The following is a 72,089-nucleotide window of genomic DNA, read 5'->3' on the forward strand; positions in this document are numbered from 1 at the left end:
CTCCGTGAAGCCCTCATCTCCAAACGCTGCATCAAATTGTTGGATGAAAGCCAATACTTTGTCCGTAGCACCAAAGGTGCCATCGCAGGTAAGGAAAGAGATGCTCTTTCCTCCCTCTTTGAACTTCTTGAGCTTAGACGATCTCTTCCACGTGGCATAGGATTTCCTATGACCTCTTCTTTTTGATGGTTCAAAAGTTGCACCATCGATGAAGAATTTGAGGAAGATGGAGAAGCGGGTGACCTCTTTCTCGCCTTGTTCCTCCTTGTCTGCACCATGACTTTCTTCATAAGAGGAAGAGGATGAAGAAGATGGAGAAAAGGGTGATCTCTTTCTCGCCTTTTTCTTCTCTTGTTTTTTTATCATCCCTCTTTGAATTATGGTGTGGAGAGGTGTGTGATTGTCTTCTCCGTTTAGGAGGTGATGGACAGCGTTTTGCCCGCCGTCTTCGTGGAGCTATCTCCGCCGAGGTGGTAGGAGACTCACTTCTTTCTCGTTCTTTTGGTGGGGGCTCTTGACTTCTCCTTTGGGAAGGAGATGAGTCATCAAGAAGCAAATTTTTGAGCCCTTCATATGGATCCTCTTCTTCTTTCGAATCGGAGAGAGACCTCTTTTGGAAGTCTCACAAGGAGGCTTCCTAGGTACTCTCTCTTCTTGGTGGGGAGTTTGGAGAATCCCATGAGCGTGAAGCTGCCATTGCACTTCACTTTGGAGGGATGAATTTCCCATGGCTTGTTGAAGCCTAGAAACAAGGTAGTTAACAAACATAGGGACATCACTAGTAGCCTGCTCATTAGCAAAACCAAAGCTATCAACATTAATTTCACTCTCTTTACTATTGTCAGCCATTCTAACAATTTTTAGGTGTAATATTCTTCTTATTCATTGAGAAAGATATCAAACATCTACTCGACAAGTCTATAGCTCAAAACTTTGTGTGTATGTGTGTGTGTCATGTGTGTACGTGCATACGTTTGTGCATGCATGCATGCACGCACGCACGCGCGCTTGTGTGTGTGTGTCAGAGAGAGAGAGAGAGAGAGAGAGAGAGAGAGAGAGAGAGAGAGAGAGAGAGAGAGAGAGAGAGAGAGAGAGAGAGCGCATAAGAGAAACAGGGGGAGAGAGACAAAGAGAGAGGGAAGGAGGAAAAATAAGAGAACTTTTATTGTCATAAGAACAATTTGAACATATGTAAAGATCTACTCGATGTTGGGGTATAAAGCCCAATGTGGTCGCCCAGGTAAGTGGGTGGGCCGCCACGTATGTACACATATTCTTTTGTAAAAACCTAATAAGAACTCACTATGCTCTACACATTACAGTAGAGCGAGTTCACCATATCGTCGTGCTCTTCTTCTCGCACTCTCTCTCGCGTCGCACTTCCGCTCGTACTCCTTCAACTGGTATCAGAGCTCAGATCGAGGCTCGGGGCAGCACTGCAGGAGGCTAGAGTCACCAGCTCAGATTGGAGTGAAATTCGACAGGCAAAGACACGGCCCCAAAATCTCGTGGGAGAACCCGAAGGACTTGGTGTTGTCAGAATTTCATTCTGAGGTCATCTCGGCCACCGTTCGGCTTCGACAAAGGTCTGCGCAGGCCATTTTCGACTACGTGGTCTCAGCGGGTGCAGATCCGACTCTGCAAATTTGGGGTTTTCGGCCTACGACTGCAGGTGTTGAGGATATCGACACTCCCATAGTGCTGATTTGTGGTTGTCTACACATCGAAGGACGGCTCACAGTTCTTGGAGGCGTGTCACATACGACACGGGCGCATCTACACACAGACTGTAGGTGACATCCACTAGTTCATCAGGTAGCTTGTGTTTGCTGCTTGATATTCCAGATTTCTTCCTGACATTGCAGGTACTTCCACATGGGATGTATTGTCAGAGATGATGTATGTCTGTTGAGGGTTTGCTAGCTGTGAGTCACGCAGCAAACAACCGCCGCAGCGGTTACAACATACAGTGGGAAATTTGTGGATGTATGACTTTGTGGGAAGTCTATGTACTGTCAGATTTACTGCAGCCTTTGTTGAGGGTCGAGTGAGGTTTTATTGAGCTGGGGGATTCTCGAATGTTGAGATCCTTTCGGTGATACAGGTCTTGGAGCGATCCCTCGAGCACCCTTAGATAGGCAGCTAGGATGTATTGACTGTGAGTTAGACAGTTGGGATTGCATCTTTGCTTTACTGCCGTTGAGGCATTGTCACAGTCTATGCTTACAGGACAATGACAGGACAGTGAGAGACAGTACAAGTGCAGGACAGGTTTACCCACAGCTTACAGTGTCAGAGAGACAGTGGTTTTTTGAGCTATTTTTTGGTCTGTTTTTAGTACACCAGATCCATTTTACAAAGGAGACTCTGCCAAAATTTCTGCAGAATCTGAAGCTTTCTTGGTTCATTTGACAGGTTGATATTGGTTCAGAGGTCAGTTTACAGGGGAAACTCTGCCGAATTTTTCCCAGAAAAGTAAACTACTGTGAAGCGTAGCTATGGCTGGATCACAGGACACTGCTCTTTACAATATCAAGAAGCTGGATGGAACCAATTTCCCATTGTGGAAGAAGCAGATTTGGCACGTGTTGGTACAAAAGAAGCAGATAAAACCTATAAAGCTCAAGGGGATAAAACCAGAAGATATGGACGAAGATGAATGGAGCGAAATGGATGAATTGGCACTTTCTACCATTATGCTGACGTTGGCAGAAAGCGTTTACTTCAATGTAGCAGACGAGATGTCGGCTTATCAAGCATGGTTAAAGTTGAGTGATCTTTATGAGAAGCAGAGTGCAGCTTCACAGGTATACTGGCTTAAGAAGCTTGTTGACTTGAAGATGAAAGAAGGGACACCTATGTCCAATCATCTGAATGAATTCAACACAATCTATAGTCAGTTGTCAACTCAAGGTGTCAAGTTTGATAAACCTGTTAGAGCTATGTTCCTCTTGATCACATTGCCGGAAAGTTGGGACACTTTTCGCACAGCTTTGAGTAATTCTGCACCTCCAGATGGTTTGAACATAGCAGGTGTAGAAGGAAGTCTGCTTACTGAAGAAACCAATAGAAAGACAATGGACAAAGGCAAAGGAACAACCTTAGTTGCCAGGGGAAGGACCAAAGAAAAGTACAAAGGTGGAAAGAGGAATCAGTCTCGTAGCAAGTCCCGCAGTGCTAAAGGCAAGAGTGACATAGAATGCTACCATTGTGGCAAGAAGGGTCACATGAAAAGAGACTGCAGAGAATGGAAAGCACAAAAAGGCAAAGAGAAAGCTAAAGACCATGGTGAGAAGAACAAGTCCTCAGTGAAGATTCAAGAAATAAATGTGACAAACACTGTTGCAGAGGATGACAGTCTAGTGTCAGGAGACATCTACTTCTTGAAGAATACAATGGACTTAGTTCTTCTTACAGCATCTGATGGAAATGCACTGAGTGACTGGATTATAGACTCAGGGCCATCACTTCATGTGTCTCCAAACAAGGAGTGGTTTACCTCTTATGTGACCACTAAAGATCATGTTCGGCTAGGCAATGGGCAGACATGTGAGATCTTAGGTGTTGGAGATGTTCAATTGAAGTTTCAGAATGGCTCTTCTTTCACGCTGAAGAATGTGAGACATGTTCCCGCAATTACAAAGAGCTTGATCAGCACAGGTTTACTTGATGATGCTGGCTACGTCACCACTTTTGGAAAGAACATGTGGAAGATATCCAAGGGTTCTATGACAGTAGCACATGGAGTAAAGTCTGGAGGACTTTACATGATTTATGTATCAAATGTCTCTAAAAATGTAATCAATGTAACCGAGCAGCCGAACGTTTCTTTGTGGCATAGCCGGTTAGGACATATGTCCAAGAAGGGAATGGAAATCTTGTCTCGTTCTGGTTATTTGCCTGGCTCTTCATTTAATGATTTTGAATTCTGTGAACATTGTCTGTATGGTAAGCAAACACAACAGCCACATAAGCATAGAGGCAGTAGAAGAGATACACAGTTGGCACTTGTTCATAGTGATTTGTGTGGACCTATGCCTAACCTATCTCTAGGGGGAGCTTCTTACTTTATGACATTTATAGATGATTACTCGAGGAAAGTATGGGTTTACTTTCTCAAGCACAAGGATGAAGCGTTTAGTGTTTTCAAAACGTTTGTGACACTTGTGGAGAATCAGAGTGGCAAGAAGCTTAAATGCTTACGCACTGACAATGGTGGAGAGTATGTTTCAAAGGCCTTTCAGGACTTTTGTGAGTCAAAAGGTATAAAACGTGAACTTACTGCTCCTTACAATCCTCCTCAAAATGGTGTTGCTGAGAGGATGAATAGGACCATACAAGAGAAGGTCAGAAGTATGTTGTCTAATGCACAGCTGCCAAATGGGTTTTGGATTGAAGCTGTATCAACAGTTGTTCATCTTATAAATAGATCTCCTAGCAAGGTTTTGCAGAAGGATTCAGTGCCAGAGATGGTATGGTCAGGCAAAATGCCCTCATACAAGCATCTCAGAGTCTTTGGCTGTGAGGCATATACTCACGCTCCAAAGGAATTTAGGAACAAACTTGAGCCAAAGAGTAGAAAGTGCATCTTTCTAGGCTATGGTAATTCTGGTGAGATGGGGTATAGACTTTGGGATCCCGAATCCAGAAAGGTTGTCCGCAACAATGATGTTTACTTTAATGAATCCAAATATCATTCTAAACCAGAGAGGGTTGAGGAGATTAGAAGAGTTGTCTTCCAAGAAGATGGACCTGCACGTGCAAGACAAAATGTCAGGTCTCAAGAGGAGCAAGGACAGGATAGAGTGGAACCACAGGTTGTGGCTGAGCCTGAGCCACCTATTGTGCGTAGATCTAGACGTGTCACGCGACCTCTTGATAGGTTTGTTCCATCTATGAACTATGTCATGTTGACTGATTGTAATGAGCCTTCATGTTACAAGGAAGCAGTGCAAATGAAGGACTCCGGGAATTGGCAATTGGCCATGCAGTCAGAGATGACAGCTCTGCATAAAAACAAGACATGGAAGCTAGTTAAATTACCACAGGGCAAAAAGGCTCTACCTTGTAAATGGGTTTACAGGTATAAGATCACCGCTCATGATAGTCAGCCAAAGTACAAAGCAAGGCTTGTTGCCAAGGGCTTTAAGCAAGAACAAGGCATTGACTTTGATGAAGTCTTCTCTCCGGGTGGTCAAGATGACTACATTGAGATGCTTTCTTGCATTGGTTGCCATATTAGATTTGGTGTTGCACCAAATGGATGTCAAGACAGCGTTCTTGCATGGTGATTTAGATGTGGAAATTTACATGCAGCAGCCGGAAGGGTTTGTTGAGAAAGGCAAGGAAGATTGGGTATGCCAGTTGTTAAAGAGTCTTTATGGCTTAAAACAATCACCGAGGGCATGGTACCATAAATTCCACAAGTTTATGCTTTCTCAAGGCTACAAACGTAGTGAGTTCGATCACTGTCTATATACAAAGAAGGCTAAGGATGGCAGTTGGCTGATCCTTATTTTGTATGTGGATGACATGTTGATTGCTGGCAAGCACTTGGAAGAAATTTCAGCTTTGAAGTCAAAGATGGAAAAATCGTTTGACATGAAAGACATGGGTGAGGCAAGTCATATACTTGGTATGTGCATTGAGAGAGACAGATCAAAGAAGTTGATTTGGTTATCTCAAACAAAGTATATTGACAAGGTTTTGCAACGTTTCAATATGGAGAAGGGAAAGGCATTGAGTGTTCCATTGCCACCATATGTGAAACTTAGCAAACAAGATTGTCCTGTGTCTAAGGAAGAACAGGCTGAAATGGATAAGATTCCATATGCGTGTGCAATGGGTAGTTTGATGTATGCAATGATTGCTACTCGCCCAGACATTGCATTTGCAGTGGGAGTAGTAAGTCGATACATGTCAAACCTAGGCAAGAAACATTGGGAGGCAGTGAAAGGAATATTGAGATACCTGAAAGCTACAAAGAGTATGCGTATATGCTATGGGAGTCAGGAGCTAAGTGTAAAGGGTTTTACAGACTCAGATTATGCAGGTGACTTAGAGGCTGAATATGTTGCAGCATCAGAGGCATGCAAAGAATCAATTTGGCTTAATCGACTAGTAACAGATTTGGGAATCAAAGAAGAGATGCCTGTGTTATATTGTGATAGTCAAAGTGCTATACAATTGGCTCGCAATCCAGTTTATCACTCAAAGACAAAGCATGTGGATGTGAAGTATCATTTCATCAGGGAAATGCTCGAGGATAAGCAACTTCAGCTTGTCAAAGTTCACACCACAAAAAATCTTGCTGATCTACTTACAAAAGGACTTCCCTCAGAGAGCTTTGCGCATTTTCGCAAGCAATTAGGTGTAGGGTAGTACATCACTTCTCTACATCTCTTGTATATTAGCTTGTATAGTAGCTTCTCTCACACTTAAAGTACCACATTGGACTTTAAGTGGGAGGTTGTTGGGGTATAAAGCCCAATGTGGTCGCCCAGGTAAGTGGGCGGGCCGCCAGGTATGTACACATATTCTTTTGTAAAAACCTAATAAGAACTCACTATGCTCTACACATTACAGTAGAGCGAGTTCACCATATCGTCGTGCTCTTCTTCTCGCACTCTCTCTCACGTCGCACTTCCGCTCGTACTCCTTCACTCGATGAGTCTCGATCGAGAGAGAGAGAGAGAGAGAGAGAGAGAGAGAGAGAGAGAGAGAGAGAGAGAGAGAGAGAGAGAGAGAGAGAGAGAGAGAGAGAGAGAGAGAGAGGTGTTTTAATGTCATAGGAACACATGAAGAGACCTCAAAATCTCTATCTAACAAGTCTTGAACTTAAGACCTGGTATTTAAGAGGGAAATGTGATAACCAATTTGCCACAATCGAAGGTTATTATAGTTTCCTTTTCTTATCCAGTGAGATAGATCCCAAAGATCTACCTAACTGGTATTGAACTCAAGACTTTGTGTCTGTGTGTGTGTGTGTGTGCACGTGAGTGAGAGAGAGAGAGATAGAGAGAGAGAGAGAGAGAGAGAGAGAGAGAGAGAGAGGGAGGGAGGGAGAGAGGAAGAAGAAGAGAACTTTATTGTTAAGAGCAATCCAAATAGATATCAAAGATCTACTCGAGGATTCTCGAACTCAAGATCTAATAAGAAAGAGAGAGAGAGAGAGAGAGAGAGAGAGAGAGAGAGAGAGAGAGAGAATTGCCATCTTCGTGGAGTGACTCTAGAGACTAAAGTACACCCTCCTCGCTTGCACACACACACACACACACACACACACACACACACACTCCTACATATATGTGTATGTGTGTGACCCAATGGCCATGCTATTCTTGGCCGCAACAATGCACGGGTCACACACTAATTAGTAAGCACGTTTTTCTTTTAATAAAGTTGTTGTAAGCTTCGCTTCAGCCAGTTTTTCGGGATTGCGCCCACTCACCCACACCCACATGTCTCAAGGGTTGAACCATAGTGGGTGCACTTAGAGCCCCTCACCTTTACCACTAGGCCAACTCCCCTTGACACATTCTTATTCCAATTAAAGTCCGTGAAATTATATTTTCCAAAAGCCTAGGATAGATGTAAATGTGCTCTTTCTAATTCATTTGGGCGTGTGTATGCAGAGGGAGGGAGGGGCTCCTGCCACCCCACAAGTCCATGCTTCAGCCTCGTCAGGCCAAGAGCTTGTGGGCATCGTGCGAAGGCAGCGAGACAGAGAGAAGCGCAATGAGTTCCAAAGAGAGAGGGAGAGTGGGATAACATAGAGAGCGAGGTCAGTTTCGCTTTTTGGGGGGACTTGAGAGAGAGAGAGAGAGAGAGAGAGAGAGAGAGAGAGAGAGAGAGAGAGAGAGAGAGAGAGAGAGAGAGAGAGAGAGAGAGAGAGAGAGAGAGAGAGAGAGAGAGAGACCATACGAAGAGTGTGCAATAACAAGAGGGTAGAGCAAGTCCAAATAAAGCAAAAGAATCATTCAATGTATTTGTCCATTTTCATGTTTCCATAAGGAAAATCGTGATGACCTCATACACAGTGCCACTTGGAGAGAGAGAGAGAGAGAGAGAGAGAGAGAGAGAGAGAGAGAGAGAGAGAGAGAGAGAGAGAGAGAGAGAGAGAGAGAGAGAGAGAGAGAGAGAGCAAAAGGTTTAGAACTAGAGGGAAACAAAATCTTACTAGATTCTCCCTTCCACGAAATTCTCAAAAAATGCCAGCATCTTCTCGTACTCGCAGGTTCTTGCTTCTATTAGGCGAAATCTTTGTGGACTCCGCTCCAGTGTTTATGGTTCTCAGTCAACCCTTGTGTGGCCACCAACCAAAAAACCCCTAGCAGGAGTCGAACTCAAACAGATGCACTCAAACCGATTCACCCTTTGCAGTAACCACCTCACCCAAGGAACGTCAGTGATTAGGAGGCGCCTACGTAAATATTAAAAAAAATAGTCTTTTCCAGCTCTCCAGCAGCTTCTGTTCACACCTTCTAATGCAACCTTGCCCCTTCCTCACCTTCTCTCCACCAGTCTGCCGACCTCGCCTACATCGGCTTGATGCCCGAGTCTGCAGCCTCCTCCCTGCATTCCACACCACCCTGTACTCCTTCTGCTTTTCCACCGTGGTGGTATTTCCCAAGATTCCAATTAATAACAATTTTGTAAAATCGTAGGGACATACTTGGCCTGACTCGAATTCAGAACAAATGGAGCTAACGAAACACTCTAGTTAATAACTAGCTCGCGCGCCCCGCCTACCGACGAACCTCACTCGCTCTTACCACCTCACTCTGTATGTGTTTGTGTGTGTGTGCATCTTTATACATTTCTCCATGACACACACACGATCGACACTTTCTGTCTTTGGCACAGGAGCTGTGGAGATCCAGACGGCTATGTAGATATATATGGGGCTACATAGCAGAGAGTACAACAGAGAATTTGAGCCATACTCTCTCGATATCTAGAGTGCAAATGAGGATGGATTCTAGTAGTAGTAGTAGTAGTATTTTCTAGTTGATTTTGGCCTTTTGAAGACGTTAATATAACATCTCATTTCATTCGCCTTAGTTCTCTCTCTCTCTATCTTCACATTTTTTGTAACAGTTTGGTATCATAGGTTATTTTGGCCTTTTGACCTAATTTACCTAACTTTAGGTCAAAACAAATTTTGCAACAAATTGGTCTCATAGATCATTTTGGCCTTTTCAAAACATCTACTTAGCATTTCATTTCTTTCTCTCTATCTTCACAATTATTTAACAGTTTGGTCTCATAGGACTTTTAGCCTTTTGAAGACGTTAATATCATTTCATTTCTTTCTCTCTATCTTGTATTTTTATGGTCTCCGATCACTTGTCAACTCTCTCTCTCTCTCTCTCTCTCTCTCTCTCTCTCTCTCTCTCTCTCTCTCTCTCTCTCTTTGGTCTCATAGGTCATTTTGGCCTTTTAAAGATGTTAATGTAACATTTCTGAGCCATACTCGCTCGATATCTAGAGTGCAAATAAGGATGGATTCTAGTAGTAGTAGTAGTATTTTCTAGTCTTTTATCACCCAGACATGGTATCAGATTCATAGTTTTGTAACAGTTTGGACTCATAGTTGATTTTGGCCATTTGAAGACATTAATATAACATCTCATTTCATTCGACTTCGTTCTCTCTCTATCTTCACATTTTTTGTAATAGTGTTGTCTCATAGGTTTTTTTTGGCCTTTTGAAGACGTTAATATCATTTCATTTCTTTCTCTCTATCTTGTATTTTTATGGTCTCCGATCATTTGTCAACTCTCTCTCTCTCTCTCTCTCTCTCTCTCTCTCTCTTTCTTTGGTCTCATAGGTCATTTTGGCCTTTTAAAGACGTTAATGTAACATTTCTGAGCCATACTTGCTCGATATCTAGAGTGCAAATAAGGATGGATTCTAGTAGTAGTAGTAGTATTTTCTAGTCTTTTAGCACCCAGACATGGTATCGGATTCATAGTTTTGTAACAGTTTGGACTCATAGTTGATTTTGGCCTTTTGAAGGCGTTAATATAACATCTCATTTCATTCGACTTCGTTCTGTCTCTCTATCTTCACATTTTTTGTAGCAGTGTGGTCCCATAGGTTATTTTTGGCCTTTGGACCTAATTTACCTAACTTTAGGTCAAAACATTCACAATTTTGTAACAAATTGGTCTTGTAGATCATTTTGGCCTTTTGAAAACATCTACTTAGAATTTCATTCATTTTATTTCTTTCTCTCTATCTTGTATTTTTATGGTCTCCGCTCTCTCTCTCTCTCTCTCTCTCTCTCTCTCTCTCTCTCTCTCTCTCTCTGGTCTCATAGGTCATTTTGGCCTTTTAAAGACGTTAATATAACATTTCCATTCATTTCGTTTCTTTCCTCTCTCTCTCTCTCTCTCAAATAATCAACAAATCAAATAATTAAATTGAAATAATAATTAGTCTGAATCCGGCCTTATTTCTTCGCTTCACATCCATCACCACAGAGACGCTTAGGGCATTGACCTTGCAGAAGCCGCTCAGGGAGAGATAGATAGATAGATAGTTCTATTATCGTCCTGGGAGGTCAAATATGACCTATGGGACCAAATGAACATGTCACGTGGTGTGAGTGGAGTTCATAAGTGACTCTCGATGCTCAAAAATGGCTGAAATGAGCGTCGCAATAGAGAGTCCACATCGTGGTTGGGAGAGGAAGGTATGTAGGGAGAGATCATGGTTGAATATATGGGGAAAAGAGGACCTGATGTGGTCAAAAGCTGAGCACTCAAGTAGTGTGTGGTACTCACTCTCTCGCACTTGACGAGGGCATAAGGTGCAAAGTCGATGACACTCCTCGCCAGTGCCCCAACGTCCTGTCTCGCAGCGTAGAGAATGGGAGTTAAGACGAATGGAGGCAATGGTGCGGATCGCACTCAACAGGATGGGTCAAGGATGTAGGAATGGGTTCGGTTACCTCGTTCCGAGAAGAAGAGAGATTTGTAGTTTGGGGCAACCTGTGTGGTGTAATGGCTGAAGCGAGAACCTCCGGATTTCTCCCAAGCCGTGATACATTGGCGTTGTAAGAAGGCCTCATTAACTTGGGAGTCGATCGACGCATCCTTGACCAAGTGACATGCATCCCATCTTCCAAACCATTTCTTGATATCAAGTATCCACCCCGAACTTAGTATTTTGCTCTTGCATGTCTTTTGAACCATTTGACTTGCTTCATATGCGATTCTAGGAAGTCGATGCAAAGGGCTACGTTGTGTCTTACGCATGTACTCCACAACCCTTTGCATGCCCAAGACCTCAATGGGAAGCAATCCGGACTCAAGAAGTAAGAGCATGTAGGGTGTTTGTGTCTTGACTTGGAGAAAGTTGGTGAGAAAACGCTTTTGGACATTCTCAAACTCTTTCCGAGTAGACTTCCTGATGCTTCCACCCCACACCTCCACTCCACAAAGAAGCACCGGTGTCACCAATGTTCAAAGAGGTACTTTTTGAGAGCCCAACACTTGATCTCTCCTGCATTGCACATGTTCTCAAATGCATAATAGGCCCTCTTTCCGGCTTCCAAGCGACGCATTGCACAATCCTTCCATTTATGATTGGATGGAACCTCAAGGCCAAGGTACTTGAAGTGATCTACCACTTCAAGTTTCTCATTGTTATATACAATGCATGGATTTTCATCATTGAGGGTCTTTACAAGCATAACCTTGGTTTTGGATCCATTCACGATCAGCCCGCTATGTAGGCAAAAGCGTTCCAAGACACTCATAAGCTTTTGTGCATCTTCTAAGGTATGTGCCAAGAGCACTACATCATCGGCATAAAGCAAAAGCATGATCATCGCATGTCCAATCTTAACCTCTTCTATGCCTTCTTGCTGCATAAAGTCAAGAACCATGCATTCCAATTCATCAATGAGTAGCCCAAAGAGGGTTGGGGAAAGTGGGCATCCTTGTTTGACACCAATAGTGCTTGCAAAAAATTCTGAAGTTCCATCTCCCATACGTAATCGACATATCACTTTTTGGTAGATGCGAAAGACTACATGCATAAATTCTCTCGGCACTTGAAGGCTTTGCATACGTCTCCAAAGATTTCCTCGCGGTACCATGTCAAAAGCTTTCTTGAAATCCACAAAGCAACAATACAACTTTTTTCCTTTTAATCGAGACGCTTCCATAAGAACTCGAAGAGTGACAAGGTGATCAATAGTGCTATGATGCTTTCGAAAACCTGCTTGGCCAAGTGCACGTTTCCCATTCTTTTCAGCCCATTCACTTATCTTCATCTCCATGATACATCCAAATAACTTTGCCATTAAAGAACCAACCATTATAGTGCGATAGTTGTTCACATTGTTTACATCTCCTCCTTTGTGCAAAGGTTTGATCCAATTTGCACTCCAATCATGAGGCATGCCATACTGAAGTGCAAGGTTAAACATATCGCATATCCAATATCGTGTTTTCTTGCTTGTCCATTTAATCATTTCAGCCTTGACACCTTGAAGGTCACTTGCCTTACGAGTAGCAAGTTTCTCAAGCGCGCGGCATACATTTTCAATGGTAAAGAAGGGAGACATAAACGGAAGGGAGCTACAACACTCCATCTTATCAACATTGGGTTGCTCATAGAGATTCTTACAATGCATATACATATCCTCAAGAGTCAAGTCACCAAAGCTCTCAATGCGCTTGCCTTTTAGATTTGCCAAAACTTGCCACATGCATGTGCTTTCTCTTGTGCTAAAAGAAGTTGTTTTTCGACTTCCCACCTTCTCCTCTTCTTTTGAACAAGTGCTTTGTATGTGTGTGAACATTCCAAGTAAACTTCCATGTCTTTGATTGCATCCAATCTTAGCAAGTGTTTTCGGGCTTGACTACATTCCATGTCAAACCATTTCTTCTTGGTGCTACCCTTCTTAGACCTTTTGCAAGACATGTGTTTCACCGAAAAGCATTCCTTCGCACAAGAGAAAATTACTTCTTTGAAAACTTTCCACTTGCATTCTAATGTTGGGCTCTCTTGATGCTCTATCATGCTTAACATTTGGTCCACCATATCAGCATATATAAGTGCTCGTTTGAAGTCTAGACGTAGGTACAAATGATTCACATCATGATTGGAGGCTACATGCTCGGGCCGTTTACCACACTTGAGGTCAATACATAACATCCTATGATCCGATTCCGGATTCCATTCAACAAGTGTAAAGCTTTGTATGCATTCTAGAGTGGCTTCCGAGAACAACATATAGTCAATCACGCTAGCACCGTTGTGCTTTCTACATGTAAAGTCATTGGTGCCTTGCCATAGAGATACACCATTTGCAATGAGCATTCCGGTACTATTGCACATATGTAGAAGTGACTTTCCATAGTGATCCACTTCTTTTGCATCATTAGAACTTCGATTATACATGTATGAGTCATCCATTCTTCTTGAGACATGCGGCATGTCTACTTGTTGTGTGTCGTGTTGTAGCATATTTGTGCGAGCATTCATGTCTCCAAAAACAATGACTTCACCTTGATCCTTGTAATGAGCAATGTCTTCCTCTAGTTCAACAAAGGGCTGATCTCTATCCATATTCAAGCAAGCATAAAAGTTGGAGTCATAGTGAGGAATGTAGCAACCCGCCACAAACATGACTTGACCATTTGGTGGGCTGATTTTCAGCCATAAGTAGCGTTTATACTTATCTTCTTTGACAATGGAAACATCTTTTAAACCCTTTTTGGTCATACATGCTACGCCTCCTTGGCCTCTTCGTTGCTTTGCATTTTTGGCCCACATCAAAGAATGCACATCGTATTTGTCAAATCCAAGAATTCGTTGCGCATCATGCTCCCATGTTTCGACAAGAAGTATCACATCGGAGTCATTGGTAAGCTCATCAATGCCAATTCCCGCATTCCATGGATACCCGTTACAATTCCAAAAGCTTATTCGCAAGTGTGAGTTGGTCTCATAGATCATGTGTCCCTATTTGTTGGGTGGACTTGCATCCTCCTTAAGTGGCTTTTCTTCTTGAGGTGATACCTTAACCTTCTTGCTTCTTTTCTCATATGCTTTGCGACGTACATTTTGTTGCATAATAGTGCGATCCTCATATACATTACAACATGTTCCTTTGAGGTAGATCCAACCATTGTCAAGGATGATCTTTCTCTTTACCTCATCAACCATGGTACATACAATAGGTCTTTCTCCCGAGCGAGGGACTCCTTGTTTTCCAACTCGATGTGCACCATAAGCCATGATTCCTGACATGCCAAAGTGTGTAGCAAAAAACTCTTCAATAGCAACTGCAAGAGATTGGGGTATTTCCATGCTTTCCTCCTTGATTCCACGAATGACGATGTTCTTTGAGCGTTTTTGTCGTTCGTGCAATTCTTGAGTGTCCACATTCTCTACATTCTTTGCTTGGACAACGGTTTGCGTGATAGGAGATGTAGAAACCACATTATCCTTACATATATCAGCCCATGATTTGGATGCATTTCTCATCTCACATACATCATGTCGTATTGTATCTATTGTTTCCTCTTTCAATACATGATCACTCTCAACTTTGCTCAAGCGCTTTTTCAATACATTCATGTCAACAAGAGAGCGTTTACATTCTTGAACTTCATTCTCAAGATGCATCAAGCGTGTTATTTGCATTTCAAGAACCTTCTTGAGGTGCTCATTCTCCACAACGAGAACTCTTAAAGTACCATTCTCCATTGCAAGTGCGCGCAACTCTTCACCTTGTTTGTTGACGGTTTCTTGTAACGAGATCAAGTAAGCCATGATCATTGCTTCCGTTGTTGTACATGATGTGGTTGGATTAGCATCCAAATTCCTTGGAGATTTTGCATCATTCTCCATGGCGAGTGTGGCTTTTCCACCCTTGCGAGTTTTGTCTGACATTGCCTTCAAGTCGGCAACAAAAACGCAAAGTTTTGACATTTTTTTCAGTTCTGAGATGTTGTTACAGCAAAGCCTTCCATTACACAAAATTTTTTTGTCTTTACATCAATGCGTAGAGGGCTTCGTGCTCTTCGATTGAGACTGTAGATCACCTAAATCGGAGTTCGGATGAGCAAGTTATGGTCAAAAAAGTGAACTGCTGTCTACTAGGTCAAAAAACGGCTGAGGGAAGGAGAAGGAGAGGGAGAGAGAGAGAGAGAGAGAGAGAGAGAGAGAGAGAGAGTCTTGCTTACACCCGTCCTGCCATCCTTCTTATTCTTTCTACCTCTCTAAACCTTGCACCCTAGTCCTGAAGGTAGCATTGCATTGCATTGCATTCCCACATCACTTCTAGCCTCTAGGTCTCCTCTCTGCATCATGGCGTCTCACACTCCGTCGGCCATTATGCACTTGACACAACAATGCAGATTTGTCTGCGTAGCAGAAGTAAAGCTTGTCAACTATTAGTGCTTCAGGAAGCATCGCACTTTCTAAAGTCTAAAGTTGTATAAAAGCCTTCACTCATTGGTTGCTTCCATGCAGGACCATAGTATCATAGTAGCTGCCTCCTCGTCCAGCATCACAGTAGCTATTGGAGTTTACATCGTTGAGTTTGCGGCATTTGCATGCTGCAGTTCTTTGTTCATGGCGCTGGGGCAGTCTCGTACTGCTGCACGATCAGCCGCCCGCACACATGAAGGACGTGTGGTCCCTCGCCAACGTCTCCTTCGAAGCCTAGTTAACAACTGTGTAGCATAGCATACCCCTTGAGGCTCAGGGCGAGAGAGAGAGAGAGAGAGAGAGAGAGAGAGAGAGAGAGAGAGAGAGAGAGCGAGAGAGCGTAGGAGAATACCGCCTTCTTCTTCTTTTTCTTCTCTGTCTCTCTCTCTCTCTCTCTCGCTCTCGTTTGTACTTCAGGTGGAGCAGTCTAAAGACTCTCTCTCTCTCTCCCGTTTGTACTTCTACTGCAAGGCGGGTCCTACTGCTGCAAGGCGGCCTTCGTGTTAAAGCCTAGCAGAGCCGCCACTTCACGTCCAAGGTGTAGTCTGAGGACTCGCTCTCTCTCTCGTTTGTACTTCTGGTGCAAGGCGGGGTCCTACTGGTGCAAGGCGGTCGTCAGTACTTGAATGTACTTGAAGCCTCCGTGTTAAAGCCTGGCATAGCTAGCCGCACTCTTTCCTTGTCGCATGCCTTCAAGTCACAGTGCTTGACACGTGGCGCCACAAACCCCAGCGACATATTGTTTTAGTAGATATTTTAGCTCTCTTTTTCTATGAAATGTAGCATTTTAAATTCTTATCTCACTCGTTTTCCACTCCCAAGGACAAGAGAGTCGGCTTTGCGCGTTAAGAAGTAGTTCATAGCTCATTTTCTTTATAAGAAATTTAAAGAAGGCCTGCAGTGCAAAAAGCTCGCCTTCATCAGATTTGACGATCTCGCCATACTCACTGGCGCCAGGAAGTCCGCTGAGACTTTCATGGGCAAACAGAAGAGAAGCGCGAGGGAGGAGAGATTGAGAGAGTGCATTTTGCAGAGACGGGTCAGCTAGTGGGTTGACCTGTCTGCATCGTGCACTCGCATTACGTTCTCTATATCTCAGGTACATTTCTTTTACACCACTTCTTCACTCCTCACCCCCTCCTTCTAGTTTATCCCTCATTTGATTCTATTAGCATATCCCCCATTTGATTCATTTCTCCAGTTCAGTTGAAGCTCATCTGCCCTTCTCTGCTATCTGCTCCCTAATTGATTCATCTCACCTCCTTTATCTGCAATTAGCCACATTTCTCGTCAATGTAGATCAAGCAGCTGACGATCTCTGCATGTACTGACTTTTTGTAAGAAGCTGTATGTGCTACTACGCTCGTTTTGCAGCTCCCTTTTGAACACCCAGCTAGGAAGCAAGCTGATTGTTGAAAATGGGTGCACGCGAGCGCCACAAAGTGAAGGAGAAGAAGAAGAGAAAAATCAGGCTTAGCAAACTTTATTCATACTCATGCGTTCGACCTACAGTGGATGAAGGGGACATCCTCCCTCCCTTGGGTGGACCGGGCTTTTCACGTGTTGTTTTCTGCAATGAACCAGAGCGACACCGATTGAAGCCTTTCAAATATCGCTCCAACTATGTCTCCACAACAAAGTACAACATTGTTACTTTTTTGCCCAAAGCACTCTTCGAGCAGTTTCGTAGAGTGGCAAATTTATATTTCTTGTTTACAGCGGGACTCTCTCTCACCCCTAGTCTGACACCCTTCACACCAGGCTCTTTGATTGCACCTCTTGTGTTTGTGGTGGGGATGAGTATGTTGAAGGAGGCAATCGAAGATTGGCGCCGCTTTTTGCAGGTGCACATTGTACACTTGTTGTTTCATATACAAAGAGCTACTTTTCACATTGCTGACAATTTACTGCCTCCAGGATAGAGAGGTCAATTCTCGCAAGGTAAAAGTCCACATTGGTAATGGCAAGTTTGAAGATAGGGATTGGCAGAATGTTCGAGTAGGGGATGTTGTGCGTGTACAGAAAGATGAGTTTTTTCCTGCAGATCTCCTCCTCCTCTCATCTAGTTATCCAGATGGAGTTTGTTATGTGGAAACAATGAATTTGGATGGGGAGACAAATTTGAAGCTCAAGAAGACTGATGAAGCCACCTTGAATTTAGATGGGGATGAAGAGTTTGAATATTTCAAGGGGCAGATTCGTTGTGAAGATCCAAATGCTAACTTGTACAGCTTTGTAGGTAATTTGGAGTATGATAGTTCAGTACATTCATTGGGGCCTCAGCAGGTATTACTAAGAGACTCCAAACTTCGCAACACTCAGTACATTTATGGGGTTGTAATTTTCAGTGGGCATGATACAAAGGTCATGCAAAATGCAACAGATCCACCTTCAAAGAGAAGTAGAATCGAAAGAAAGATGGATAAAATCATCTACTTCCTTTTTGGTGTATTAGTCATCATTTCTTTTATTGGGTCCATTGTATTTGGCATACGCACTAAAGTTCACATGAAGGACTGGTGGTACTTGCGTCCTGATGAACCCTCAAGCTATTTTGATCCAGATCGAATATACCTTGCTATATTTTTGCAGTTCATGACAGCTCTCATTTTGTATGGATACCTTATACCGATCTCTCTTTATGTCTCGATTGAAATAGTAAAAGTGCTGCAGGCTATGCTCATTAATCAAGACCTTCATATGTACTATGAAGAACTTAACAGACCGGCTCATGCTCGCACATCAAATCTCAATGAGGAGCTTGGTCAGGTTGATACTATCCTCTCTGACAAGACTGGGACACTCACCTGTAATCAGATGGAGTTTTTAAAGTGCTCAATAGCAGGAGTCTCTTACGGGCATGGGGTAACTGAGGTCGAGAGAGCCACAGCAAAAAGATTGCAGAAAAATGTCGCGGAGATTGAAAATATTTTTGCTAAAACAACAGACGCACTTTTGTTGGGTGAAGGTGTGGAAATGGTGGAGAAGCCTCATGTTAAGGGGTTTAATTTCAAAGATGAGCGGCTTATGAATGGCAATTGGATGTCCCAATCACAATCAGATGTCGTTCAGATGTTTTTTCGCATATTAGCTGTTTGCCAAACAGCTATACCTGAGGAAGATGATAATGGTGGTGTTCAGTATGAAGCAGAGTCTCCTGATGAGGGATCCTTTGTTGTTGCCGCTAGAGAGTTTGGGTTTGAATTTTATAAACGGACCCAAACAAGTGTTTATTTGAGGGAAATGTCAGATGCAACTGGTGCAATGGTGGAGCGGTAGGAATATATGTAGAGAAATTTTGACCTTATTGTCCTTGTGGGTTCCACTCCTTCATTTATGTTTGCTTTATGGATTGTAGAGAGTACAAGCTGCTCAATTTGCTGGAATTCAACAGTACACGGAAGCGGATGTCTGTTGTTGTTCGGGACGAGGATAATCAAATATTTGTGTTCTGTAAGGGAGCCGATAGGTACAGATTGCACACTTTGTAGGTGAAAATCCGCTTTATTACATGCTAATTTTGTCATGTTTAAAGTGACAAGACATAAACTGGATGCTGCGCAGTGTGATCTTTGAACGGCTGTGTAAAGCTGGCAGGGAGTATGAGGAAACAACAAAAGTTCATCTTGCTGAATATGGGGATGCAGGTCTGAGAACGTTGGCTTTGGCGTATCGGAAGTTGGAGGAAGCAGCCTATGCAGAATGGAATGACTTGTTCATGAAAGCTAAAACAACCATTGGTCCAGATAGAGATCTCAAATTGGATGAGGCGGCTGAGATTATTGAACGAGAATTGATTCTTGTGGGAGCAACCGCCGTGGAGGACAAGTTACAAAAGGGGGTTAGTGCATGCCATAACCTTTGTATTATTCACAGCTTCTACACATAGGGTTAACATGTTTGCTCATGAACTTCTGGCAGGTACCAGAGTGTATAGACAAACTGGCTTTGGCTGGTCTAAAGATTTGGGTGCTGACTGGTGACAAGATGGAGACTGCCATCAATATTGGGTATGTTAATTTTTTTTGCACATTTAACATGTACGGGCTGTTCTATTTAAATTAGCTATGCGAATTCTGTTGCTTTGCTGCAGTTTTGCTTGCAGTCTGCTCAGACAAGATATGAAACAACTTGTTATCTCTTTGGATAATTCAGAAGTCAGGGCAGCTGAAGAGTTACATGACAAGGAGGCTCTGCTTAAAGTAAGGATCTGAATTTAGCTGCAACATATCATTTGGGCTAGCTTAACTTAGCAGGTGGTATGGATAACTGCACAAACTATGCTTGTGAAGTTTGACATCAATCTGTTCGTCTTTTGCAAGGTTTCTAAGGATTCTATCCGGAACCAGCTTGCTCGGGCGCAACAAGAAGTGACTATGGACGGGCGGTTTGATGGTGTCTATGCGCTAATTATTGATGGCAAGGCGCTTGGACATGCTTTGGAGAATGACATCAAAGGCAAGTTTCTGGAGTTGGCTATTCAATGCGCATCAGTGATTTGCTGTCGCGTTTCACCCAAACAAAAGGCTCTGGTGTGGGCTCTTTCTTTCTACTAGTCTTTTTCCGGGTGAATTGAGATTTGTAGAGATTGCTCGCCTTGAAGTTGACCTGCTACCTGTGGTGTTACTTATTTTGATAGGTTACAAGGTTGGTGAAAGAAGGGAAAGGAAAGACTACGTTGGCTGTGGGAGATGGTGCAAATGATGTTGGCATGATTCAAGAGGCGGACATCGGTGTTGGTATTAGTGGAGTTGAAGGCATGCAGGTAGCGTTTTGACATTTTTTCAGATGTAACCAATGGCAAACCATGGGTCCACTTGTGGAGGTTGTATATGTGCATTTAGGCAGGTTTCAGACTGCACATTTTGGAATGCTCTGCACTATTCCACCTGGAACCAGCATGCCCGCTTGGGAGACACCGTGCACAGCTCACACAGGCACCTGGAAGCCCTCACCATGCTCGCCACGTCTCAGGGGCCGTCCCACGTAACAGCAATTCTCCCCTCTCAGTGTTTGAAAATAGTAATGGCTGACTGTAGACATTCAAACAATTTGCTTACCAGATGTTACACTTGTCTCAATAATGTGCTCTGCAGCTAGAGTTTCATTATGTGCTTATGACTTTCCAAGCATGATGTCAATTTTCTGAAACAGGCATTTGGGCTCAAACTCAATCAAATGTGCTTGTGTAGAAGTGACACACGCACATAGACACAGCTAGTGGGAGAGAAGGAGAGGATCCCGTTTTCCTATTGACAGATCTGGACCACCGACAGGGCACATTGGATATGTTGCCAGATTCTATACATGCTTTTGAGTCTCACCCCTCGATATGTTGCCCAAATACCATTGAGGTGCCTATATAAAATACCACACAGCATACACATGAAAAGCATGTATAGTATCTGGCAACATATCCAATAAAATATCCACCTGTCCTCCATGACTCCGACAGACCACCCTGAGCTGGGAGTCGTTGTACATACATTTTGACTTGTACAACTCCTTTAGGCAGGCTGACCTGAGCATCCTCAAGGACCCACAACACTCAAAGAAAAGAGAAGAGGAGGAGAAGGCAGCAAACGCAGACAGGCTCCTCGAGTTAGAGAGGTTTACAGACGTAGGGATCTTCCATAGGATCGGCCTCTCTAGGTTTGCTCTTCTTTAGTAGAGTTACCGACTGCTTCTCGTGAGCCCGATAGGGTTCCTGGGGTTGCTATTGTTCCTTCATGCAATTCAAATAAAGATGATATTCCTCTTGCTGTTCTCATGACACAATATTAGGAGAGCCTTCCCCCTCTTGGATCATGGAAAAATGTACATGTAAGAAGATCTGAGAGACTCATTTTGTAAACAAAGAAATACTCTTTGTCCATTATTGTATATTATATGGGCACATTAAGATCACACCTGTGTGGTGATCAGCTTTGTACATTTATCTTGAGGATGTGCCCATGAGATGTTTACTTTAAATAATAAGATTATTTTTTATTTTTAATTAGAGAGAGAGAGAGAGAGAGAGAGAGAGAGAGAGAGAGAGAGAGAGAGAGAGGCCTTGCTCGCGAAACCTAGCCTCCTGCTTCAAAACCCCCTAACCCTAACCTGCTGGCGCTGCCCTCCTCACGCTGGCAGCCCTGTCGTGCCGTCGCACTGCCGTGTCCTGCCATCGCGTGCCCTAAGCTGCCTTCGCGCTGCTGCTCTTCCACCCGCCTTGCCCTCGCGCCACATGCTCTACCTCTCCAAGCCTTACCTTACCTTGCGACGCCCCACACCGCCATCTCCCTGCGCTGTTTTGCCCGTTTCAAAACCCTAGCCACCTGCCCTATCTGGTTTGTAACCCCCAGCACACCCTTGCCCTGCCCTGCCCGCCACTCACCTGCCCATTGCGTCAGCCCCCGACCTGTCCCTTCTTCCTTACCCTGTTCCATCACAACCTGCTTCAACATTCCCCCACTATCCTTCATTCACCAAGGGCTGAGAGGTGAGTTAAGGCTCTGGCCAAACGCTTATCCACATCGGCTCCCTCTCAACTTTCAAGTCTTATGGCACCTTCAATGGTTATTCCTGAAGATCTTCAGCGGAAGATTGGTGACTGGATTAATATCCTCTCTCAAAGAGGGCCATCGGTTGCTTAGTGGGATGCTCCTACGCCTGAGTCAACATCTGAGAGTGGCTCTGGTGCACTCTAGCTGGTTCAGATGAAGGCAAAGTGGAGGACATCATCTTGCTAGGCAGAGGCACTCTCATTGGTCTCATTGGTATTTTCACAACTTGCCTCTCAAGTCGCCAGCCGCACTCCTCTTGGCTTTGGAGACAGACGTAGTATGAGGATTTCACACTAGCCGCTTTTGAAGACAGATGTTAGGTTCCGAAGGATCCAATGAAAATATCTTTCCCAGAGCTGCTTGCCCAGTTTTGGTTGCAAGACATGTTGAGGCAGATGGGTTTGTCTTTGGGTTTTTATTCCTTCAGTGCGGCTGCAGACATCTGTGCCATCTATAAAGGTGGCTACTACCTCTTCCACAATCTTCCAAATACCATCACTTTTGAGTGGAAAGGGGTGTTGCACTCGCAAAGGATTGTGGTCACGGGTAGACCGAACCAATGTCTTAAGAGGCCATAAGATGGGGCACTTAGTGAGAAACTGCCCTAGAGGGCTACAACAGAGACAAACTGGTTGGAGGAGGAGACAACCCTCACAGCCACAACAGACACCACAGAGCTTTGCACAGCCACAGGACCCCGTGTAGAGTCAGCAGCAGTAGAGTGCTCAACAACAACACAATGTTGAGCAGACACAGAGACAGGTATAGACACAACCTATCCTTGTCTATAGAAGGGTAGTGAGATAGAGGTTGGCAGAGGCATAGCAGCCCCCAGACACACCTCCAGAGGGAGTTACCAGACTAGGACCGAGAGGAGGCACCAAGGCAGTCGGACAGAGAGATTGAGGAGGATCAAGAGTTGATGGCAGTTCAGAAGCAGCTTGAGCTGCCCCAGGATAGGGCAGTTCAGCAGACTTTGGATCCTCTAGAGGTTCAGTTGTAGGTGCCCCTCACAGTAGGCATTGTTCAGGGAGAGCAGGAGAGTGAGTCCTCGCATTTTGCAGATGATTTTGATTATTCAGCAGGCTTCTCATCTCCAAGAGATGTCCTGCTTTTGAAGATCTTGCCAACTAAGTTCTTTGTGGTTGGTCCATGGAGATCTTCAGATGTTTCTTTGAGGAGTGGGCCACTATGTGTCGACATGCTTTTCCTGCTGTCAGCAACACGCCACATTTTCCTTGGTCCAGAGAGAGCTCTTAGATTTAGAGTGCAGGTTTTACACGGGGACTCCTTTTGCACGAGGGAGGCTGCCTATGATACCATACGAGAGCAAACAATGTTGAAGCCAATTACTTTATGGAGATTAGACAACTTGTAGATTTGTTTGAGACTCAGTTTAGAGAGGCTGTAGGGAAGTTGGTTCGGTCAGAGAGATATGCATCTTGGTACCGTCCCTTGGCTTTTGAGGTGGACAGTGAGTGGGTCCCCCTTGCCTCTCATACAGTTTGGTTGTGCTGTAGATCTGCTGCCTTTTTTGGGGTACATCATTAGGAAATGTTTGGATGCGGATGATTTTGGAGGCACGGCCTAGGGGTTTCACAGTCCCTCAGCTTTTGTGAGCTACTACATGAGGTTTTTATAGCAGAGCTTTATATCAATCTGATACACTGGACTTTGTGGTTTTCACTACTTCGTCCGAGGTGACAGAGCTATGGGTAGATTCGTGTAGAGTTGATTACGAGATAGCTACACTTCACCACTTGATTAGAGTATCTTATCCCCATATGGATCCTGTGGTTTGTTACGGGATTTTTCCCCATGATCTCATTGTATATTTGTTAGGGTTTTTCCCGTATTTCTTGTATATGGACCTATGGTCGATTTAATGTAATACAAAGGGGTCAAAGCCCCTCTTTTCAGAGAGAGAGAGAGAGAGAGAGAGAGAGAGAGAGAGAGAGAGAGAGAGAGAGAGAGAGAGATTGGATTATCGTCCCCGGAGGTCAGATATGACCAAGGGGACCGGATACAAAAGCAATACAATGGTTTTTACCAATTGGTGGCAATGAGATACATATCAATTAAGGACTGAGGGTCTGTAGACAGGGTAAAGAAAAGAAAACAAAACCTAATGGGAATCAAGTGGGAGGGGGAGCCGCTCTAGGAGTTCGAAACTCCTGAATAATGGCTTTGCCTCCACGGTAGATCGCCCATTTACCTTGCTTGCGGGCTTCGTGCATCTTCTTGAGTTCACTTTTTTTAAGCTTGAGTTGATTTGGAGTAAGCTCCTCAGTGCTCCAGATATTTGTTCCCTTGAGGAGATGTGATTGGCGTAACAATTTGATCCGCTCTTCCTTGTCCTTGAAAGTAAGTACGCGGTGCTTAGATGGCACGTGTCTATGTGTCGTTGATCAGGAGACGACGTCCGTCTTTATGTTGACTGGTTGAATGATGTCACTGAGCTTGGTAATTGCTTCTTTGGGAGTGTCCTCGGTGGTGCACCATGGTGAGGCAAACCCACCAATGCGGACCTTGAGTGGGTTATCGTTGCTTGTGGAACTCCGTTGTCACGCAAGTTTGCACCCTAGCGATGGTTGCTGAGTGAACTTAGATGACGGTAGCTTCGACTTCCTTTACCTTATTGGTGGCTAGATCGGTCATGGGAGTCAAAACGTGCCTCGAGCGCGCTAAGGCGAGCTTTAAGCTCAATGTTTTCCTTCATAACCTGATCAAGGGCTGCTTGGAGTTGTTTGATCCGACCAAGCTTGCTTGGTGGTGCTACGACTGCAGCAAAGCTCAGCCAAGTCCTTGCAGGGATCTTCAGGGTGTTCATTCTTGTGGAGGAAATCAGGCCCGCCTTTGAGAGTCACTTTTAATGAGGGACTGGCCGCTTGGGGATGGCCAAGAACTGAAGCTTGGCCAGCAAACACTAAGCAGTAGTCCGAAACAAGCAGCAACAAAAGCTTGTTTTGTGGGCAGGCGTAGGCCGCTAAGGCATGGCGTGGCGAGGGCTGAGCAGCAAATGGAACTGGTTTTGTGGGCAGGCGTAGGCCGCTAAGGCATGGCGTGGCGAGGGCTGGGCTGGACTATAACGCCTCCCTTAGAGCCGCCCCTCGCCTCAGGGAGACCAGGGAAACACAGAAAATGAAGACGAAGGCAAAGGCTAGGGCTAAGGCACGCACACACGCGCGCGGGCACACACACACACACATTGTCACAAATTGGTGACGTGACAGGCCCCCGGACACACACACCTGACCGCCCCTACGCCGGGCAGTGTCGTTTTTTGTGGACTGTTTTAAAACGAATCTCTGCGGTGTCGCGGTAGAATCTTGACTTGGGGTGTCCAAGTTTGTTAGAGAGAGAGAGAGAGAGAGAGAGAGAGAGAGAGAGAGAGAGAGAGAGAGAGAGAGAGATGAAATGAAATGATATATTAACGTCTTCAAAAGGCCAAAATAACGTATGAGACCAAGCTGTCACAACATAGTGAATCTGATACCATGTCCGGAATCAAAAAAGAACTAAAACAAAAATACAACTACTACAAACTGGGGCTTAGGTGAGAGATGAATGAAATGTTATATTAAGGTCTTCAAAAGGCCAAAATGACCTATGAGACCAAAAAGGCTACATCCATGTGTGACTCTAGTACAATGTTTGGGGAATATAAAAACAAAAATAAATGAGGGTACCCTAGAGTGGTAGGTGTGTAAGCCTAACCTACATGATCATCATCATCATCATGAGAGAGAGAGAGAGAGAGAGAGAGAGAGAGAGAGAGAGAGAGAGAGAGAGAGAGAGAGAGAGAGAGAGAAGAGAGTTTTAACGTCGTAGGAAACTATCCCAAGAGACCTTAAAGATCTAGCCACGAACTCAAGACCTGTTATTCAAGAGGGAAATGGCATAACCAATCTACCACACTTGGGTGATAGAAAGGTGATACCGGTTTCCTCTTTTTATTAGCGCATGCACACCACCCCCCCCCCCCCCCCCCACACACACACACCCTAGAAGAGTATTTTAACTTCGTAGGAAACTATCCCAAGAGACCTTAAAGATCTATCCGATGAGGAGAGTTGAACTCAAGACCTGTTATGTGAGAGAGAGAGAGAGAGAGAGAGAGAGAGAGAGAGAGAGAGAGAGAGAGAGAGAGAGAGAGAGAGAGAGAGAGAGAGAGAGAAATGGAATGAAATGTTATATGAAACGTCTTCAAAAGGCCAAAATGACCTATGAGACCAAATTGATACAATCCTTGTGGATCTAATCCAATGTCTGGGTACACAAATAAAATGAAGTAAAGTGAAAGACTAAAACTAAGACTCAAATCGTCAGCTTGAAAATCATCATCCATGCCCGAGGATGCCCGGCATCGGGCGTTGTATGAGAAAGTATTGCATCGGTCGCTGAAGAGCTTCGTCAATGTCGGCCTCTGAAAATAACCGTACTCGGCGTCTCCCATGTCGTGCTAAAATAGTCCTGATTCTCTGGTGGAGCCTCCGTCGATGTCGTGGGCGTCCCCAGAGATGTGGGCGTCTAGCTCTCTCGAGCTCAATGGCTCTGTCCACTAAAATACCTTTGGTAGAAGTGGGCTCTGAAGTCTGCTGCGAAGCATGCTCATCCGGCTGCTGAGTCCCTACTGTAAAGAAGTCAGTGATCTCCCTCTATGAATGTCTCCCACTACCTGGTCTCCTCGAGAGACTTTCCCTATGTCTGTGTAGCTCTAGCAAAAACAACCCTAGGCATCTCTGATCCTGATATCTCATGACTCTAGCCAACGGTCCAAAGCCCTTTCTGAATACACAGTGGAAGCGGCCTCATATCTCGTAGTATACCGGACAATGACAAATGTGATGTAACTCTGTCTCCGGCTCTATATGACATAACTGGCATATCCTGGCTTTTGTTGGTACTCTCCTAAATCTGCCAGTCTCAATCTCTAGCTGATGCGTTGATGTGCGCATCTGACCAATAGCACATCGTATCCCATAGGATAAATGAGTGTCCACATAGGCCAATCTGATCACATATCCATCCTCTGTTAGTTGGAGGAGATGCTCTCTATAGAAAGCCATCTTCGTGCCCAACTCTTGTACCGGCTGTATCCATGTGCTTCTGGTATCTAGCTGAATCAAATCCTGGCGTATAAGTCTTGTGGTCTCCATCTGTGTGAGAGAAAGGGAGGGTGCATCCAAGGAGTACTGGAATGGAGGCAGTCTATCCATGCTGAAGTCGTATGACTGAAACCATGATGTCATCTGCCCATACCAACATGCTGTCCCCTTGTAGCGCTAGCTGTCGGGATGACTCAAGTGCTAGCCGAGCATATCTATCTGTAGGAGGTCCCATAAATTATGCATGAAGGAGACTGATTTAGTAAGGGCCTCAACTACGAGAGGAGGGGCAGCTAGCTCAGCCCGAATAATCTCATGTGGCTCTGAGGCCTTAGCCCGAGTCATCCGAGAGATCATAGAGACTAGAGGCTTCTCCATACATCTCCATCCATCTTCTCCTTACATCTCCAGAGTCCATCCATCTGTGCTACCAGATGTGCCCTGGTGGTCCACTGAGGGCCCCCAAATTTGAACCCCATAGAGCATAGCTGAAGCCACTAGAGTGTCAAAAAGCCATAGCTTTGTTCGAGGTTCTTGAAACTGAGCCTCTGAACATATCTTCTCCAAACCTCCCAAGGCTGCATAAGCTCTCGTCAAAATTGATTTTTAAATAATATATTTAAATAGAAAGAAGAATGTAGTGGCCAATGTGTTGTCTCGCATGCCACAAGCATCCGCTGTCACTTCGGTTCAATGTTAGGATTTTGATGTAAATCGCGATGCAAGAGCAGTATGCTACAAACCTGGATTTTGGTGAAATCTTCAACAGGGTACAAAGTAGGTAGGCAGTTTCAAGAGACTCTCTCAAGGAAGGGTTTTTGATGCGAAAGACAGTATTAGGGCAGTCTCTCAAAGAAGGGTTTTTGTTGTGTGTGACTTGTGGTCTGAGGTCGAAGGTGTTGACGGAGTGTCACAATTCTCCTTTTGTTGGGCAGAGAGGCATGTTGGGTGCATCGGAAGAGTTGATGGTGATAGCTCAAGATGAGTGCTCCGCACGTACACAAAGTCCCTTTTACTTTAATAGAGATGAACAAAGAATATAGAGAGACAGAGAGAATGGAACTATGAGTGAAGGTTCTATGAGTGAGAGAAAGAAGACTACCACCAGATGGAGTCCCAAACCCTTCTCCAAGGGCCCCTCACTCTACTGCTAGAGTGGTATTTGCTTTAGATTGCACAAATGTTGATACAATGGTTCTAGATGCTGAGATGCTGGGCCCATGAGGGGTATTGAACTGATGATTCAAGGGGTGAACCCCAGGGTTGCTTGTATAGGTTTGGCAAGGGAGGTCGAGTAGTAGGAATAAGACCCCATGACTTGTGAGGCTTACTATGAGGCTACAGGCTGAAATCTGAACACACTAGGGAGTCTGGCATAGATCTGCAATCTCTAGGCTGATCTTCTAACGCTATATGTTGCGGCTGATGCCGAAGGTTAATGGGCTGGTTGCGCTGTGGCTTATGACTGAAAAGGCTGGTGTGTATGTAACAAACTGCTGACGTGTCAAAGCCCTGAAGAAGGGGGCCAACTTACAGATGCTGGCCAAGGGGCCTAAACCCTAAGAGAACAAGTAACAGAAGAAGAAGTCCTACCAACTTACGGGGACCCCGTCCGATGGGGCCCCAAGTGACATAAAGGATTAAAATAAAGCAGGACCCGCGCACACACAAAAACTGATGACGTGGCAGATTTCCGAAAATTGCGTTGGCAGGATGACGTGGCAAGCTGTACGGAATTCCGCGTTTTGCGTTGGTTTGATACCGATGGGGCCCCAAGTGACATAAAGGATTAAAATAAAGCAGGACCCGCGCACACACAAAAACTGATGACGTGGCAGATTTCCGAAAATTGCGTTGGCAGGATGACGTGGCAAGCTGTACGGAATTCCGCGTTTTGCGTTGGTTGATGACGTGGCAGGTTGTACGGATTTCCGTAAATTACGCTGGCAGCTTTTTGGCTTTGCTTTTGGACCAGATGCTTTTGAGTTTGAAGGTTTTTCACTGTAATTGCTTTTTAGGCCAAGGGCCTTTAAATATGAGGTTAGGGCTCATTCTCTGGCATGCTTCCTGGAGAAGGTGTAGAGTCTGGAGTACCGGCTTGTACTGTGTTGATGCAATATAAAGAAATACCGAAAGGGCGCCAAGGTTTGGGGCCAATACTCTCTGGGGTGGAATTCCGCCACTCCGTGTCGTGTGTCGTCTCTCTCTCTCTCTCTCTCTCTCTCTCTCTCTCTCTCTCTCAGTACTGTTTTTATTGAAGTGCTAAATGTCTGTTCAGTCTGCTCTTTTCTATTGGCACGTGGTGCCCGTCTTGTGACAGTTTATGGCTGAAAAGATGTTGGTGCTGATCTGCTTCAAAAATGCTAGGTGAGGTTTGATTTGCTGCTGGAGATGGAAACACTAGAGGGCTGAAATCACAGATGGAAAACGCTAATGAAGGTAAAACTCTGGAGGGTGCGAGGGTGCTATGGGTACTGGCTGCCCATGAGGGGTATTGAACTGATGATTCAAGGGGTGAACCCTAGGGTTGCTTGTATAGGTTTGGCAAGGGAGGTTGAGCAGTAGGAATAAGGCTGATCTTCTAACGCTATATGTTGCGGCTGATGCCGAAGGTTAATGAACTGCGCTGTGGCTTATGGCTGAAAACGCTGGTGTTTATGGCTGAAAAGATGTTGGTGCTGATCTGCTTCAAAAATGCTAGGCTGAGGGTTGATTTGCTGCTGGAGATGGAAACACTAGAGGGCTGAAATCGCAGATGCAAAACGCTAATGAAGGTAAAACTCTGGAGGGTGCTGATGCTTGAGGGTGCTATGGGTACTGGCTGCCCATGAGGGGTATTGAACTGATGATTCAAGGGGTGAACCCCAAGGTTGCTTGTATAGGTTTGGCAAGGGAGGTCGAGCAGCAGGAATAAGACCCCACGACTTGTGAGGCTTACTGTGAGGCTACAGGCTGAAATCTGAAAACACTAGGGAGTCTGGCATAGATCTGCAATCTCCAGGCTGATCTTCTAACACTACATGTTGCGGCTGAATGGTGAAACACTGCTAGAGGGCTGAAGGTATCGCAGATGGAGGAAAACGCTAATGAAGGTAAAACACTGGAGGGTGCTGATGCTTGAGGGTGCTATGGGTACTGGCTGCCCATGAGGGGTATTGAACTGATGATTCAAGGGGTGAACCCCAGGGTTGCTTGTATAGGTTTGGCAAGGGAGGTCGAGCAGTAGGAATAAGACCCCACGACTTCTAATATGCTGGTCACTTATTAATAAAAGTCACTTTTATCAATAACAGGTGCTTCACATGTTCTAAAACTACCTAGGCTCATTCTAATGATTAAAGTCCCTAAATTGAAACACTCCCTAGTGCCTAACCTAGCAGACATCAGCAGATGTTCCTATGCAATCAGAGGGTATGCATCCTACTTAAAATGCCTGGGCATGCAGGTCATCTCAGAGGCTGACAAGGTTGCCAGAACACTTCTTAGGCTGTCCTAAACCCTAGAAGGAGGAGTTACAACTTTTATCTAGGTATATTTTTTAGTCGAATTGCGGACATGCAGACTTCACATTGTGAAGTTTTCGTCCGAGTTACGACCAGATGATATTGTGCTAATTCTTTCCATCTTTTGTGGTGCGTATGCCCTATCAGCTACCTCATTTTTGTGCTAATTTTTCCGATTTAATGCTTCTTTTAGTGCTAGGCTTCATTATGGTTGAGTCTGCCCTTGATCTCCGGAGTCATGATAGAAACTCAGCACGTTGAACTTTGTGTTGATGTATGCTCATGTGTGTGTGTGCGTGTGGTGTGTGTTGTGTGTTGTGTTGGGGAGCATATGTTAGTACCTAGTTCTACACCCACTATTGGGCACTGACGATGTTAGTGGGGATGTCGTGGTATTCAGTCAATACTATGCATGATGGAGCTGATGGTTATATTGTCTTGTGGGTGACTACCATGGGTCTATACCTTGCACTTTCCTTCAAGGGTGAATCTAGGCTTATCCTGGATTCATCTAGGTATATGTCCTAAACCCTAGAAGTAGGAGTTACAACTTTTCTACATGCACATAGGGCTAGATGTGCACGTGACAAGGCAACACTTAAGGGTGTTGAAAGATACTTTAATTGGCCATAGCTCAAGAAGAATGTGGATGAGTTTGTGCGTACTTGGTTGGTATGTCCAAAAGCGAAGTATGATAGGTACAAAGTGACAGGACATCTACAGCCTTTACCGATTTGAGATCAACCATGGGAGAGCGTAGCAATGATGGACTCCATTTTTTTATCTTGTCAAGACTTGAAGTAGGCATGATGGTATTTCGACTATAGTGGATAGATTCAGCAAAGAGGCTCATTTTGTACGAGTGAAAAAGACAGTGAAGGCCGATCATTTGGCAAATCTATTTGTCTCACACATCTTTCGATTGTATGGAATGCTTAAATGTATCGTCTCATATAGAGACCCCCTGATTTACCAGTTTGTTTTGGAGAGCAATGTGTGAGAATGTGGATACTATGCTCAAATCCTCGTCTTCATTTCATCCATAGACCGATGGACAATCAAAGATAATCAACATAGTGGTGTCAAACTTGTTGAAGTGCTATATATAATATTTTTGAGAAGAAGTCTAAGCGGGATAAGTATTTACCATTGATGGAATTTGCTTATATTAACACTGTGCACACTTTGATGGGAAGGCATCATTTGAGATTGTCAAGGGTGGAAAAAAGTTCGACCTATTTTATGCACCAAGGACAAGATTCTTCAAACAGATCGTTTTATATAGGATCCGGAGATTGCTTGTGCCAAGGTTGAAGAGGCTTTGCTGAAGTCGCAAGAGTGGCAACAATGACCAGGAGGAGAAGTATGAGGAATTGGAGGTCGAGGTCGAAGATAGTAATGAAGATGGACATGAAGAGTCTCTTGACAGTAAAGATGAGAGAGAGGTAGAAGCAGACAACCTGTTGGTACAATTTACATCATGGGCTCTCCAGAAAGACAACAAGGGGGGAGGCCAAAGTCTCAAGTTTGTTACTTTTCATGGTTCCAAGGATGAATAGAAGGCCTTTGCCTTCATACAAAGTTTGTCAGAGTTTTCTCCTTGGGGAAATCTCACAGAAGCCTCCAATGTTAGGAAGGCTACGTGTTTCTTGCAGGGGTATGTAGCAGTGGTGGTCAACACTTCTGTTGCAAGGCCAAGTTCCCAAAACATGGGGTGAATTCAAGCAACTTTTTGCATCTTGAAACCATCTTTTGATGAAGATGCCCTCTCAGCATGGAACCCATTGCTATGTGAAGAGGAAGATACACTTAAAGATTATGATCACAAGTTTTTAAATTTTTATCTTCGTGTAGCTTCTCTTTGGCTAGTTACTTTGGAAGAGCTGTTGGAAAATTATTGTGGTGGGCTGCCTCAAGAGATCAAAGGTTATTGCTTGAATCAAAGGGCTTCAATTCCTTGGCTGAACTATCCGTGACCCTAATTTAATTCATACTCTCAAGTTTCTACAAATAGGGCACCAAAAATCACCGATTCATATGTAAGTACAGTGATGACCATCCACTAAAGTCTTGGGTTCTTAAGTTCACAAGGAACTTGGGTTCTTGGGGGTCTTGGTTCTTGGGGTTCTTGAGGTCTTGAGGTTCTTGTGGGTCTTGAGGTTCTTGAGTTCTTGAGGTTCTTCTTTCGCTTGCAATCTGTGCTAGAGAAGGATCTTCTCTTTACCCGAGTTTTGCTCTTTTCCGCGGGCGCACCCCTTGGAGGCCTTGCGCTCACACCAAGGTTGCTTTTTCCCTCCTCACGTCGATTGGCCTGCCGCTAAGTGCACAGTCCGCTCTCAATGAATGAAAAGAGGCACAAGGGGAGGCTGGACAAGCCTTTCTTTCTTGGGGTTCCTGTCACTCTTCAAAACACGATTAGGAATCGACACGCCCAAGCGAACTTGGGTTCGTGCGACCTCAACAAGCAAAAAAAAATTCTCGTGATTCTTGTGGTTCTTTCCTTGAGTGATACAGAACACTGCCAAAGCTCTGATACCAATGTAAAGTGCAGCGGATTAAATGTTTGAACTTTGCTCAAGATGAGTGCTCCGAACTGTGCTCAAGGTTCCTTTTTGTTCTTATGGAAGGGAGAGCCTTCCGTTCTTAATGAGAGAGTGCAATGGCTACGAACAAAGTGAATGGACATTGTGCGTGAAAGTGTATGAGATTGAGAGATAGAGAGATAAGAGAAATACGACACCAGAGACGTTGTAAAACCCTCCTCCGAAGGCCCCACTCTCGTCGGCGAGAGTGGTCTACTATTGATTGCACAAACTGGTACAAACTGAATGCATGTGACTGATGCAAGTCTAGGCTATGTCGGTGTCGACGACGGGGATGGCGACACCGACGCTGTGGCTGAAATCTGTTGTTCTTCTACTGCTGTCCAAAAACGCTAATGGCCGATTTCTGCTGCGGCTGAAAACGCTATGGAAAACGCTGCCCTGCCCTGGCTGGTCTTTATGGCTTAAAATCTGCGGGTACTTGGGCTGAAATCTGATGGTTCTTTTGGGCTGAAACTGATTGTCTTTGTTTGTTGAAAATGGCAGTGAAAACGCTAGGCTTGGGAATCTGCTGGCGATGGCAAGGATCAAAAACGCTAGGCCTGAAGTGTGCTGATGAGGGAGTTCTGGAAGCGCCAAGTGCTGGGGAGTATGACGATGACCACCTTGATGAAAAACGCCAAGGTGCTGTAGATCTATGGCGATGATGCCTAATGAGAAAAACGCTAGGTGTTGAGTCCTTGCTTGGAGGGGAGACCACCAAGGTTCTTGCTTGAGAAGTTGCCTGTTGAGCTTGGCTCCTGTTGCCTCTTCTGCCATTTAGTGCTAAGCTTGGTTTGCTTATATATTATCTTACCCAATTTGCCCTACCTACTTTCCAAAAAAAGTCACTTAAAAATAATAAGTGAAAAATGTCAAAAATAGGCTAAATGCACTGGAAAATTTCCTTGAAGGATTTTGATGGATTCTGATGGGAATGCTTATGATCATGCTGTGTGCAACCAGAGGATATGCATCTACACTAAGTGACTGGGCATGCACGGTCTACGAATAGACTCACAAAAGTGTCAGATCACTTCTAAATCTAGATTGGCTGGACTGACTGAACCCTTGTCGTGCTGTAGCTTGTCCACGGACACATTGGGTTGGATGTGTTACGTGACACTTTTCTTGTGTGCATGCGCGCGCGCGCGCACACACACACACACACACACACACACACACACACACACACACACACAGAGAGAGAGAGAGAGAGAGAGAGAGAGAGAGAGAGAGAGAGAGAGAGAGAGAGAGAGAGAGAGAGAGAGAGAGATGAAATGAAATGTTATATTAACGTCTTCAAAAGGCCAAAGTGACCTATGAGACCACAATGTGGTGGATTTGATACAAAGTCAGAGTAACAAAATGACAGAATGACAAAATAAAATACTATGGAATCCTAAACTGCTAGGTGTGGACTAAGCAGCTAAATGGGGAGAGAGAGAGAGAGAGAGAGAGAGAGAGAGAGAGAGAGAGAGAGAGAGAGAGAGAGAGAGAGAGAGAGATTGATTTATCGTACATAGAGGTCAGATATGACCTATGGGACGATCACATATCAGTTAAGGACTGAGGGTCCAATCATCAAGGTAAAAAGAAGGAAGAAAGAAACAGTATCTAAGGAGGGTTGGGTGGAGCCTTTTTAGGGGCTTGGAACTCTTGGATGATGGCTTTACCGCCCTGGTATACTGCCCATTTACCGTGCTTGCGAGCTTCGTGCATCTTCTTGAGCTCATTCTTTTTTATCTTCAGTTGACTTGTCGTTAGCTCTTCGCTAATCCAAACCTTCGTTCCTTTGAGGAGTCGGGATTGCCGAAGTAACTGCATCTTATCCTCTTTGTCCTTGAAAGTGAGAAGACAATGCTCGGGCGGCACTTGCCTATGTGTGTCGTTGATCCAAGAAACCGTTTCAAGTTTGATGTTGATTGGTTGAAGGACGTCATTGAGCTTGGTGATTGCTTCCTCGTTAGAGTCCTCGGTGGTGCACCATGGCGAGGGAAGCCCACCAATGCGAACCTTGAGGGCATTTTTTCCTGGAGTCTTTGTTCGCGGAACTCCACTGTCACGCAAGTTTGTACTTTAGCGAAGGCGGTCGAGTGGGCTTACCTTCACCTCCACTTCTTTTACTTTGTCGGTGGTGAAATGGACCATGGAGTCGAAGTGTGCCTCGAGCTTGCTAAGGCGGGCTTTAAGGTCACGATTCTCCTCCTTAACCCGATCAAGGGCTGCTTGAAGTTGTACAATCTGAGTGAGCTTGCTGGGGGCTGCTACGATTGCCGCAAAACTTGGCTGGACCCTCGCAGTGAGCTTTGGGGTAGTCATCTTATGTGTTGCAGCGTGACCAGGCTCTGGGCAAAGTGGCCTCAATAGACTTTGTCAAAACCCTAAGGTTAAACCTTTGTAGTAAAGAAAGGTTTTGCAGAGGGTGTGACGGGGTAGGGCAGGGTTGGCGTGGCGGCCAAACTTCTGGACAGTGGGACGATAGGGCACGACGAGCAGTGGAGCTGGAGCAAACAACAGCTCGATAGTAGGGTCGCGATGAGCAGGAGCTGGGGCGACAGGACTACAGCAAGGCGAGCGTGAGGCTTAACGCCCCCCCCCCCCCCCCCCCCCCCCCCCCCCCACATGAGCTGCCCTTCGCTCGGGGGGAGACTCACGTAGAGAGAGCATGGCGGCTAGGGCACGCAGAGAGAGAGAGAGAGAGAGAGAGAGAGAGAGAGAGAGAGAGAGAGAGAGAGAGAGAGAGAGAGAGAGAGAGAGATGAAATGAGATGTTATATTAAACATCTTCAAAAGGCCAAAATGACCTATGAGACAAAATTGATACAATCCTTGTGGGTTTAATCCAATGTCTGGGTACAAAAATAAAAATGAAGTAAACTGAAGTGAAAGACTAAAATCATCATCATCATCATCATCAATGCCCGAGGATGCCCGGCATCGGGTGTTGTCTGAGAGAATATTGCATCGGTTGCTGAAGTGCTCCGACAATGTCCGCCTCTGTAAATAGTCGTATTGGCCGTCTCCCATATCGTGCTAGAATAGTCCTGATCCTCTGATGGAGCCTCTGTCGATGTAGTGGTCGCCCTTGTAGACGTGGGCGTCTAGCTCTCCCGAGCTCAATGGCTCTGTCCACTAATATACATTTGGTATAAGTGGGCTCTGAAGACTGCTGTGAAGCATGCTCATCTGGCTGCTGAGTCCCTGCTCTAAAGAAGTCAGTGATCCCTTTGTGAGAAGCTCTGCAAGCAGACCTCTGGCATGTATAAAATGCTATGCTACTAGGCCGTCTTGATGAATGAGAGAGAGAGAGAGAGAGAGAGAGAGAGAGAGAGAGAGAGAGATTTGGGCAGATTTGTGTAGACTTGATCACTATCTAAATAGCTACCTTTCACCACCTGATTAGAGTATCTTTATCCCCAGATGGACCATGTGGTTTGTTCCCCATGATTTCATTGTACATCTTTTAGGTTTGTTCCCATATTTCTTGTACATGGACTAATGGTTGATTTTTATGTAATGCAAAGGGTCAAAGCTCCACCATTATTGCAGAGGCAGAGAGAGAGAGAGAGAGAGAGAGAGAGAGAGAGAGAGAGAGAGAGAGAGAGAGAGAGAGAGAGAGAGAGAGAGAGAGAGAGAGATTTCCCTCTGCAGGCAGTGATGGCAAGTGACTTTTCTATAGCACAATTTTGCTTCTTGGAACGCCTTTTGATAGTGCACGGTCATTGGTGTTACAAAAGGATAGCAACTATGGTATTGTGCAACTCTTTTCATTACAAGTGTTAACTAGTGAGATGGACCTCTCTGACATTGCAAGGGTAGATATATAATAATATTTCTGCTGTACCCTTGCAGGTTTGCTATTTCTTTTACAAGAATATAACTTTTGGGTTGACGCTCTTTTACTTCCAAGCTTACAGCAATTTTTCAGGGCAGACACTCTACAATGACTGGTTTATGGCCCTTTTCAATGTTTTTTTTACTTCATTGCCTGTTCTGGCCTTGGGTGTGTTCGAACAAGATGTATCGGCGAGTATCTGCCTCAAGGTGCGTGTTTTCCTCTTTTCCTTTTATCTTTGTGTGGTGCTTTCCCAATATGCCATGAAATTTTCAGCCTTTTCTGAGAGACTCTTTTTTGCAGTTCCCGAGTATTTACCAACAAGGTGCTAAGAATGAGTTTTTTAGCTGGGCCCGCATTCAGAGCTGGATGGCAAATGGAGTGTGCAGCTCCATTATAGCGTTCTTTTTGACGATTACCATATTCCAGCATCAAGCATTTCGAGGGGATGGTCAGATGGCAGGGTTTGAAGTTCTTGGGGCTACCATGTACACGGCAATCGTTTGGGTTGTCAATTGCCAAATCGCCCTTGCGACAAGCCACTTCACATGGATCCAACATTTGACAATATGGGGCAGCATTGCCCTTTGGTATGTATTTCTCGCAGTCTATGGACTGGTCACTCCGGTCATCTCCTCCACCGCATACCTTGTCCTGTCAGAAGCGTTAGCTCCATCACCTCTCTACTGGCTCACCACATTTGTAGTAACGATCGCTTGCATCCTTCCATACTTCGTGTTTTCCGTCTTCCAAAGGCGGTTTCATCCCATGGATCACCACATCATCCAAGAGATTAAGTATTTGAGGAGAGATAAGGAGGATCCTGAAATGTGGAATAAGGAGAGGGAGAAGGCAGTGGAGAAGGCCAAGATAGGCTTCACAGCAAGAGTTGAGGCTACCTTGAGACAGGTAAAGCATAAACTGTCGCATCGAAGACATAGCCATGGATCGCATGAGCTATAGCAGAGCCAGGTATCAACAATGCAACTGGAGGAGCAAGAAGCTATAGAAGGAAATGGACATAGTACAAAGCAAATTGTGCTGCCACATTTCCTACAGTTTTGAAGAAAGAATTATTGAAGGAACAAATAGATACCATTATACCTTTGCTAATGGGCTATACGTCAGAACCTTACTTACTGCCCATTTAATCCTCTCGTGGGCATTGTGTACATAGCAAATTGGCTTTCCCCCCTTTTGCAGATTAGAACACCATCCATTTTTAAGCCATGAATTCATGGTGAGTGATTTTTTGGGAAGTTTGAGGTCCTTCCCATTATAGTGAGAGAATTCTCAAAAAATGAGCTCAAACTCAACTTGCAAGCTGTCCGTTTATGTCTATGCATGTGCACGAGAGAGAGAGAGAGAGAGAGAGAGAGAGAGAGAGAGAGAGAGAGAGGTGAAGGGTGCCTCTTAAGGAAATTGCACAAGCTCCCCATAAATGGCATGCATAGATGATGTCTTGAGAGGCTCTTTATCATTGACACAATGCCCAGGAAACATCATTCTCCTAACCATACACAATTCCTCTTGAAGAGGAAACCTTAAAAATTTGACTTAATTTACGCAATCTTTACATTATTCTTTAATTTCAGGTGGAATAATTTCTTTTTCTCTTGCTCTTAACCGGCATTTCTCATTTTCAAGCGGCACGATTGTACCCTAGGACACTTGTCTTGAACATTGTTGCCACGTGGCCAATTTGGAACCATGTTGTAATAGATAGTACTTGGAAACATGTGCAGTGGAGCACAAACTGTTATACAAGGGTCTTGGTTGTCATAATGTCAACATGGGAGTGCTTTCTGCTTTTCTCCCCTCTCAATGCCTCCACTTGTCGACCTAAAAATGCCTAAAAATTCATGTAAAAAACCACCAAAACAAATGCACCTACACCTACGCAAAAAGCTTACAAAGATACTATTAGGATGTGGTCATGTGAAGCATAGTTATCAACAAAATCTTGATGATGCTACTATGCCAAATTTGGCATAGTTACCAAAGGCAAAAAAATAGTTACTCTTTCCCATGGGCCACTAGCTCCTTCAAACAACCAAAAAGTTGGTAGCAAGATATTGACATGTTTGAAAATTTATGAGCATGATTGGAGCTCTCTTCTAAGTGTATTCACCTCTGTTAGCATATTATATTATGGTAGTGATGTATGAGAACACACTTAGGAACATAGGGGTACTTTTTCTCTCATTAGAGATTTTTGGCCCGTGGCTTGAATATATGTCCAACACTAGTGCAAGTCTTATCTTTCTATTAGCATATTGAGAGTAATACTACTTCCTGTGTTGTGCTCTTGAGATTTTGTTTCGTCTTCTCCATTTTTTCATGAAATTTTGTATCCATATTTTCAACACTTGGTATCACAGCAAGCTTCACCCTCTTCAGCAGTGTTGCCACCACTCTTGGCTCACTTTCTCGATTTTTGGTGAGGGTATGTGAGGTGACATACCTTCGGAGGATGATTTTGAGCATGGTGTCATTATAATTTTGATTCGGGCTCATGTTGGCCTTCTTTGTCACTACTGACAACATTGCACACACAATTTTATCAGTACGTGCAAGTTTCTTGACAATACAAATTCTTGCAGAAGAGGCACTTTGTAGTCTATTATGGGGGTGCTATATCATATAGATTGGTTTTGTGAAGTTCTATACATGTTTTTTTTTTGCATCAAGTGCCGTTATCGGCCATGGCTAACAATGACGATGTTTAACAACAATGTTTTTCATATGTTGTCTCTGAGGAGAAAATGGATGGGGAGAACTACCGACTTTGGGCATACATAATGCAACAACTCCTTGTTGCAAAGGGTGTTTGGAACATTATGCGGGGTTATGATGTAACCTTAGGTTCTTATGGACGTTAGTGCAATTCTAACAGTTTTGTTGCTAGAGTTGTTTTGCCTATTCATGCACAGACACATTGGGATGCCAAGGATGCACAAGCTCAAGCGTTGATTGTGCTTTCTATTAAGCGTTCCATTTCTCCACACATTTCCTCAACATGACTAGCAAAGCAGGCACGTGACAAATTATCTTCTTTGTATGCACAACCTAATATTACAAAAAAGTACTTAGAGCTAGAGTCCAAGATTATGCACGAGGAGGAGATGATATGCATATGTCTCTTGCAAATATTAAAGATCTCAATGAGTAGTTAATTGCCATTGATGAGGCCATTCTTGATAGTACTCTTGTGCAAGTAACTCTTGATGCTTTGCCAGATTTTTGCTTCCTTATTTAGGCTTGTGACAGAGAATAGACCTGATGGTGTGAAGTTTGATGCTCTCGTCTCTATATTGCTGAAAGAGACCCAATCTAGAAAAAAAAGGCTAAAGTATTGCACTATTTAATATGCATTTGTGGGAGCGTAGCAAAGAAAGAATACTCTTGTTGCCACCTTTGATGCTTTTGCAGATAGAAATGCTTGCCCTTGCAGATACTACTTTCATCAAACAATAACAGGTCAAAGGAGTTTGATGATAAAGGTAAGAAGAAGTTGAAATGTTGTTACTGTAGGAAAAATGATCATCTCATCAAGCAATGGCTCAAGTTAAGGCAAGAAAGAGGCAAATGCAACCGTCACAAATGCTTCCTTAAATGCAGATTCCACAAATGTTGTTTAGGATTTAGAATGGGCTTCTAGTGTGTAGTGTCAATATGACCTATCTTTTCATGGTGCATGAATATGTGGATCATATGTGGTACTTTGACAATGGTGCAACTAAGCACATTACATCCCACCATGATTTGTGGACCTCGTTTGAGTGTTCCTGATGGGAACAATGTTATGCGTGCTTGCTTTGGGATTAGTCAAAATCCCTTTGACATTCTATAAAGGTATATTCATGCCTAAAGCTCAAACTAGCAAATAATAGCTAAATAACTAGTGTGAGCATAAATTGGGAGCTTATGAGATAAAAATTGGAAATCATATGAGCCCGAGCTATCATCACATTCATTACATCTGACATTGCCATTGAGCCACTTGATTAAAAAATACACACAACGTTTTTTACGAAGCACCCAAAAGACCTTTTATCTACGTATTTGTCATCGGTAGATCAAATGAGCGCACAAACTTGAATGCTTTCTCTTCCCCTTATCCTCGTTCCAATGAACTGTTTCATGACCATGTTTGGAATCTTCCCGCAACAACAATACCCCAACACTACAAAAATAGGTTCAATAAAGCTCCAATCTTTTGTTTCGCATTGCACTCTTCCCTTTGGCTATTTCTCACTCACCTTGAAATAGGTTCGCACAAATTAAAGGGCCCAAAAAGGCTCCAATGAGATCCTAATGGTAGCTAGGCTCAAAGCACAATTCCAGCACATGTTGATACTTAAACTTCAAATTTATGGAAGAACATGGAATTTTTGGAGTGAATGTAAATGTTCATCAACACTAAGAATATATGCCCTACCACATGCTACAAAGGCAAAATACTATTCTCTACTACTATTATTTTCTCTAGAAAAGTCTTTAAAGTTGGATTCATATTGAAGTAGCAAAAAAAGAAAGCGTGTTACTAATAGTTGCCCATGTTCTTCAACAACCCAAAAAGACGTTTTCCTATGGAAACACAATAATTGGGAAAACCAATTTTCACCTAGCACCAACTACCCAAGTATGCAATTAAATTTACACCAAAAGAATCTGGATATATTAACATACATAGGTTAGCAAGTTTTCCACATTGCAATCTAATTAGCATTCGCCTAAAGTGCCATGAAACCTCTTAAGATGATCTAGAAATACTCTGACCATTTTTTAATTAAATTCCATTCGGACATATTTATTTGTTGTAGTAAATTCACATGTAGACATAGTCATAGGGTCATGCACAAAAGGATACCATACATGTAGACATTGTTGCCGGCCCTTCACAAAATGTACATGATCAAAATGCATCCACACTGTTTTAATTTTTTCAAGGTTGCATTTTGTTGACCAATTTTAACTTATTGACCAAGCCTTCAATTACCAATCATTGTGACTATGTTTGAACCCTCTCCAATTAGGTTATCCATTATTAGACCTTGTGTAATTCTTTGTTCTAATTGGTTCTATCTTGAATGGAACCCAACAAGCAAATTTGTGCAAAATTTCAAAGATGTGTTGTTTAACAATTTTGCTCTTTCCTTTTGCACATGGATGCTTATGATCTCTAAGGTGTCGTAGTCCAAGACGTGTAATCATTGCCCTCTATTATTGGTGTACTTTCAATTCAACGTGCTTGATGTTTTTTCATTCCACATAATTCAACCTTGTATAATTGATGGAGCTCATGGTAAAGCAAGAATGCCTCCTTTCCATCATTTGATTGGGTGGCATCTAGCCTCAATTGTGCTCAATGTCAATTGGATGCAATGCAATGTGATGCCAATAAGATTGGAATTCTTTTTTAAGCATCAACTCTAAGCTCAAATAATCCATCATCAACCATCACCTAGATACGCTTTTAAGCATGATTTGGACCACAAACTATGATCTGCCTATTCTTGTGGAGCTTTGTTTTGATCTAAATATGTTGTTATAAGAATTTAGCATAGTGACACCATTACAATTCTAGCAGTTATGCAAGCATAGAAACATGTAGTAGAGCCATTTGATTTGCCGCTTAAAAGACTTCTAGATTCTTGCATGTGACATTCTAAAAATCTCTAAATTACCTCGAGTAGCCCAAAGCTTCAAACTCATAAACCCCCAAGAGTAAAGCAATGGACCACACTATATCCTCTTACCTTGTTTTTCTAGAGCAAAGCAAAGGGAGTTGCTTTTGTGCGAGCATTTCTAGCAAGCACTTTTTCATCGCAGGGGAGATATCTTTGTAGAGAAAAAAGAAAAAACATTTTTTTAAAATTTTCACAAATCAATTGGATAGAGAATGCAAGACTCCAACCAATCAAAGAGCCATCTACATATATTAAATCTCCAAGAAAAAGACAAAACATAGCTAAAGATGCTTATAAATCATCATGGGAAACATGTATCCATTAGTCCATACAAGAGTAGTTCCTATATCAGTTGAGAGCATTGTGAACTTCCTTAGCTTAGAGAATGGATTGATGAGTAAACTTCTGCTCATGTTGGCTCAAGCCTAGCACACCAAAAAACAAAGTATTTGTGAGCAAGATAAGGCTTTCCTTACTCCTTACTCTCCACAAAGATAGGGGAAGCGCAATATGGCTACCTTTTTAATCTCCAGGCTGTAAACATTGCAATCTTGTGTATCAGTGTTTGAAAGAAACTTGAAAATCTTGTGAGATTTTTCCATGTGTATCACCACCTCTATGATTCTCACTTTCATCTTAAGCACCTTTTCTTTCTCTTGGCTATCTCCTCTAGCGTAGATGCGTGATTTCTCACTTGGTTGTGTTACTTCCGCCTACCTTGGTTGAAGGTATTGTGAATGCATTCTCCATTGGCATTGCAACCAATCTTGTATCCACCATGTATTGGTGATCAAGCAAGGACTTTGACTTCATCCTCCATCAACTTAGTCTAGAGAGCTACTAGAAATATGCTTAGAAAAGGATGAGACCATGAATCTATGTGTGATACACAATATAGCAATGGATCACATGGCCTGGGTAACACCAAATCATTTCTCATTGCAGGCCATTGGGATAATGCATTAGCCCTCAAATAGAGGTGTAGAAATTCCTTTGACACACCCCGTATGGCTATTCTACACCATCTTTATCCATTATTTGTGCCAATACATACCACCTTGCTGCGAGTTGAAGCGCTTCGTATTTCCCAAAAAGCCTTGGTGACTTTTTGCTTCACCACATAAGCTTCTCGAGTCTTTGACCTCCTACTAGAAAACTGAATGCTCCTAGGGCACCTTGAAGAATTTTTGTTTTGGGTGTGCACATTGTACCCCAGTCTATGGCAAGAATCATCCTCGACATTGATTACGGTGTTGTATTTTCTTTTGTGGTGATTGGACCTTTTATCAATGGAATTTTCCCTCAATACATTGAAGTTCCTGCAATGAACATGTTGACCATCCTCATGACCTTTATTGATGGAGTGTTGTTTACTCTATTCATGAGGGTTTTTCAAACTCTAATTTCTCAAGGAGTAAGAAATAGCCTTTGTGCTTTGAAGGATTTCATTTTCATACATCCATATCTTCTTCTTCAAGATCCTTCTCTTGCAAGCCATCTGCCATGGTTAGATTTGAAAAATTCGTGTGAAAAATTACTACCGCTTTCATGCCTCCCTCTATTTTTGTCATTGCATTGCCTCAGTGGGCTATGCATATCTCCCACTAGATCTTTCATATGACCATTATTAAGATTACTTGGTCTTGAACATGTCCATTGCACGACCATTACCCTATGAAGATGGCTTCGACAATTGTTGCTTCGTTTGTTGGTATAATTCTTGATGAGGTTAGGGTTAGGGAGGATATAGATTAGTAGTGAGGCGGTCCGGGGCGGGCAACAAGAGAGGCGACCTCTAAACACCCCTCAAGGCTCCCGTGCTGCTCAATTGGGGCTGGGGCAACCACAAGCACAACACAACAACAAACCCACAGCCAAACCAAAACAAGATAGGGGCACCACCTAGTTATGGTATGCGAACTAGGACGCAAGAGAGATTTTGGCACAACCAAGAAGATGCACCACACAACACACACAAACAACCTCACGCCAAGACACACATGAAATGGACCAGAGAGAGCTAGAGCAAGGGAAGAGAGAGAGGGAAGGATCTTGCGTAATACCTTATTTGTGACTTGCAAATGGAGATGGTTCGTTATGATGCTATCGTAGAACTTGTACAAAACTCACTCAATGCTTAGTGATTGCTAATCATTGCCAAAACACACACACACACTGTCTTAGGGTGTGGGAGACCTCTCACCACAATACCCTCTTACAATGGACACAAAACTGGCGATGGAAAACACACTAAAACACTTTCTCAAATCAAGATCAACCGATAAAACTCAAAATACACAAGTCACCTTGAATTTACCAAACCGTATTGCACAAATGGAAGGACGAAGATTTAAACGTCGAATCACGCCTTTGATGCACCAAACCTCAATTTATTGATGATGAAGGAGCATGTAAAATAGTGGTTTTGAGATTTGTGGAACTCACGCTCTCTCACTTGCAATGTGTAGCTTGAAGGCTTCTCTCACACCAAGAGTGAAGCTCACAAGTGGTTGCTACACCTAAGTCTCTCCTCACGCATAGAGTGTTGGGGTGCTATGTGAGATGTTGGAGGTTGTTTTACAAGAAGGAGAGGGGCCTATTTATAGGTTGGAGACCCCTCATAAAGATTATTGGAAATCCTAATTTACAAGCTAACAAATCAGGATTATGAATTTTTTGAATATCAAAACATTGCGGGCCTTCTTTGTCTGCTTGAGTCATGGGTGTGGGCTCAAAAGAGAGCATTATTGATGGTAAATAAGGTGAAAGTCAGTAAGGAGAGAGAAAGAGAGAGAGAGAGTGTGTGTTACTATACACATGTCTTGAGGTGAGGTGTCTTTTATGGTTAGGTCAATGCTATTTTGTGTTATCATGTTAGTCGTTAGTAATCACTAGAAAGTTAATGTTACATTTACAATGGGTAGAGTGATTTGATTTGATGAAGGAAGAGGGGTGAATTAAAAGAGAATCATTGAGATGGTGAAGCTTTGAAGAAGCTTGAACTCACCCTTGTGTAGATTGTGGAAAAAATGACCGCTGGTCTTTTTCTTCTTCTTCGCTTCTTTACGCCGCCGCTGCCAAGGTTGATCATCGTGATGAAAATGGTAATTCCGTTGATGAGATCTTTTGATTTGCAGAGGTTAAGCATGGTACACATGCTGAATTTATGTATATATATAAGGAGTAAGATGGAATTGTACTTTGGAGATAATAGAGAGAGGCATAGAGATGGTGTATGTACATGGAGAGCTCATATGAGAGCTATGGGAGCAAGTGGGGAGGTTAATGGTGAAGAAGGTGAGAGAAATCATTGAAGGTGCAGGTTTGAGTGAGGGATTGAGAGAAATGTGTGTGTGTGTGTGTGTGTGTGTGTAGAAGTGTGGAAAGAGGTGAGAGAAGACTAGGGGCTACTTGTGAAAAAAGTGGGCAGACTGGGGTCCACTCAAAAAATCATAGCTCACCGCTGGTAGCTCCAAAAATCATGAAAAAATTTGAGGTGATTATTCAAAGCGTGGGCTACATTTTCTCTTTTGACCACTGCTCCAAATTCGGAGTGGAGATAGGTGCCAAAATTCTCACCAAAAAGCCTGTTTTTATGCTTGCAAAAGTCTTTTAGTGGACCCCTCCTTTGTTGAATTTGTACAATGCATCCAAGAGTGAGCCCCTCCTTTGTCATATCATAATACAAAGCATCAAAGTTGCCCTTGACACATGCATGGAGGAGGATTATTGGTGAATAAAGAAATATATACATGGTGGGACTAGTGTATGGACTATTCATGAACTTTAGCTCAATGAGCACATGGTGTTAGAATAATGAGTAAAAATAATAATAAAAATATGGAGGAGTTATGGATATGGAAAGATATTGGAATCATATGATATGATCCCTCCTTGAATTATTTTGGGTGAAAGAGGAAAAGGTATGCAAGTAAATAATATAATAAAAGTAACCAATGAGTAGAAATCAATTTTTTGTTTTCACGAGGGTGAGGGTGAAAATGTGGGAGTGATTTGTATAAAGGAAAAATATGAGGTTAGAGTATGTACATATTGGCAAAAAATATAATTATGGTGTAAGAGGATGAAAGAAGGTGTACATAGGTTTAATAAAACACACACCTAAGTAGAAATATTTAAATAAAATACCAAAATAATTATAAAAAATCCCTATATTTAGGCCATATATACAATGAAATATTTACACACAAAGAGGCCATAATATACTTTTATTTTTTATTTTTTCTATTTTTTTTGGCTCACCTAGCCCAGTGACTAGCTAGCTGAGGGTTTTTTAAGAAAATATAGGAAAAGCCCCCTAACTCACACACGCCTATTTGCAGTGAAATGGTAGGGATAGCCATAGTGTTTGGGTGATTTTGGTAGGGTGGAGTAACTTAGTATAGCAATTATGGAGAGCCAAAAAACGGCTATCAGTAGCATTCATGGGCATTAATCATAATGCAATAGTAAAGTGTCATCTGCTTCTACGCATTCACAAGTGAAAGCTCTATGTAATGAAGTAAGTCTCGCAATGTTTTGGTGAATTTATTGCTACTAATTCTCATGCTAACCAGCTCATAACTCAAATTTAAATATTTATATTGCATTCTAGCTATGGGAGGGTTGTTGGAACAAGCTTCTAGGTGAATTCTCGACTAGAATCAACTAGGTCAAATATACTCTACTAATAATAAGGGTTTTTTTCAAGTGGTCAAAAAATGGATTTGAAACCCTAGGCATGGTTGTTTAGGCTCTCTCTACTTGTCCTATAAGTTTGGTTTAGTTTGAAGCTCATTTGCTCTGTGAACCGTCAAGATTTTCTTGCCCTGATGACTAACTTTTGTTGTCTGTGACATACAATTGAATGTTGCATTGAGTGCATTGGGATTGAGTGTGTTTTCCAAGAGATTGAAAAACTGTTGTAGCTTTCATGCACCAGTTGTGTCAGCTATGTCATAGGGATTGACATTTATGTACATGGTTCTCGCTATGTGTATAGTAAGATGAGTGAGGCTTGGTAGGCCCATACATTTGGTGCCATTGCCAAGGATTGTTACAATATACATGTGGTAGTGATGTGTGTGAACACACTTAGGACCGCCGATGCATTTTTTCCCTCACTAGGAGGTTTTGCCCCCCGTGCATTGTATATATGCCCATCACTCTAGGACTAACTACTCTTTCCATTTTATTGCACACTAAGTAATACACTCTTGATTGTGTGCCTTGAGCTTTCTTCGTCTTCTCCAAGCCGTGTGTTTTTTCTTGCAACCCTAATTCCAACAATTGGTATTAGAGCAGGTTGAGTCCTCCAGGCTTAGTCGCTAGCAGCTCCAACACACGCCTGCTCACTGTCTTTGATTTTTGTGAGCTTTGGTGAGCGTTCGCATGTCGACAAATTTTTTGGGTAAGCTCTTTGAGATTGGTTTGCTATGGATTTTGATTTGTGCTCATTTTAGCCTCCATTTACACTACAGGCAGTACTGCACTATTTTGTCATTTTGTGCAAATTTTTTGCCAGTGCCGTTTTTTACATAACAAGTCCCTTACAAATCTTCTACGGTTTGTGCTATATAGCACCTGTGGTTCCCGCTTTCCTTCTCCACTTTTTGGGAAATTTTCACATCAGGTGCATCATTTACCATGGCTAACAACAACACATATGTGTTCAAGATGTTTGCTGTTGAGGACATATTGGATGGGGACAATTACCCTATGTGGGCTTATATGATGCAACATGTTCTTGTGTTGAAGGCTGTTTGGAACATTATGCAGGGCATTGATGTATGTCTTGGTTCTGAGGATGTAGGCAATGTCGAGGATGTTGCAAGTCTTGCTGCAAGGATTGTTGATGTTAGAGTTGTTTTGCCTACAGAAAAACAAGCTCGTTGGGATGTAAAAGATGCGCAGGCTCATGCATTGATGCATCGTCTGTGAAGTGGACTATTAATCCTCACATTCGTTCAATGAAATCTGCAAAACAAGCTTGGGATATTCTGGCTGGTCTTTATGCAAGTCGTAATGAGGCAAAAATTGCATTGCTGCGTAAAGAGCTGGAGTCAAAGATTAAGCATGAGGAAGATGATAGATTTTGCATGAGGAAGATGATATGGACACTTTCCTTGCTAGTTTCAAGGATATCAATGAGCAACTTATTTCTGCAGGTGAAGTCATTTTATACAGTTTCCTTGTGCAGACTGTTCTTGATGCCTTGCCAGATTCTTACCAGACTTTTGCTAGTACTTGGAGATTTACGACCCAAGGAAATCTTGAAGTTGTCAAGTTTGATGCATTATGCACATTGCTGTTGTAAGAGTCGCTTTCCAAAAAAAATTGGACTAGACTTTGTGCAGTTGAACATGCCTTTATTGATGCTCAAAGAAAAGGTGGTAACAATAATGCAGCCATTTCTCATGGTTCTTTTGCGAGTGGAAAATCACCTATTCCTAATGCTTCTGCTAGTAGCAATTCGTCTGGAAATTTTGGTGATAAGGGCAAAAAGAAGATGCATTGCCATTATTGTAAAGCTAATGATCATTTGATCAAGCAGTGTCCTAAGTTGAAGGCCAAAGAGGCTAAGAAGAAAGAGGCTGGTTCCACTACTAATGCTGGTTCCACTACAAATGCAGCTATTATTGAGTCTTCTGTGAAAGGAGACTGTGATGTTGATGTTGATGCAGAATGGGCTTTTAGTGTAGAGTGCACTTATAATCCTGTTGTCCATGATGTATGCATGTCAGTTGCTGCAAATTCACATGTGTGGTATTTTGACAGTGGTGCTACAAAGCACATTACCTCACATCGTGATTTGGTCACCTCTCTTGAATCTTTCCTCATGGGAATTCAGTTACTTGTGCCAATAATGCCTCTTATCCACTTCAGGGAGTTAGAAAGATTCTGCTTACTCCTGCAAATGGCAGTTCTTTCACACTTGTTGATGCACTTTATGTACCTCGAATCAAAAAGAACCTTTTGTCTGTATCTACACTTGCTAGACTTGGTCTTGTAGTCAAATTTGTGGATGACAAATGTGCAGTACATGATCACAATTTTGGTGATGAAATTGTTGCATATGGAATTTTATGCCATGGGCTGTATATCACTTTGTATGACAAGTGTGGGTAGGATTTTGCAAATGAAGTTGTGGATTCAAAGGCTATTTCAAATGCAAAAACATTGGCATGCACGTTTTGGTCATCTAAATTTTATCAGTTTACTGTGTTTGCAGAAATCTGATATGGTTGCTTGTTTGCCGCCTCTTGAAGCACCTGTCAAACATGTCTATGAAGGCTACTTTTTGGGTAAGATGCAGCATTCTAAGTTTCCAAAGGATGGTTCAGACAGGGCCACATGTAGGTTGCAACTTCATAGTGATGTTTGTGGGCCCATGCAAACTCTGTCCTTGGGAAATAACCTTTACTTCATGACTTTCATTGATGATTACTCCAGGCATGCATGGTTACTTTCGCTTAAAACGAAGTCCGAAGTATTTATGCGCTACAAACAATTTTTGGTTATGGCTGAAAATGTCTCGAAACATACTATGGGCACCCTCCGTTCCGATTGAGGGGGGGAGTATATGTCTCATGAATTTAACACATTTCTGGCTAGTCGTGGGATAAAACACCAATGTATAGTGCCTTATTTGTCTCAACAAAATGGTGTTGCTGAGAGGAAAAACTGGTCACTTATGAAAATGGCACAATGTATGGTCAAAAGTCAAGCTTTGCCGCATTTGTTTTGGCTTGAGGCCATCATGTGTGCCACTTATGTAGTTAACAAGTGTCCTACAAAAGCTTTGTAGTCTATGACTCCATATGAATCATGGAATGATAGAAAGCCTTCTATTGAGCACATGCGTGTTTTTTGCTGGAATATGCTTTGGTGCCACAAACACAACGCATAAAGTTGGATGATAAGGTTTTCAAATGTATTTTTATTGGTTATAGTGATGAAAACAAAGGTTACAGGTTGTATCATCCACAAAAAAAGTGTATTCTAGTTTCACGGGATGTTGTGTTTGTGGAAGATTTTGTTCAGCCCTTGCTGTCATGTACTAGAGACAGTAATGTAAGCTCATAGGACATTTATGACACTTTGTTACCTCTTTTCAATAGTGGAAGTTCGAATGTAAACTCCAATGAGGCAAATGTACAGCCTATGGGAGTTTCTGAAAATGTTACATATTAGCCTATTACTGATGCAGATGTACATGATGTCCTTGATGAGGAAAGGCTTGAAAATGAGCAGGCTAGAGGTATGCCAAAATGAATGGTGCATACATTGCGTGACAGTAAATTGGATGCACCTTTGTCTAGTTGCACTCGTTAAGGCTCTTTCCATGCATCTTATGCATTAGATAGATTATGCTTTGCCTGTGTCTAGCTTACATGATGTTGAGGAACCTTGGTCTTTTGATGAAGCACATAATTCAAAACATTGGATGGCTGCCATGCAATCAGAATATGATGCACTTATAGAAAATGACACATGGAATTTATGTGATTTGCCTCCTTGCAAAAAGGCCATTGGTAGTACGAAGTGGGTTTACAAGTTGAAATGCAAGCTGGATGGTGAGATTGATCGCTGCAAAAGGTTATGCACAACAAAAAGGCATAGATTCTAAAGAGACTTTTGCTCCACTTGTTGTATGACCACTGTGCATTTTCTATGTGCATTGGCAGCTCATTTTGGTTGGGATGTACATCAGTCAGACACTGTTAGTGCTTTCTTGAATGGTGACAAATTTGAGGAAGTTTATGTTACGCAGCCTCGCGGTTTTAGGTTGTGCAAATGTAACAAAGCTTTGTCTGGGTTGAAGCAATCTCCTCATGCTTAGTATGAGAAGGTTGACACTCATTTGGTCAAACGAGGCTTTTGTAACAGTCCAACAAAAAGCACATTGTATGTAAAGTGTGAGGGTGATGTACTTCTCATTGTGGTTCTTTATGTGGATGATTTGTTGATCATGGACCAAATGAGAGACATATTGCTGAATTTAAGGCTGATATGAATGCTACTTTCAAGATGAAAAATTTGGGGTTGTTGCATCATTACTTGATTATACAGTTTAAGCAATGTGATGGTGGTATTTCCTTGTGTCAGAAAAGTTATATAGAGACATTTCTATGGAAATTTGGACTTGAGGATTGCAAACGTATTGCCACTCCCATGAATATACGTTTGAAATTGAGTCTTCATGATGTTGGTGATCCTGCAACACAAGGCTGGATACTCAGTTTGCAGTCTCACAGGTCAATAGATTCATGCATAGCCCAGGGTTTAAGCATTGGCAGGATGTCAAGAGGATTTTTAGCTACTTGAGTGGCACTTTACATCTTGGCTTGTTTTATCCCAAGTGGAGATCATTGCCGCCATATTTGCATGCTTTGTCAGACTCATTTTGGACTGGTTGTTTTGACACACGAGTGTCCACAAGTGGATTTTGTTTCATGCTTGGCAGCTCATGCATATCATGATTGAGCAAGTAGCAACGTATTGTGGCCACTCCAAGTTGTGAGGCTGAGTACAGGGTAGTCTTCACACCTATGATTGAGTGTGTATGGCTCAGACGCCTTATGGCTAATTTGGGTGTTGGATAGGACACTGCCAACACTGTCTACACTGATAGTCAAAGTGCATTGGCAGTTGCTAGGAACCCAATTTTTCATGCTCGCACAACGCACATTGAGGTTGGCATTACCATTATGTCAGGGAGAGGCTCTCATCAGGAGAGATCAGCTTGGCTTATGTACCAACACAGAACAACCTTGCAGATCTTTTCACAAAGGCATTGTCTCATGAGAAGTTTGAAGCTTTTTGCAAAGCTTTGGGATTACTCCCCTTTGTGGATTGATCATGTCCTCAAGGCGTACTTCCCTTTACTCTATGTGCCAGCTCTCGTTCACAGCATCACTCCAGGGGGGATTTTGTTCCCATATGCATATGGTAGTGATGTGCGTGAACACACTTAGGAGCACCTTCCATTGCACACTAAGTAATACACTCTTGATTGTGTGCCTTGAGATTCCTTCGTCTTCTCCAAGCTGTGTGTGTTTTCCTGCAACCCTAATTCCAACAATGACGAGATGACCTAAACTAGGAAAAACCTAAGCGCTTGTATATCATTGTCCATACATTCCTCTAGATTTACTTGGAGAAAAACATTATCCTTGAAGGATGTCGTCTTTAGTTGTGTAGAGGTGTTTTGGGAGTAGTGGTACTTGTTAAGTGTTTAGTGGGACACAGCGGACTGACACGTAAAAGGTAGATGTACACCAAACCTTGTAGTACTTGCTCATTTTTTCGAAACAAGTGATGTAATTTAGCTAATGAGAATTCGTAATTGTAATATATTCTGTCATGCCCTCTTAGCCTCTCTAAGTCTACACCACTTGTAAGTGGCCCAATGGTCATGGGAAAGTCTCCTTAGCCTTTAAGTCAAAACCCTTAGTTTTAGACAAAAAAGATATCATTAGCTTGGAGGAGTTTTGAACGTTCACTGTGGAAAGCCTTTTGCTGCTACACTTTGTAATCCACTTTTCTCCTGGACTAGTAATCAGAATTCATTTCCGAATAGCAGAATGTGTTCCTTGTCTCTTGCTCTACAATTTAAGTGTAACCATTCTCAATTTTGCTGTGGTTTGCGACGCATTATTTGTGAGATAAATGCATTGATTTGAGGTCTTAAATGGTTGTTTTTTATGTTTTGACCTTGGATAAGTGTTTCTATGCTTATGGGGACCTTTCTATATGGTTCTGTTTCAATTTTCCTCACATTTTTTTGTGATGGATCGTGATTTATGTACCTTCCCAGATGGTTGTGGAACTTGGTAGAATTGTGCCCCTAGGTGTTATAATACCTCTCCTTAAGTTTCATTGCAGTCCGAATTCGTTTGGATGCCAAAAAGGCGCGATGACCTAGAGCGGTGAGATTGGACGCAGACTGATTCTCTGACTAGGAAGAGGTTGATTTGATGTTGTTGTAGAATGAGTAGCCCTCTGGGTTCACTTTGGTGATATTGACACTCTCATCAAGTCTCCGTGCCCCATCCCGAGTCGCTTCCTTGCATATTGACATTATGCTAGTACAAAAAAGCTATGTTGCGGACGTCCGTCGCGGCGACCCGCTAACATTGACGCTGCTGCCAGGGAAGTCGATCCTTAGGTGGTAAGCGACTCAGTGTACTAAAAAATCCCTCCCCAAAGCTTTTGACACCCATTCCGCTTACACATAGATAGTAAAGCAACTAACCGTAGGTTTAGTGCTTAGTAGAGATTGGAGTCCGAGACTTGCCAGTGCTAATCCTTATGAGCAAAGAAAGCTATGAGTGAAGTATAAAAGAGTATTTCGTTCTTTGATTTTCCCATGCTTGGAAAAAAAGGACTGTTTCACCACACACTTTGTTGTCGTTTTTATACTGTTAAATTCATTTATGTTTGTGCATCTATTTCAGTTTATAGGAGTAGGTTAAGTAACAATTTACACCATCATTCGGGGCCAGAAGGATCGAGGAGAAACTTGTCCAAAACCTTATTTTGGTGTCGAAGACCATAGCTCTAAAAAGTTGAAGATGGTCAGAGCTTCAAAACTGAACCAAACCCAACAAAACCTTCAAAAAGGGAATAGAGAAGCTTGCTAGAGATAGACTGTGCAAAAAATTTCCAATTTGCCTGTCCAACATGGATTGCGATCCATGTATCTTTTTGGCAAAATCATCAAATTTTTTTCCCTTTGCTTAGAACAGACTCTCAGGCATCAGAACCTTGAGTTTGGTCAGAAATAGAGTGCTAAAAGATCATCTAAAAATCTAGAAATTGGGTGAAGCAGAGCAAAACCTTGAGAATTGAGAAAAATAAAATAAACTTTTACTTGTCTAAATTCAAAAAGGGAAGGAAATTGGGATCAAATAGAAGCAGGGAACCAACAGAACCAAAAATCATGACCAGATGCTTCCCAACATGGATCACAATCCATGTTCGTGGTAGGCATCTGACAATGAAATTGGACCAATGTACTCCTGATTACTAAGGGAATAACTTTTCCAAAAGGAGGCATAGCCAGAAAGTGAAAAAACCTGATTAAAATACCAAGAAAGGAATTGTTTGCAAAAAACCGCAAAGCAGACACAAAATCTTGCTTTTGACTTGGAAAGAGTTGGTCAAATCTTGCTTTTGACTTGGAAAGAGTTGGTCAAATCCAAAAAGATTTGGGGAAGAGCGTCACCATACCCTCTATCACAAACTCACAAAAGATTATTCCACAATCTTATCAAAGCATGGATCACGATCCATGTACCATTTTGGAATTTTGAGCTGATAATGGATAGGAAGAAAAGTTATAACATTTGAAGTACTTTCTCCCAAAGAACTCTTATCAGAAAAGGTCAAAAGGTGGGCCAAAAGGACAAAAATCAGGTCAAGGGGGAAACCCCTAGAACATACCCTAAAACTGACTTTTGGTTAATCTAAAAAACTCCAAAGCACTCGAAAACCATATAGCCAGCATTAGTAGACCAAGAACCAGTTGTGTGTCAAGTTTCAAAACATTCTGGCACTAAGGTATATGTATCGCAATCCATATTTCTCTGTCACATTTTGATGCAAAATTTGCACCATAGCTGGAGGACATCACAAGGAGTTTAGTGGTCTTTTCAAAACTGAATTTGGATACAAAAACTCAAACCAAGATTCCAAAGTGGCAAGAAATCTAGCAAAGTGTTAGAATTGACCTAATTTCCAATCCAAAGGTCCATTTCTAAAAAAAAGTATTGCCATAGTACCTACTAATCATGTTGAACCTGATGGTACCAAGGAAAGTCAATTTGACTTCCAAACATGGATTGCGATCCATGTTCCTTTGAGTCAGAACAAAAGAAAATTTTTTCCACACAGAGAGGTAGTCCACACGAACCTGGTGGCTTTTTCAAAATTGAAATTAGACCTGGATTGTTGATGTTGTGAGTAAAATTGTGTGTCATTGAAAACCTTGTTCAATTTTGTCGAATGAAAGCTAAAACTAACAGGAATGGCTGTAAACTCACAACTATCAAGCATTCTTTGACAGATTGCAGGTACTAGAGAGTACTACCCAACAAGTAAGATCAAAACTGGTATTCAAGCTAGCTACTAAGGTAACCCGGTTTGGATTTTGCAATACCAATTCTTCATGAATTTGCAATAAGGGAGATTGTACTAGAATAGAAATCCCAGCATCTTAGACCAAGGGAGCAATCACTCTACTGAAGGAAGCATGAATCAAAGACCGCTGCATCCTTTAGAACCTATCCTAGAGGAAAGTTTTTCTGACACTTCGTTAGAAAGATCATACATCCTAATGATTGAGGATTCCAATAAGTCGAACGCTAAGGGAACAACTTCCATGGGGGCAGGTCCTTCTCAACTTGCATCTGACGTAAAACTGATGTATTTGAAGTTTCAATTTGAAAATGTGCTTAAGGCCAAAATCTATAAGGATGGAATGGACCACTGTTGTGTTAAGTTGGAAAATAAGCCAAGAAAATTCAAAGACCTTGTAGTTGTGGATTATGACGGGGATAGGTATTTTGACAGAGAGGGAATGATGTACTTAGTGGTTCACAACCCCTTTATTGTGGATAAATGGGGGATAACTGGCACCAAGGACAAGATAGATGAGGAGCTAGCAGATGAGCCACCCAAAATGGATAAGCAAAACGCAGTGCTCAGATGCACCAATGAGATAGAGCGGCTTAATACAGAAAACACTTACGTGGAGCTATACAAATTTGATTATGGAGAACAAACACTCTATTACAGATGTGATGAACCCCACATCAAGGAACTGACAGATTGCAAAAAAATGTACGTTTTCACTTACACAGAGGGGAGAAGTATTCAAGTGGTCATAATAGATAAGTATGGCCGATAGTACTCTCCTATGGATCGTAAGGAGTTAGAGAGATATACATATTTTGGGGGACCACTCCACCAATACTATGCAAATCTAGAAGAGGTGAAAACCACAACTACTCACATGAGACCAGAGACTAGATATGTAAGTCCAGTGAGAACCAGAGTGGAAGAGTCTTTTGGCCATGAACAATTTCCAAACACACGGCATATAGGATCAACGGGATCTAGGGCTTCCATGAACACCCATAGGGACAGTGGAGCTCTTGATGTTGATGGAGCAAAAGATGTCGTGCGCACACTCACACACCCAGACAACTCAACACAACACAAGGAATTTACTTGAATTCCTCACCTCACTCACTACCACTCAAAAGCTCCCAAAAAACTTTACCCACAAGCTCAATTCAAACTCCAAACGCCTCGACCTACAAGCCCTTGCCTGCCCGTAGATACTACAAGGTGAGTCGAGGTGATCAACACTTGAAATCACGCTTGATGGTGACCAAAATATACAAGAAAAACCATCAAAAACCAAAAACTCCATCCACAAAATTCCACTCTCAAACCATTGCAAAAGCTTCACCAAACTCCACTCTGTTGGACTCTTTGGAGTAGCGCCAACCCTAATGGCACTGATACAGGGTCACATAGTCTTGCAGAAAGCCGCACCTTCTTCCCTCAATTCCTTGCACACACACATCCATGGAAACCTCAGAACTCCCATATAATCTCCCAAGTGCAAAATTGAAGAGAGAAAGCTCTCATTCACTCCTCCACACACTCGAAAACAGGACGCGAACGCAACGGGACTGCACTAGACCACCTGTAGGAACCCTGCTCCCTCCCACACACAGAGGGGTGAAAGTGTTGATATTTCTCTTCAAAAGTCCTCCCTCAGCCTGGACCATCACAGCACCGTGAGTGATGTGGCAATTTGAAGCCATTTCACACCTTTTTTGACCATTTTCTTTTTTGGCCCAGTTTTGGCCAATTTTGACCCATGGCAGGCATTTTTCGTAGGAAAAACCCCAAACGGACTCCAAAATTCACCAAATTTCTCATGTTTGATCCTCGATACCCAAAGCACATTTCCACATCCCCACATTCCATTTTTGACCACTTCTAGCGCGATGCACGTATCACCGCAGATCAGGCGCCGCAAATAGATAGTTACCGCATGTGTCAAACTTCTCGAGCGGGATGAGAGTACCCACACTTTTCACTTGCATTATTTACATTCTAGAAAGCTCAAACACATTATATAGAGACAAAATAAGCCACCTAGAACCATATCCAAGGCCCTGATACCCTATCCAGGCATGTACATATGCTCGACTGCCGACACGCTTACGCATATTTACAATGTGCACACGTTGCACCTTTTTTCGAACTTGAAACCACTTTGCAAAGCTCCCAAATCCTACATATATTTGTACATATGACCATGCATATAAATGCTACTTTGTACACGCCAAAAGCGGTCTATCATCATTGCCCACCCTCTAGGTAGAGCATTTATGCTCAACCAAGAGACTGTTTGCATCTGGAACCACATCCCTCGCAAAATATTTCTTCAATCGATACCCATTTATTCTGTAGCGCAAACGTTCACCAGACAATTTTTCCAACTCATAGGTGCCATTAGGAAATATATGCTTTACTCTGTATGGACCCAACCATTTGTCCCTCAACTTCTTTTGAAAAATAAAATCCAAGCGAGAATCATACTTCATCACCAGATCTCCCTCTTTGATTTCTTTCTCTGGCAGCCTCTTATTCCTTTTCTCCATCCTTGTCTCTGCTTGTTGAAGATAATAATCACTGGCTTTCTCTCTATTCATTCGCAACAACTCTAGAGAAAGAATCTTTCTTGCAGCTTGTCACTATGCTCACCTTGCATTCTACAGAACAACTTCACTTGTATGGGCATAAGAGCTTCTTTTCCATAAACAAGCTCATATGGTGTAAACTGTGTTGACACTCTATACGCAGTTCTATAAGCCCACAAACACTTTTCCATGTCCAAGTCCCACTCTTTAGGATGCTCTCTAGCATACTTTGATAGAATCTTCACAATTTGACCATTGCAGTTATCAACCAACCCATTGCATTGTGGGTAGTAAGGAGAAGAATGCCTATGCTGAATTTTCAATTTCTCCATGAGATTAGCAACAAGTTTTCCCCTAAATCCTGGTCCACGATCAGAAATAATAACCATAGGAGCTCCAAACCTGCAACACACCTATTCATATAAGAAAGAGGCCACTCTTCCTGCTGTTACATCTTTTACTGCTCTTGCCTCCACCCATTTTGTCAAATAGTCCACAGCCACAAGGATATACCTTTTACCATTGTTGGTCCTTGGCATTGGACCTACAACATCTACTCCCCATTTTGCAAATGCATCAAAAAGACATTATAGCTTTCTGAGGCTCAGCCAAAAGCTTCCGATTTGCAAACACTTGGCATTCATGGCGTGACTTGCACAAAAAATAAGCATCTCTCATCATAGAGGGCCAACAGTAACCTGCTCTCAAAACACGAAAGAAAACCTGATCCTTGCCTTGATGGCCTGTTTCTTCATGGAAGTGCTCCAAAATCAAGCCTATCTCTTCTTTGTACGGCACTTTTCACAAAATGCTATCCTTGCCATAAAGCATGAGATCCTCACCTACCAATGTGTAGATTCTTGCTTTTGCAACTATTCTCTTACACCGAACCTTTGACATGCCCTCTGGACATTGCCCTTTACCAAGAAATACTTCTACATCTTGCAATGATTCCCTTCCTGCATACAAGGCTTCTTTGACCTTTAAAGGAGCTACCAAGGCATCCAACTTGTCCCTAGCCAACTCATCAGCTTCTTTATTCTGCTCATGAGGAACATGCTTAAACTGTATCTTCTCAAACTCATGCAAAAGCTTCTTGATGCCATAGAACCACTTCTTCAAATTGTCTTTCTTAACATTCCACAAACCAATCAATTGATTCATGACTAGCAATCCATCCCCTTTTGCAATGAACCTCTTCAGTCCAAACTCAACACACTGCTTCAACCCAAGGAAAAGCGTGAGGTACTCGGCCTCATTGTTACTTTAGGCTTCATCAAGATCGTAAGCTCTAGAAAAGATTACATCGTCTTTTGGGTGAGGTACTCGGCCTCATTGTTACTTTCAGCTTCATCAAGATCGTAAGCTCTAGAAAAGATTACATCGCCTTTTGGGTTCTTAATGACTACCCCACCACTTGCCTTTTGAAGAACTTTCCTGTATGTACCATCAAACATCATTGTATACGCATCTGTAATATCTACTTCCTCTTCATGATCATCCTTGTCAACCCTTGGGTAAGATGGAAGCTCGCCCCCCTTATGTACGACTATGTTTGCCAAGTGAGCTTTAACAGAATGATCCACTTTAAACTCAAACTCATACTCTTGAAGCTCCAAAGTCCACTTTAAGATGCGCTTGCTAGGCTTCAAATGTTGTACTACATCCGGCAAAAGATTCGATGTGGTGAGCACATAGAACTTTTGGGGCAACAAATAGGTTTTAAACCTACGACAAGCAAGAACCAAGGCGAATACCCACTGTTCCATTTTGTGTAGGAGAACTCGCTTACATTCTTCATCTTGCTCTCAAAATAAACTGGCTTGAAGTTCCTTCCTTGCTTTTGTAAGAGAACCGAGCCAAAAGCTACTGACCCCACACTAATAGATACATAGAAAATCGACTGCAAGTCGGGAGGACTCATTGTTGGTAAAGCACACAATACCTCCTTGATGCCATCAAAAGCCTGTTGCATGTCTTCATTCCATTCAAACCCTTGAACTCTTTGACTCAATTTCTGGAGAGGATACACATACTGACATAGCATCCAGAAAAAACGTGACAAGTACCTGAGCTTATGCACAAATGATGCCAAATCCTTTGTGTTGCTGGGCGGATCCATAAGCAATAAAGCCTTAACTTTCTCTGGGTCAGCTTCTATTCCATTTTGGGAAACCACATGTCCTAGCAAATGGACTCTGGCATGAGCAAACTTACACTTCTTTGGGTTGAGTTGCCCACCCTCTTGTTGAAGCCTTTCAAAACCCAACCTCAACTTCTCCAAATGTGTGACCCTTGAGCTATAGCACCCAATGTCATCCATGAAAATGCGAATGAACTTATCCAAGTAGGGACCAAACACTCTATTCATCCATCCTTGGAAGGTAGCATATGCATTAACCAGCCCAAAAGGCATTCTTTTGTAGGCAAAACAACCCCAAGGAGTAATGAAGGTCGTCTTCAATCGATCTTCAATCGCTATCAAGATCTGAAAGTAGCCAGAAAATCCATCCATGATTGAGTAACGTTCATGACCTGCAACCTGATTGAGGATTTCATCTAGAAAGGGTAGTGGATAATGATTCCTTTTTGTGGCAGCATTCAAAGGTTTGAAATCGACACATATCCTAAATCTTCCGTTCTTCTTGGGCACAATAACAACTGGAGAGACCCATTCGGACTCCTCCACTCGAAAGATGAAATCTGCTTCCAAAAGCTTCGTCACCTCTTCATGAAGTGCCTTCTCATGAATGACCCCCAATCTCCTAAGCTTTTGAACCTTTGGTTTGGCACCTTCTTTTAGATTGATTCTATGCTTGACTCCTTTAGCTCCTTGCAACTCTGTATATTCAGTGGCGAATAGCTTTGGAAACTCTGTAAACATGTCTTCATACTCCTTTTTTTCTTTTTCTGCCAAGTCCTCTCCTAGAATGCTCCTTACATTCACTTTGGCAGGCTCTACAATTGCTTTTGGACTATCCTTCTCCTCCTTGACCTTCACATCATGCATCGATGCTTCCTTTTCAACACTTATCCCAAAAAGATCAAGACATAATTGCATCAAGCCTTCCTCTACACTTTCTTCTGATAATGTAGACGAAGCATCACTATCGTATGATGTGGTTTCCGTCGAATCCGTATCTTGCATCTCCACTAGGGGCTGTGTACGGCTCTCGTGTGTCTTCGTGTTGTAGAAAATGGTCCTTCCTTTCTCTTTGTCGGGGATGGTGATCAAGCCCATGCCCCAATCCTTCTTAGCACCAAGGGTTATAAGCCATGGCCTCCCTAAAATGATTGGATATGCATTCTCACCCGTTTGCATCACGTAGCAATCAACCAAGCACTCAATCCCCAAGACTTTTATCTTCACATCTTCAGCTATTCCAAGACACCTTGCATTTTTGTGGTTGGCCATTCTCATACGGATCGAAGCATTCACTGACATCTTGACACCTGCTTCCTTCATGATAGCCTCGGTCATGACACACACCTAGGCACCACCATCCACATATGCTTGCACTTCCATCTTCTTTCCCAGCATAGCTTCAACTATTGGCACCATATCCACTGGGTGACCAACCCTCAAAGATGACACCATGCTTTGACGCTTTTCCTTCTTGGAAGGAAGCCGCATACTCACACACTTGGTCCACTGCCTCCTCAATTTAGCGTTCAAAGCCACCAATCGACCAAAATATATATTTGCCTTTTGATTTCGTATGTCGTCGACAATATCATAGTCTTCAACACCTTGGCCAAGGAGGTAGTCCTTTGGACCAATTTTCCTTCTTCGCCGCCTCTTGCTACTTTCTGGTTTGTCTTCTACCTTAGCCTTTCCTTTCCTTGCTCTTGTTTCCCTCTCTTCTTCTGTCTCTTTCTCCCTATCATGCATAGCTCTCTTATTGGCCAAAACATCCACATCTTGATGCTCAAGGGTAATGATGTTAATAGCCCTACCTTGTCATAAAATCTAATATCTAACCAACCCAAATGATTTTCTCATATTAAATTGATAACTTAATGTGGGAGAATAAACGGGAGCAAGTGTTAAGATATAGATATGTGCTTATAGATCTATCTCAACACGGGGCCAATAGTAAAGGGACCCAAATGGGAGATGGTCTATCAAGAGCAAGGCTAACCAATGGAGCATAAGACCTTAGGGTTAGCTTCATTGAAGACCTCCAATAATGTGTGTAAAAGTCCTTTGACCTTAGGTAAGCTAGGGCTGAGCTTGAGGTGGGAACCCGGCCCAAGCTCGAGGTGCTTGACCTGCTTGAGGTGCTTGTCGTGCTTGAGGTGTTTGTCCTGCTTGAGGTGATTGATTAAGGTGCTTGAGGTGCTTGACTTACTCCATGCTTGAGGTGCTTGACTTGCCGCTTGATTAAGGTGCTTGAGGTGCCTTGACATGCTTCCCTGAGATGCTTGTGGGAATACCCCCTAGTCCAAGTGCCTTGTCATGCTTGATGACTAAGGTGCTTGAGATCCTGAAGTCAAAAGCATCCCTACAAGAGGGGGGGCAAGCCCTTTTCCTAGGGATTAGAGAGAGAACACACACTCACACTCACAAGGGAAGCCCCATCTTGAAGAGGCAGCAAGGACACATGTCAGGTCCCTACCCATGTTACCTTCATGTGTTGCTTGAAGCCTATTGGCTAGGATTCAAAGGGGTCCAATGATAAATTACTTGAATTATCTAATTTTTTTTGCATTTATCAAGTCCTCTCTCTCAAAGGGGAAAGGGGGACACTTGTCCCAAGGCTATCCTTGTTGCTTGTAATGGCTTTTGCTTGTGATTGGCTAGGCCTGGAGGGGTCCAATGAGCTTCAAGCATGAGCTACAAGGGGGGGTCGACCCAAGCAAGCTAGGGGGGTGCTTAGGGGGTATACTCACCCACACACACTCACAAGCACTCTCATTGTGTACTATGCAAAGTGCAAGAGCTCCCTCTCTTTCTCCAAGCAAGTAGAGGTTGAGAGCCTACACCAACACTCTTGGCTATGGAGTGCAAATCCATCCAAGAGCCATGCTTCAATGCTTGAGCTTGCCATCTATTTCTTCTTCATTACTATGCTATTATGTATGCTAGCACAAGAGTTATGATAAGTGAGGAACTAGCTCTTTCTCGTATGAAATGTTTCTTCTTCCTCTTCTCTACCCTCATTCCCTGCTAGCTCTCTCCACCTTCGAAGGTGTTTGAGGTCTTGGGACTGAGGCTTGGGATAGTTAAAGCTTTCTTCAAGTTTATGTTATGTTTGTGATGTATGAAGCCTTCCATCTTCATGGCATCACCTAGGTCACAAGCAACACAAAGACTGTATTGTAACAAGTCTCTCTTTATGGGAGAAATCATAATACAAATGCCTATTGGAGGGGGGACCGGCTCCACATAAATCCGGTCCTCAACTGTTGTCATGTTCTCTAAACTCTCTCTCTTGCAAAATTATTGTCTATGCCAAGTTAACTAATTGCTATGATTATGGTTCTATCTTCAATTATGTCAACCCGCTATGCTCACAAAATCAATTCTTGAAAGTACTCTCATTAAATTCCGCTACTCTCAAATTGAATAGGCAAATTCCATTACATTGGTATCAGAGCATTTGGTTTCTCTTTTCTTGCTTAAGAAGAGAGTTCCTTAAGTAGCGTATAAATGGTTGATGTTGTTAATTATAATAGAGTAAGTGGATTTGGGATCTAATATCAGTTTTGTTAAGCCCACTATGTGGGGGATGGTGCACACCTCGGGAGCTTTGGACTTAATAATGGAGTCTGTTTAGACTTGCCTACGGCTTTACCATTATTGAGCCATAAGAAGTCCGAAAGGAGCTAGCCCTTGGCAACTCTGCTATGTTAGACCTACTCCTCTACTCTCTATAATTAACCACTTTGAGCCGTGGGTGTAGATACTTAAGAGCCGATTTTCAAAGGCTAAGAGGAGTGGCAACTAAGGTTTTGTATTGCCAAAGCATACACTAAGTATAAACATAAATTTTGTTAACATGGCTGACAATAATCAAGAGAGTAGAATGAACATTGATAGCTTTGATTTTTCACATGAAGGTGCTAATGATGATGCTCCCATGTTTGTGAATTATCTCATCACTTGGTTGCAACAAGCTATGGGCAACCTTGCTTTGCAAGCCGAAGTTACTCAACAACTTTGTGCTTATGGAATTTCCCTTCCTCTCCTAGAGGAGAGAGAGCTTAGGAGGCCTCTTGAAGAGACCCCCAAAAGAAGATTCTCTCCCATTCGAGAGGAGGAATCCAAAGAGAAAGAAAGCAATGACAGTCTAAGTTCTTCTGAAGATGTGGCTCCACGAAGACGGCGGTCTAGACGATCACCTACTCCTCCCAAGAGGAAAAGAGCAACCTATAGTCCTTCTCCTCATCACTCTGAAAGGAAAGAGAGGAAACAAAGGAAGAAAAGGGCTAGGAAGAGGTCACCCTCTTCTCCTTCTTCTTCACCTTCCTCCTCTTCCGATGAAAGTTATGGCTATTCTCCTAGAGAATACAAGAGGGGAGGACATCGCAAATCATTTCCTGCATGGCGAAGGTCACAAAAGCTAAAGAAGTTCAAGGAGGGAGGAAAGAGTATCTCTTTTCTCACCTATGATGGCACCTTTGGTGCTACCGACAAAGTGTTGGCCTTCATCCAACAATTTGATACGGCCTTTGGGGACGAGGGCTTCACAGAGTCCTCCAAGCTACGCCATGTAGCTATGCACTTCCAAAAATCAGCTCGTCAATGGTGGGCTAGCCTTCATGGCAATGGAGAAGACCCAAAGACATGGAAAACTCTACGAGTTTCCATCATGAAGCAATTTCTTCCAAGTGATACTAAAGATAAAGTTCTTACCGAATGGCGCGGCTTGAAGCTCCTCTCTCATGCGTCTATCAACAAGTATGTAGACAAGTTTTGGGATTTACATCTCAAAGCTACTGTCTTTCAAAAGATAGACTTTGCTGAGCAAAGACAACAATTCTGTGCGGGATTACCTGAAGAGATGGCCGAATACATCAACTCTCAACGGCCCGGTACTATTACCGAAGTAATCCACCACACCATGGTTGCTTCATGCATCTTCCATCAAGGGGCTAGACATGATGTCAAGCCCATGGAAAACAAAGATAAAAACGATACAAAGGGGAAATCCAATGCTCAAAATAATTCCCAAGGCACTTCCAACAACAACAATAACAACGACAACAATCGGTCCAAGGAGAAGGGAGTTTACAAAGGTAAAAACAAACTCTCTCCTAAAGAGCTTGAAGATTTTCGCAAGGACCATAAGTGTTTCAAGTGTGGGGAGCAAGGACATGGCTATCGTTCTTGCCCCAAGAAGAATACTCGCAATGAGACTCCTAGGGCTTCCACCATCGAAGCTCCAAAAGAGGATGCTCATTGCAAAGGATCATCACTTTCCTATGCGTGGGGAAAGGTAAGAGAGCATGATGCCTTCATCTTGTTTGACCCAGGCTCTACTCTCAACTTCATATCAATAGAGTTGGCCACCAAGTTGGGCATTCAAGCTTTTGAGATGGGAGATATAGTAACAGCTGATGCAGCTTTCAAGGGACAACAAGCCTCCGTTACTCCCTTGATTGGGAAGTTGAGGCTTCATGTCCAAAGCTATGTCGACAAAGAAGACTTCCTCATCTCTCCTCTCCAACATCAGGATGTTATCCTAGGGGCACCATGGTTTGATCGCATGGCTGCCAACATGAAGTTCCCTGAAAGGAGAATTTACTTCACCTACAGGGGAAAGAACATGTATATAGATGCTAGTGAGCGTGGTCGCACTATTCCACTTGTAAATCCTCTTTCTTTTGATAAATCAATGAAGAGCTCAGTTTCTGCATACATGATTTATGTCAAAGAGTCTCTAAAAGCTAATAATGTTTCATCAAATGAAAATGATAGGAATCAAGAAGAGTTAGACTTGTCTACTTTTCTAAAAGGATTCCAAGATGTGTTCATCGATGATATCCCTATGGACCTACCTCCAAAACGAGGGGATGATGACATCGTATTGAGCTCCTTCCAAGAAGCTCACCGCCTAAGAAACCTCCTTATCGAGTCTCACAAGCTCAACAAGAGGAGATTATGAGGCAAGTATAGGAATTGGTAGAAAAAGGGATGGTGAGGCCTAGTTCCTCTCCCTTTTGTTCTCCAGTCCTTTTAGTGCAAAAGAAAGATGGTACATACCGTATGTGTGTGGACTATCGAGCACTAAACCATATCACTATCAAAAACAGATTTCCCGTGCCTCGGGTAGAAGATCTGTTTGATAAGCTACAAGGCTCTACCTACTTCAGTAGGATTGACCTTAAGAGTGGCTATCATCAAATAAGGATAGTGGATGAAGATATCCTAAAGACCGCGTTTCGCACAACATTTGGTCTTTATGAATATCTAGTCATGCCTTTTGGCTTGACTAATGCACCAGCTACTTTCAATCGTCTCATGGAGAAAATTTTTAGACCATATCGTAAATTCACTGGAGTGTTCTTTGATGATATCATCATCTACTCCAAGTCTTTGGAGGAACATAAGCAACATCTCCAAGTGATTTTTCAAGCCTTGAGGGAGAACAAACTTTTTCTCAACCAAAAGAAAAGTGAATTCTTCCTTCAAGAGATTCAATATCTATGTCATATTATCTCTCCCGATGGTATTCGTATGGATCCATCAAAGTTAGAGGTAATAAAATCATGGCCTAACCCAAGGAATCTACATGAGCTAAGAAGATTTATTGGTATGTGTGCATACTATAGACGCTTCATAGAAAAATTCTCTCAAGTAGCAGGACCACTACACGACTTAACAAAGAAGAACGTTAAGTTTGTATGGACTGCTAAGGAGCAAAATGCTTTTGAAAAACTCAAAGAGAAGCTTACTTCCCAACCAGTCCTCGTGATTCCGGATCTCTCAATGCCATTTGAGGTCCAATGTGATGCGTGTGGTGATTGCCTTGGAGCGGTTTTGCTTCAAGAAGGGCATGCCATAGCATATGAGAGAAGAAGGCTCAATAGTGATGAACGAGTCTTGGGAATTTATGAGAAAGAGCTTTTAGCTGTTTTACATGCCCTAGACACATGGAAGCACTACCTATTGGGGACTCCATTTATCCTACGAACCGACCACCAAAGTCTCAAGTATTTCATGACGCAAACCAAGCTTTCTGACAAACAAATGAGGTGGGCAAATTTTCTTTCGCAATTTAATTTCCATATTGCTCACATAGCTGGTAAGCACAATCAAGTTGCCGATGCACTTTCACGACGACCAAAGTTAATGCGGTGTCTATAGCTACTCACAATGATCTATCCTCTATGATAGATGAGTATGCTATTGACCCTAACTTTAGAGACATAATGTCAGCCCTTGCTTTGGGGAAGAAAGAGGAACCATTCACCTTGCAGGATGGTTATCTTCTCCACGGCAATAGGCTATGTGTTACCCATTCCCTTCGTGAGAAGGTTATGTATGAATCCCATGCTCCTCCATATGCAGGGCATAGAGGTATTCAACCTACTCTCCGAGGAGTAGAGACGTATTTCTATTGGCCTACCATGAAAGTGGACATACAAGAGTATGTTTCAAAATGTGTAGTATGCCAAAAGACCAAGTATGATAGAGGGAAGCAACCTGGATTACTCCAGCCATTGCCTATTCCAAATTCGCCATGGGAGAGTATATCCATGGATTTCATCTTTGGATTACCCAAGTCTATCCATGGGAATACAGGAATATGGACAATAGTCGACAGGTTTAGCAAGCAAGCACATTTTATTCCTGTCAAAAAGACTATTAAGGCACATCAAATGGCAACTCTCTTCATATCTCAGATTTTCAAGCACCATGGATTACCCACATCCATCGTGTCAGATAGAGATCCTAGAATGACCAGTAATTTCTGGAAAGGTCTCTTTGAAAATCTAGGAACAAGATTGAATTTCTCTTCGGCTTATCACCCACAAACGGATGGCCAAAGTGAGATAGCCAATCTTACGATACTCGATCTACTCAAGACTTATGTTACCGAAGTAGATCAACGCTCACAATGGGAAAAGTATTTACCTCTAGTAGAGTATGCCTACAATAATACTGTCCATACTTCTACGGGGAAAGCACCTTTCGAGATCATAGAGGGAAGACCTAAAAGTCCCTTGCTACTCAAAGTACATGGGAAGATCTTCGCCGCCGATGAATATAGCCGTGACCTACAAGAATCTTTTCAAAAGATTAGGGAGGCTATAGCCATCTCTCAACAAAGGAAAAAAGCTGCTGCTGATAAGCACAGAAGAGCCTTAATGTTCAAAGAAAATGATTGGGTCTTACTCAAGTTTCCTAAGGCTCGATTAAGGAAAATGACGGGCAAAAATCCTACGGGCCGTCAAAAGTATTATGCTAAACTAGCAAAAAGATACTATGGTCCTTTCCAAATCTTGAAGCCTATCAATGAGACGGCTTATCAACTCAAGTTGCCCAACCATTGGCTTATACACAATGCCTTTCATGTAAGCCTACTTAAGCCCTACAAAGGAGAGCCACCAATTGAACCAATTATTGAAAACCCTCCCGAAATTGAAGACCAAGAAGAGGTGCTACAACCCGAAGCTGTCCTTCGGAATGAAGACAAGGTACTACGACATGGTAAGATAATCCGACGGTATCTTATTAAGTTCAAAAATTATCCTTTTGAAGATGCTAGATGGATGCAAGGAGTACAACTTAAGGATAGTATGAACCTTGTCAATGCTTACAATGCTACATTAGAGTAAGAAAATGTACAAATTTCTTTAAAAGGACTCATGTTTTTGTCTTATATGACTAGTCCTCTTTTTAATTGTGCACAAATTTAACTAGTATGCATGCTTAGAATCATGTTTGTGATGATGACGTCTCTCAAACACCAAGTAGAATTTGTCACTCTACTTTGGGAGAATGAAATGGACTAAAGAGCATAAATGCTTGCGGCAGCTATGTCTCCCAAGCACCAAATGGATTAGTCATCCATCTTGGAAAGATGTCGTAGGGTAAAAAAGGGATCCTCTACCCGCTAAGTACGATTGACTAATGACTAAGCCTTTATCTCTTCTACCTCATAGTCGAGGACGACTATGATTTCAAGAGAGAGGTAATGTCATAAAATCTAATATCTAACCAACCCAAATGATTTTCTCATATTAAATTGATCACTTAATGTGGGAGAATAAACGGGAACAAGTGTTAAGATATAGATATGTGCTTATAGATCTATCTCAACACGGGGCCAATAGTAAAGGGGCCCAAATGGGAGATGGTCTATCAAGAGCAAGGCTAACCAATGGAGCATAAGACCTTAGGGTTAGCTTCATTGAAGACCTCCAATAATGTGTGTAAAAGTCCTTTGACCTTAGGTAAGCTAGGGCTGAGCTTGAGGTGGAAACCCGTCCCAAGCTCGAGGTGCTTGACCTGCTTGAGGTGCTTGTTGTGCTTGAGGTGTTTGTCCTGCTTGAGGTGCTTGATTAAGGTGCTTGAGGTGCTTGACTTACTCCATGCTTGAGGTGCTTGACTTGCCGCTTGATTAAGGTGCTTGAGGTGCCTTGACATGCTTGCCTGAGATGCTTGTGGGAATACCCCCTAGTCCAAGTGCCTTGTCATGCTTGATGACTAAGGTGCTTGAGCTCCTGAAGTCAAAAGCATCCCTACAAGAGGGGGGGCGAGCCCTTTTCCTAGGGATTAGAGAGAGAACACACACTCACACTCACAAGGGAAGCCCCAGCTTGAAGAGGCAGCAAGGACACATATCAGGTCCCTACCCATGTTACCTTCATGTGTTGCTTGAAGCCTATTGGCTAGGATTCAAAGGGGTCCAATGATAAATTACTTGAATTATCTAATTTTTTTTGCATTTATCAAGTCCTCTCTCTCAAAGGGGAAAGGGGGACACTTGTCCCAAGGCTATCCTTGTTGCTTGTAATGGCTTTTGCTTGTGATTGGTTAGGCCTGGAGGGTCCAATGAGCTTCAAGCATGAGCTACAAGGGGGGGTCGACCCAAGCAAGCTAGGGGGGTGCTTAGGGGGTATACTCACCCACACACACTCACAAGCACTCTCATTGTGTACTATGCAAAGTGCAAGAGCTCCCTCTCTTTCTCCAAGCAAGTAGAGGTTGAGAGCCTACACCAACACTCTTGGCTATGGAGTGCAAATCCATCCAAGAGCCATGCTTCAATGCTTGAGCTTGCCATCTATTTCTTCTTCATTACTATGCTATTATGTATGCTAGCACAAGAGTTATGATAAGTGAGGAACTAGCTCTTTCTCGTATGAAATGTTTCTTCTTCCTCTTCTCTACCCTCATTCCGTGCTAGCTCTCTCCACCTTCGAAGGTGTTTGAGGTCTTGGGACTGAGTCTTGGGATAGTTAAAGCTTTCTTCAAGTTTATGTTATGTTTGTGATGCATGAAGCCTTCCATCTTCATGGCATCACCTAGGTCACAAGCAACACAAAGACTGTATTGTAACAAGTCTCTCTTTATGGGAGAAATCATAATACAAATGCCTATTGGAGGGGGGACCGGCTCCACATAAATCCGGTCCTCAACTGTTGTCATGTTCTCTAAACTCTCTCTCTTGCAAAAGTATTGTCTATGCCAAGTTAACTAATTGCTATGATTATGTTGCTATCTTCAATTATGTGAACCCGCTATGCTCACAAAATCATTTCTTGAAAGTACTCTCATTAAATTCCGCTACTCTCAAATTGAATAGGAAAATTCCATTACATACCTTCTCCATTTGCAGGCAACGGTTGCGGTTGTTGTTGCGGCGGCGTTGCTTCTAGTGCCCGTTCTTGATGATTTTCTTCTATTCTTCCTTGACCACGTCCATATAGGGGGTATATCCCTCCTCTCTCTCTTGATGGTTCAGGACAATCAGGGGCGTAATGACCCTCTTCATCACAATTGTAGCATCTACCTTGTAGCCTTCGTCCCCTACCTCTCCCAGCTGGCCGCTCCTCTCTTTGGTTCCTATTCATTATGTTAATTCTTAATTCTTGCAACAACTGACCAGCAAGATCATGCAAAACCCTGGCTGTAACGGGATCTAAACCTTGAACCACTCGCTCCACTCTATCATCCATTGTCAAAGGGACCATTGGTTGCACCACAACTCGCTCAGTATGTGTTAGGCCTTGCTCCCACCTTCTCTTGATCTTCTTGCTCTTGGCCTCGGCAATTTCCACAACTCTTTCAAATGTAGCAGGCTCATCTTGATCAACCTTCTCCCTTACACTTGGATGGAGACAATCCATAAACTGACGCACTTTAAAGAAATCCCCTAGAGGTACTTGGGATGCCACCTCTAATTGAACCCAAAGCCCTTTGAAGTGTTGCAAAAACTCTTTAAAGTTAGCATGAACATCTTGCTGCAAACCTCTCAATTTTTTTGTCGCTTCTGTTGCGGTTAGTTTCTTTCCAAACCTATAAAAAATTTCCAGCTTCACCTGCTCCCATGTTTTCTTTTTTTCTTCCTCTAAACCTTCAAACCACTCCCGAGCTTCTCCTTTGAGCGCAAGAGGAAATACATGACGCTTGTCTTTGTCATTCACAATGTGCATACCAAGCGTATGCCACTCGAAGTCCGCAA

At 42.9% G+C, this 72,089-nt stretch overlaps 1 protein-coding gene across 3 annotated transcripts; it reads left to right on the top strand.

The window, feature by feature from the left end:
- Window positions 1-16,346: 16,346 nt before the first annotated feature.
- LOC147465941 (putative phospholipid-transporting ATPase 4) lies at window positions 16,347-38,356 on the top strand. 3 transcript variants are annotated; one of them, XM_086522850.1, is made up of 12 exons: window positions 16,347-16,555; window positions 16,831-17,300; window positions 17,374-18,731; window positions 18,815-18,925; window positions 19,021-19,297; window positions 19,378-19,466; window positions 19,550-19,658; window positions 19,779-19,988; window positions 20,096-20,221; window positions 36,848-36,946; window positions 37,049-37,240; window positions 37,335-38,356. In XM_086522850.1, exons 2-12 carry the CDS (start codon window positions 16,875-16,877, stop codon window positions 37,992-37,994), a joined length of 3,657 nt encoding a protein of 1,218 aa, XP_086378976.1. In that variant the 5' UTR covers window positions 16,347-16,555; window positions 16,831-16,874; the 3' UTR covers window positions 37,995-38,356. The 3 variants fall into 3 exon arrangements, with proteins under 3 accessions (XP_086378976.1, XP_086378990.1, XP_086378983.1); XM_086522857.1 differs by lacking the exon at window positions 16,347-16,555 and having other exon boundaries at window positions 16,942-17,095; window positions 17,176-17,300; XM_086522864.1 differs by lacking the exons at window positions 36,848-36,946; window positions 37,049-37,240; window positions 37,335-38,356 and adding an exon at window positions 20,611-26,186 and having other exon boundaries at window positions 16,347-17,300.
- Window positions 38,357-72,089: the final 33,733 nt, after the last annotated feature.

Source organism: Adiantum capillus-veneris, chromosome 1, assembly GCF_014529385.1.
Source record: "Adiantum capillus-veneris isolate H3 chromosome 1, ASM1452938v2, whole genome shotgun sequence".
NCBI lineage: Eukaryota > Viridiplantae > Streptophyta > Polypodiopsida > Polypodiales > Pteridaceae > Adiantum > Adiantum capillus-veneris.

What these genes read in the sequence shown, in the direction of transcription:
- LOC147465941 (XM_086522850.1), top strand. Translation starts at nt 16,875, where the DNA reads ATGGGTGCACGCGAGCGCCACAAAGTGAAGGAGAAGAAGAAGAGAAAA. An exon ending in GAGACTGCCATCAATATTGG is followed by an intron (nt 19,467 to 19,549) that starts GTATGTTAATTT and finishes GCTTTGCTGCAG; the next exon opens with TTTTGCTTGCAGTCTGCTCA. An exon ending in CACCCAAACAAAAGGCTCTG is followed by an intron (nt 19,989 to 20,095) that starts GTGTGGGCTCTT and finishes TTATTTTGATAG; the next exon opens with GTTACAAGGTTGGTGAAAGA.